Raw genomic sequence first — 72,089 nt, forward strand, 5'->3', positions numbered from 1 at the left:
TGCACACCGGATCGAGGCTGAGCAGTTTAGGCCCCGGGAGATAACGGATGGTTGGGGCGCCTCGAGAGGTCAGAGTGGCACCTACCGAGTGTCCTGCATCGGACTGGAGGCCCATTGGGTAAGCTGACCGACGGTCACTTGAACTACACAGGCACCTGCATACTCACACTTGTTTTGAGGGGGGCGCGTAAAGGCGCCATCTTTCCAACGGCCCGCAGAGACATATAATCAGGCCACGTGGCATAGCCCTCAGCTTTGAACTCATACAATATCTTAAGAAGCATGCAGGATTAATATAGACTGTGAGACAATATCTATTCAGATTACCCTAATGTTTTGTATGCCATCTCAGTCTGTTTGATTTGCCCTTTACACAGACCACATAGTGCTAAAGCTAGGCCCAAGCTGGAGAGGCCTATATCAACTGCACGTGAGCCGGTTTGTTATACCAATTGCCTCATATCTAAAATCTAACAAGTGGCCCACTGAACTTTCTACCATATATTATAAGTGATCTTTGAAGGAGGATACCATTAGAGCCAAGCAGTGTTGGTGGTTCACTTGTGCCCTACCTATGGTAAACGCTATTGCCAGCAGCCCCATTGCTAGCCTAGATACCACATACAAATGAGTGGCTAATGTGCTGGAAGCTAAGGAGGAGGGGGTGATGTGAATCACTGTGCATATTTCGCTCCTTTTTATTTAATTTTTTTTTATTATTGCCTGGTTTTTTTAGCCTCCTGCAACCTTCCCTGCAGTTTCAGCTTAGCTGTGTTGACAACGGAGTGGGGTAGTAAGACACGAGCATAACAACACTCTAATTATCTCTACTACTAATCCTTCCTTATTGCTCAACAGAACTCTATAATTATGGCACATCTGAACAAAAGAAAAGCTAAGGCATTAACAACTGGGCCTAAAAGAACAATAGCAGATCATTTCCACACTATATCCCCCGCATCTCTGGATGACCAACAGGAGGATTCAAACATGTCCCAAGCGGAAGGAGATACTGTGGCCTCTACTTTTCAAGCACTCCAAGAGGCAGCTCCTGCTACAGTGACCCCTACTTTTATCCTGGACTCTCTCAAATCTCTGCTAGCTGCCCACCATTCAGCTTTCCAATCTCAGGTAACTGCCTCTCTAGCAGACCTTCGCAGAGATCTCACTTCAACTTCAGAAAGAGTGGATACTGTAGAGAGGAAACAAGAGGACATGGCTGTCGACCAAGCCAATGTACTTGCTTATGCCCAGAGTTTAGCTGAACAGATGATTTGCCTGGAAGACAAACTAGCAGATATGGAGGACCGCTCCCGTCGAAACAACTTGCGATTGAGAGGTATTCCAGAAAGCATAGCTCCTGGGGACCATACTCCTTTTCTGGCAGAGTTCTTTGAACAACTTGCTCGTCCTGTTAACACAACCGAGGGCCTTATTGATAGAGCTCATAGGGCGCTAAGACCTAGAAGTGTATCATCAGACAAACCAAGGGATGTCATTGTGAGACTGCACTTTTTTACATACAAAGAAAGGATAGTCCGAGCATCTCTCACTAAGCCTACCCTTCCAACCAAATTCCAAGATATTGCTGTGTTTGCTGACCTCTCTTATCACACACTCCAGCAGAGGAAGACGTATAGAGACTTCACTAAGTTTCTGAGGACCCATGACATCAAGTATCGATGGGGTCACCCCACCAGACTTATAGTCCACAAAGACAATCAACAACACATCGTTACTACACTCGATCAGAGCCAACGGCTCATGAAACTATGGGACACCTCAGTCTCAAGTGATTGTCCTCTGAGAGACTCTCTGAACCCCTCGGCTCAACCTTGGGCCTCCTCTGCACCGGGGTCTTCAACTAATACAGACCCTTCTGGTTCTACACAAGAAGCAGAAGATGATTGAATATGGACGGTTTGTAGGGTAATATGTATACTAACCTTTCTTTTTGTTTCAGGCGTCTCTATGTAACTTCATACTGTTACTAAGCTGTAATATATAATATGCGATTGTGATTTAATTTTCCCTTTATGTTTTTTTTTTTTTTTTTTTTTTTTTTCCTTCTCTCCTCTTTGTGCCTTGGATACTTACCCCTTATGTGTACGATCAACCATATATTACTCAATATTGTTATATTGTTGTTTGCTTGTTCTATCAACTGTTCAGTTTAAATGGTAGAAATACATGTTTGAAGGCTGTTGAAGCCCTGATATATTTTAACTTTGTTTTGGATAAGTTAGCTTTAAATGTGCCTAGCTAATTGTTTACTTCAATGTTCACATTGAATGATTTGCTTGTACACACTATCTCTCCCTATGCCTTTAATAGAAGGGCTCACATTACACTGTTCTCCAGGCCCAATGATTACCTACATATAGTGTTTTTTACCCTCCCTTCTTTTTTTTTTTTTTTTTTCTCTCTCTTTCCTCTCCCTAGTACCTAGAACTGAGTCCCCAGTTAAGAAGCTGTAGAAGTTTTATTTCATATATGTTACATGTTTAGATGATACTATATGTTTATTATGGTTTCAGGATCTACTCCACTATGGAGGAGCACACCAGGGCCCACTACTTATTATCGTTTTACTAAAAATGTTTTACTATGCTCTGGACAAGTCACTTATAAATAAGCTTGATTTTGTGTTACACTTATATCTGAATCTCATTATAGATGTTATGTTTTTTTTTTATCTACCTTATATTTATCTGAAGTGCTCTGCCCTGCTCTCTTTCCATACCTACTAGTTGCTTGAACATACTACTCTTTTCCCCAAATTTTTTTTTTTTTTCTTTCTTTCTTTCCCCCATACATGCACATTCCAAAGTGATTCCCCCCCCCTCCTCCTTCTCTTATAATATCTCCTATAACACACCCCACATAATCCACCTTTGACTGTCTGTAAGTCACGGTGGCTTAAAACTTTCTCCCCCTCCTTTAAGGTACTCTGAATTTTGCCTTCAGAGGCTATCAAGGCGGTTATCCTTTTTATATACCGCACAACCTTACTTTGTGGCATTAGGTCATGACTCTCAGATAAGGTCTCTATTGTGATATCTGCGTTCTCTTTTCCTCTCTCCTTTCTCTTTACTTCTTTTTCTCTCCTTCTCTCTTTACTCCCCCTCCTTTTCTTTTTTTTTTTTTTCTTTCTCTCCCCTTTCCCTACCCCCTTCATTCGCTCCCCCTACCCCGCTCCTCTTTCCTACCCTTTAACTCATCCACCTATAAGGCTTTTTGACAATCGGCACCATGCCGTACACCTGCATCACACAGAATGTTAGGGGGCTAAATTCCCCGACCAAAAGAAGTATGCTGCTGAGATCTTTACACAAGAGTAGAGCCCAGTTGGTCTTCCTCCAGGAGACTCACTGGCCCAGGGATATGGTAGTCCCCCTACGATCTAAACTGTTCCCTGTGGTGGAGACTTCAAGCTTCTCACAGAAATCGAGAGGGGTTGCTGTCCTTATACACAAGGATATAGCGTATGAACCTATTCATTTAGAAACAGACCAACAAGGAAGATATTTGATTCTCCTCTGTAAATTAGACGGAGTGATCTACACATTGGCGTCCTACTATGGACCGAACAAACAACACATTGCGACTTTGCGTAAGTTCCTACATAAAGTGGAAAGCTTATGGCAGGGTTCCCTTCTTCTTGCAGGGGACTTTAACTCTGTGTGGGACCCCCTCTTGGACAAAAAAAGGGCTGACTCTCATAAATGTGACAAGGCTGTGGCGGACTTATCGTACAAATTTAAAAATCTTATGTGTCAATTTAATTTATTTGATGTGTGGCGAGCTCTCAATTCGACTTCACGAGACTATACATATTTCTCGTCGGTCCACCATTCTTATTCACGGATAGATTTTTTCTTCTGTGAACCGGGACTATTAGACTGCATTTCTAGATCATGGATTTCTCAATGCCCCTGGTCGGATCACGACCCCGTATATATCATTCTTAAATCTCCTTTAGAACTCCAGCGCATCCCAACTTGGCGTCTCTCCCCATCTGTTTTTTCGGACCCTAGTGTAGCAGCTGATATTTCTAGGGATATTTCTGAGTTCCTCCGAATTAACGATAATGGAGAAGTAGATGATTTCACCTTATGGGCATCATTAAAGGCATATGTGAGAGGGTCCTTTATGAAAATAGCAGCGGCACAAAAAAAAAACAGAGGTAAATCTCTGGCTCAATTAACACTATCCCTCCGCAATCTCACTATTGAACATAAAAAGGATCCCACACCGCGCCTGTATGAACAGTTGATAGCTGTTAAAACGAAAATAGTCCAATTAGAAACGGAACGGTCGACGACTAGGCTCCTTAGACTCAAAGAGGTTTTCTATTTTAAAGGCAATAAAGCGGATAGGCTCTTAGCTAACCGGTTACGCCAACGCACGGCGGCGGCTCGTATACATTCCCTAAAAGCAGGAGATAGAGTTGTAACCCATCCACGTGAGATAGGGGCGACTTTCGCAAATTACTATCTGTCTCTTTACAACCTATCGAAGGATAAACAGATCCCACCTCCTACCTTAGATAGTATAAATGACTTCTTATCCAAATTAGACCTCCCGGTGACGAATGACCTCCAAGCGGAGGCACTGTTGTCCCCTATCTCTGGTGTGGAAATTAAAAACGCCATTCTCTCCCTCAAAGCCCTCAAATCGCCTGGGCCGGACGGCTTCTCAGATCTTTTCTACAAGAAATTCCAAGCGCAGCTTATTCCACCTTTGTTACGTTTTTTCTCTAAGGCTAGCTCAAGTGGCACTTTCCCGACCGAGTTCTTGAAGGCCACGATTATTACATTACCTAAACAAGGGAAGGACCCTACGGAATGTTCCAGTTACCGTCCGATCTCATTGTTGAACTTGGATATCAAGTTGTACGTGAAAATTTTGGCTACACGTCTTAACTCCTTATTACCAGCTCTGGTCCATTGCGACCAGGTCGGTTTTGTCAAGGGTCGAGAGGGACCCGACAACACCAGCAGGCTATTGAATATATACTTTGCTGCTCAGGAATTGAACTTACCGTGTGTCACCCTGTCGTTGGATGCAGAAAAAGCCTTTGACAGGGTGAACTGGGATTATATGTTCGCAGTCCTGAGGAAGTTCGGCTTGCCAACTTCTTTTATAACCTCTATAGCGGCTCTGTATTCCAGCCCCTCGGCCACAGTTCAAGGTCTTGGGTTCTGCTCTGATTCCTTTGAAATCACAAATGGCACGAGACAAGGCTGTCCGCTGTCACCACTCATTTTTGCCCTCGTGATGGAACCACTAGCCGCTGCCATTCGGCTTCATCCCCATATACTAGGAGTGGACGTATATCATGCTACCCAAACTACAGCCTTATTCGCCGATGACCTGACAATACTTCTTTCAGATCCTATCGGTTCCTTACCACACCTCTTTGCACTATTGGAGAGGTTTGCTTCAATTAGCTATTACAAACTTAATGTCTCCAAAATGGAGGCTTATGCCATTCATGTCCCGATGGAGACGTTGAATAAGTTGAAGAAGATGTACAAATTTCGTTGGTCTACCTCACATATTAAGCACTTGGGTGTGTGTCTGTCCCATAGTATCCCTACTATTCTCTCACTAAATTTCTCCCCTCTACTGACTGAAATAGCTAAAGCCACGGAAACATGGAATGTTCCCTCCTTGTCGTGGTTAGGGCGCATAGCCGCATTTAAAATGAGCCTTTTGCCTAAGTTGACTTACCTTTTTCGATCTTTGCCTATCCCGATATCTAAGTCTCTAATCCGAAAATTTCAACAGGTGTGCAATAAATTTATTTGGCGACATAAAGTCCCCAGAATTGCAACTAGCACCCTACAACAGCCCATACTTTCAGGTGGGGCAGCTGCCCCCAATATTCTCTACTATCACGAAGCCGCCCGCCTATCGCATGTGACTCAGTGGGGCCCACCGACTTGTAGTCGATGGGCAGAGTTGGAACAAGCTTCCCTTCCACCGGGGGTTACCCTTGCAGACCTGATCTGGCTCCCGACACACACTAGGCCAATAATGGCTCTAGTAAACCCTATAGTAAAAGCCAATTTAAAATTTTGGGATAAGATTCATAACTTACCCACAATTGCGCCCCATCCGTCTCCATCTCACCCGATTAGAAGTCTCCTTCTTGCTTTACCGGACACCCACCCACTTCTTTGGGAGGACCTGGGTATTATTAGAATCTCAGACCTTTATGAAGGGACCCAGCTGCTTTCTTACCAGGCTTTCCTCCGAAAATACCATCCACCGCTCCCTCTCCACTTCGAGTTCTGGAGACTACGTAGTTTCCTTAAATCTTGGGGTTTTGACAAAGGCCCACTGCGTCCTAGAACCAGGTGGGAGTCGAAATGGGATCTTAAACTCTCGTTTAAGAAATTACTCTCATCATCCTACCAAGACATACTACGTCCCCCAGTTTTTCTCAAATCCTTACCGATAAAGAGCTGGGAATCCTCCCTAAATGTAACTCACGAACCACAGGTGTGGCATTTGGCGACCCAACTAACTAGAAAAACGGTACATTGTGTCACACTATATGAGTTGTTTCTTAAAGTACTTTTACAGTGGCATCTGACGCCGATCCGCTTATTTAAGATCTCGCACACGAATTCTCCGAAGTGTTGGAGAGGCTCTGATGCCCTGGGCACCCCCACCCACGTTTGGTGGTCCTGCCCGGTGATTATGCCATTGTGGCAAAAAGCAATTCACTACTGTAACACTAAAGGTATTCTCATACCATCTACACCCAGTATGGCCTTGTTTCACATCTTGCCTCCTAAGTTGCCTGCCCCACAGAAAAGTTTCTGTGTCTATTTATTCCTTGCAATTAAACTATCTATTGCTAGGATGTGGCTACAGTTGACCTCCCCAAGTTGGGACCAAATTGTGGAGACCCTAAAATATCTCAGGTCAATGGAAGCCTATGTGTCTCATGTCCACAGTACTGAAGATCAACACGCCCTGATTTGGGAGTTTTGCCCGGATTAGCGCTTTTCAGGCTTAATAGCCTCTGTAACTCTTGTCTAAGTCAATACACTTTGGGACTCTGTGTCCCTGTGATTACATCCTCCTGGTCCTTTGGATTGTGATCCACTTCCCTCTACTTATATGCCTTTAAGATAATCATTTCATATCCCCTCTACCCCCCCCCCCCATCCATCATCCAGCTTTCTCCCCTTCTCCCCCCCCCCCCTTTTTTTTTTTTTTCTCTTTCCTTCTCTTTCTATCTCTTCTCTCTTACTGCTTCTAATATATCTTTCCTCTTCCCTCTCTCTCTTCTTCTTATCTCCTTCTGGAGATATCATCTGTTGTCGAGACCTAGATATAGGCTACCTTACAGAACGTTTTGCTTCGTTGTTTTAAATATATTACATGTAAGTTAGCTTTATAATGTTTGCTAATTATTTGTTATTTACTATCTAATGTTTGTCACATTGTCATAATTATATGGTTATACTGAATATTGAAGCCATCTTCTCATTACGCTGCAGGACATTATACTTTCTTAAGAACTTTACGAGCTCAATTTTCTTGTTATATGCTGTGGCCTACACCTTATGAGTCTTACTGTCATGTATTAACTGCTGAAAATGGCTATTGTCTATGTATTCTTAATGATTGATGTTCTTAATTATGACTGTATTGTGAATGTTTCAATAAAGCATTTAAAAAAAAAAAAAAAAAAAAAAAATATCCTGCAAGTATATGCTCATTCAAAGTATTTTGTTATTTAAATTTTTCAATCTATATGGCTTCTACTAATCCTTCATTTAAAGCAACTGTTCCAGACAATGAGGCTCTCAAAAACATAACAAAGGCTACACAGGACATGACAAAGGCTACCGGGTGAAGAAGGTCCTTATCTTCTTTTTTCTGGGATAGGATAGCACCCAAGGTATACTCAGAAGCATCAGTTTCTAAATAGAATGGGCATTGGGTGTCGGGTTGTATCAATACTGGAGCTTGTTTAAAAAGACTTAAAAGGATAAGGAAAGCCTGTTGAGCGGATGACGTCCATGTAAAGGACGTTGTATTTCTTTTTAGAGCTGGTATGGGGCACAAATAGCGGAGAAGTTCTGTATAAACCATCGATAACAATTGGCAAATCCCATAAATTGCCGAACCATCTTTTTATTCTTAGGAGTAGGCCAGTCAATGATGACTTGTCAGCCTCAAAGATGCTCTTTTCCAGTTTCCTATACAGTTAATGTTGTCTCAGATGTATTAACACAATCTTGACATGTTGTTCATGTTCAGGAAGTGACTGAGAGAAAATGAGGCTGTCATCCAAATAAACAATAAGAAATGTATCCAGTAGATCACGAAAAATATCAGAAATAAAATGTTGGAAGATAGCAGGAGCATTACACAACCCAAAGGGCATAACCATATGGAGCAATGAGGGATGATTTTTCTTGCGAGTTGGTACTTGTAGTTGAGTAGCGAGTGTGGCATTGAGAAAACAATTACTAGCTCCGGAATCCAGAATGGCAGTCAAGTTGATGAAATTATTTCCCAGCTGCAGGGTGATAGGAATAGTAAGATGAGTGGATGTAGGGTACAAAGGAAGAGTAAGTCAAATACTATAAGGCAAAAACCTACCAGACTGAGTTCTCGATGGACAATCTTTTAGGTTATGATCAGGTTTAGCACAATAAAAACATAAATGAAGGGTCCTTCTTCTGGTCTTCTCTGTAGCAGACAATGGTCCGTGAACCAGACCAATTTACATGAGCTCTAGAGGAGTCAGTATATCTAGGCATTGGTGCAATAATATTTAGTCTTTCTTGCCTTCTATCGTGATAGCGTCAATCTAATTGAGTAACTGAAAGAATTAATCCTTCAAGAGTGGCAGGTATTCCTATTCATGCTAGTTCATCTTTTAAATAATCAGTAAGATCAATACGGAACTGATCAATCAAGGTCACATCATTTAGGGCAGTATCGGGAGCCAATTCATGAAATACAGCAATATAGGGCTTCCTCAAAATAAAGACCTGAAACCCAATGGCAGGAGATACAAGAGAAGATAATACATAAATGTTCCAAGATGTCAAACCAGACAGGGAGAATATAAGAGACTTGGTCAGTATATCCATGGTCAGGGCAGGCAGCAAAGAAGCAAGGTTAATTGAGTAGCCAAGCTTCAAAAGCCGGGAAGTCAGTAGCTGGAAAAGGACTCAGAAACAAGTACAAGGAAAAAGCTTGGTCTCTGGAAACAGGCAGAATAACCTAGAGGACTGTCCAGGCTTTATAGGCCCATAAGAAACAGGAACACCCCTGCTGCCATGGAAACATGGATGCTAAAACCCTAGGAGCCAATAGGAGATTCAGTTGACAGGGACATAACCTCTGAACCCTTACCCGTGCTGCCATGATGTTAGGAGAGCATGTGTGCACGTAAGATCCAGCATCAGCACCAACACCTGCACAAATACAGAGCTGTGCACATGCACAAAGCAGGCGCATCAACATCTGCCATGACGGCCACGCGTGGAACCCGCAAGGACACCTGCCGCTGGATTCAGTGACCCCGGGTAAGGGAACCTCTCCTGGTTCCATGACAAGAGAGAAGGAGCAGAACATAAGAAGTCTGGGAGGCAAGAGAGGAAATTTAAAAAAGATAGACATAGGTAAAAGGTTGATCCAAGAAGAAGGGTAAAAGAGAATTTGCAGTTGAGAGGAGAAATATGTTGGGAGGTATGCTGTTGAATACTGTATAGGTAAGGGATAATACTTTGAATTGTATTCTAGAGTGTATGGGGAGCCAGTGTAAAGACTGGCAGAGACGGGCTGCTGATCAGCGACTTAGGTGGATGAATCTAGCTGAACCATCATAGAGAGGCAGTGTTTGGGAAGGCCATTTAGTAATAGATTCTAGTAGCCAAAAAGTGACCAAATGTGGGAATTAATTTGTATTTTTGCAGTTCCTTAGTTAAGGGAAGGGCACATTCTGGAAATGCAAACCTGTGCATGGCAGGATTTGGTAAGCACTTGCATTTGTGGAGTTAATTTGAGTTCAAAGTCAAGAATGTCCCCCAAAACAGTGGACCTCAGGTGAGTTGTTGAGAATGGAGACTCCAACTGAAAGAACAATTTCAGGTGTGGTATGTTTAGGAGAGAGATGAATAAAAAGCAGCTCAGTTTTTAGACAGACTGAGTTTGAGGTAGTATGAAGATATCCAAGAGGAAATTGCAAAGAGACAACTGGTAATCTGGGTGAGTAAAAAGGAAACAATATCAGCAAAGAAAAGATAGATTTGGGTATCATCAGCATATAAGTGGAACTGAAATGTATACATAAGTATGTTGAAATTAAATAGTCCTTGAAATATTCTAACAAGCAAACGGGAGCCATGGCATGCGACTGCATTAGACCAGAACCTCAGCAGTGAAAGTTATCCAATCCAGAGGCTCAATGAATGGAGTGCCGTAACTGCGGGTGATCAGCCCGATAACAATGCAACTGCATTGGAAACACAGACACTACTAGTGTGTGATAAAGTAAAAACAGTCCTTTATTGGGCTTCCTTAAAAAAACATAAATCCATACCAGTGGCAGACACACAGACAAGAGGGACAAATGGCCTGACCCGTTTCATGCCCCCTAGTGGCACTTAATCAAAGGCTAACACAGATGAGACTAGGTATACCTCATATAGAAATTTGTTAACCTCTTCCTCACAGTACAATTAAAAATAATAATAGTAAAAGAGAAAAATATACATTTTCAATGGGTCAATTGAAAGTAGAATCACAAACCAAATGTAAACATGATCCTATAATTAGGATTATTTCAAATATAAAGGAATATCTAAGTAATACAACAGAATGGATGTCAAATAAAATTACTTAATACACAAAACCTTATACAATATAATACACTATATTCACACATAAAACTTCGGCACATGCTTTTAAATCAGTAGAGTGACAGAGTGTGTATGGATTGATTAAAGATAATGAATACAGAGTTAGCTGTCAATATAATAGCTTATATCACACTCCTTATTCATACCTATTGGGACTTGTAAGTGTAGTTTCAGTATCCAATATCGTTCCTTTTTGTCTAGAATTTTTTATTTGCTTCCTCATCTAAGAGGAATGGTAGCTATGTCTATAATTTGTATCGACATATCTGCTATGTGTGTAAAATGAAAGTTATTGAAATGATTGGCTACCGCTGAGTCTTTGTAGTAGTTTTTGACATCTCTGACATGCTCATTAAACCTAGTCCTGACTTAACGTGAGGTCTTACCAACATAATGACTTTGACATAAATTGTATGTAAGTAAGTAAACTATGAATGTGGTTTTGCAGTTAGCATAGAAATCAATGTGATATTCAGTATTATCATAGTTGGATACAAAAGTTTCCCCTATCTTAATGCTAGTGCAGGTATTACAATTCCTACTGCAACATTTAAAATTTCCCTTTTTGGTTAGCCATTTAGAGGTACTTGAACTGTTTTTGTTTTTCACCAGGCTTGGAGAAAGTGATCTAGCTAGCATTTTCGGTTTCCTAGAAACAAACCTACATTGATTTATCAGGGGTTTCAAGATTCATACGGCTAGATTTAGAGTTCGGCGGTAGATGGGCTGTTAACGCCACGCGTGTTTTATGTCTAACGCACGGCATTGTTTGACTCCGGTATTTAGAGTTAATATAAGACCATCTAACGATGCTCCTAACGCGTGTATGTCACACGCGTAATCCTGCCCGCGTTAGACAGTCTCCCATAGAGATCAATGGGAAAGGCAAAAAATTGGTTTTTTCACCTAACACTCGATCTCGCGAGAAATACGCACAGCTCGGTCATATGACGCATACCACATCATGCACAACAATAACACGCCGCAAATGTCACAACATCAATCAATCAACAAAGCACACAAGCATTACACATTCACAAGCGGGGGAAGTTTTAATACTATTTATACGTGGAATACGCATATACTTTAAGATGCGGAAAATCGCACAATAACAACAAGGATTAAAAAATATATACATACACTAAAAAAAAAATCGCATTCAATATCATTATATATTATGAAAAACATACATATACAACACTTCACGAAGAACACACCATCGCAAATTCACATTTAAAAAGAATACTATTGGACAATGTTAGAGAAAACGACCACTATGACATCATCGCATTCTACACATTCCACAAATACCAACTCAAAATGAGCATGCGCAAATTAACACACCTAATACACATTGCAATAATATTAATTGCTAATAAAGCACACCTGAACACTAATTACAATGGAAATTGGGACATCATTAAACATTTACACAGGGTATATAAGCACCACACAAGCAGGGCTTCTTTGACTGTGTTGCTGGTGGGTCTTTGGAGATTTAAGAATAGAGATTTTGCGATTTTTTGAGAGTGAGTTAGTGTTAGTGTGAGAGAGTCAGTTGGTAGTGTTAGCGTGAGAGAGTCAGTTGGTAGTGTTAGCGTGAGATAGTCAGTTGGTAGTGTTAGCGTGAGAGAGTGAGTGAGTTAGTGGGAGTTAGCGGGAGTGGGAGAGAGTCTGTTAGTGGGAGCGTGAGTGAGTTAGTGGGAGTTATTAGTGATAGTTGTTAGTGTGAGCGTCAGTTAGTGGTAGTTAGTGAGCGTTAGTGGGAGTGTTTGTTATTGAGAATTAGAAGTAGTGTTAGTTAGCGAGCGAGTGATTTATCTGTACACTTAACACATTTACACGCAAACACATTCAATACATACATACACTTATCAATAACACTACATACACTCCATACCCCCTACCCCCTCATACTACACTCCATACCCCATTCCTTGTAGTCCCATTCCCTTTCATCCCATTTACTCTTATCCCATACCCCATACCCATCCCATACCCATCCCCTAGTTACATTTAGTTTACATATCCTCCTTTTAGTCTTATTCTTTTCGTTTATTTAAATACTCCTTACCCTCTTTGTTTTTTTTTACATCCCTCACACTTTAAGCACCTTTTTTGTCTTTTTAGTTCTTTATTTTGACCCCCTTTCATTTCATCACACTCACTTTTTTTTTATTATTTGGGGTTTAGTTTAGGGAGGAGATGGAGGCCAGGCAGGGGACAGGTAGAGGGGGGAGTAGAGGGAGGGGGAGAGGAACAGGGCAGGAAGGGGGGCAGGAAGGGGGGCAGGAAGCGGGGGTGGAAGCGGTGGGTGGACCCAGCCACTTGGTTCAAGATGACCAAGTGGCTGGGCCCAGTGGCGGTCAGAGTAGGGCTTCACAGTCCGGGAAACAGAGGGCATCGTCACAGGGGAAGGCCAAGGCGACTAGGGAGGCGAGGTTTACGATGGAGGAGAAGGAGGCCCTCGTAGAGGCCTATATGGCCAGGTATAGGATGCTGCAGCACCAGAAGACTACCCCGACTGACAGGAGGAGGCTCTGGAACGAGATTCGGAATGCAGTCAATGCAGTGGGTTGCCGGAACAGGGATATGGATTCCATCAAACATCGGTACCGGGACTGTAAACTTGAACTTAAAAAAAAGTTAAGCCTGGAGGCCCGACATGCCGCAGGGACCGGTGGCGGCCCTGCCCTTGAAATGGAGTACTGCAGATGGGAGGAAATGTTGCGGCCCAGCATCTCCGAGGTGGAAGTAGTCGGTATCGGAGGAATCGATACCGGGAACCTGCCACTCTCATCTGACGGTAAGCTCATTTAACAATAATTTCACATACGAATGTATTTCAATGGACACTATACGCAAACATTTACTTTCATGATTGAGGTAGCGAATACAATTTGACAAAACATTCAAATGTACTTATATTACATAATTTGATTCATTCTTGAGATATATTTTAATGAAGAAATAGCCATGCACACGGTGAAACAATCACAGGAGGCAGCTATATTCAGCTAACAATCAGAATCTTATAAACATATTTAGATATGCTTTTCAGCAAAGAATATCCAGAGAATGAAGCTAATTAGATAACAAAAGTACATTCGAAAGTTGATACTAAATGTATGCTTATAAATCATGAAAGATAAAACATTGGGTTTCATGTGTTAAGGATCCGATTAATGCTATTACGCTGTTTACACGCATTCTATTACTTAGCGGTTACATCAGTATCTAGGCTATAGGTTAGGTGTGCATTTAAACAGACTGAAAACAAACGCAAAAACATTCACATTGACCAGATATCACAAACACTGTTTAGAAAAAGCGGAAATCGTATTGATTGTTTGTTAGATTTCAAAGTGGATTAATGATTCTGCATTTGTAATTGTATCGTAAGCTAAGTCATTTAAACCTTTATTTGCAAATATGCTAATATATACATTTCTTTTTTTATTTTTTTTTTAATATACAGAGTCTGGGGACGAGGCAGCACAGCCTCCTGCATCTCCCCGGGATGAGAGTGGTGGTGAGGAATTCCCACTTCGGAGGGAAGAGGCCCCCCGTGACGAACAGCGCACGGGAGATGATCAAGAGGCCCCGGAAGCACAGGAGGATGCCGCTGAAGCCGCGGAACCCGAGGTCCCTCAAAGACCCGCACTCCGCCGTGCACGGGCACCCCGCCGTGCACGGGTTCAACAGGCACAACAAGAAGAAATAGCGGAGGTGCGGGTTCTACTGGAGTACATAGACCAGATGCGTACCTCCCGGATAGAAAACATAGAAGGACGACGCAGAATACTTGATGGGCAGAATCAAATAATTCAAGGCCAAAACGAAATAATCAGTATACTGAATACAATACAAGAAGGACAAACAAGAATGTTCAATCTTCATCAGGAAATGTTCACATTTTTCCGGGAGGCGCATGCTGGTCTACCTCCTGTTGCTGGGCCTCTTGTTGCTGGGCCTCTTGCTGCTGGGCCATCTCCTCCTGCCGGCCCATCTCATCCTCCTCCTCAGCCATCTACTCCTCCTCCTCCTCAGCCATCTTCTCCTCCTCCTCCTCAGCCATCTTCTCCTCCTCCTCCTCAGCCATCTACTCCTCACCTTGGTCGTCCCAGTACTCTTCCTTCCACTCCTCCCACAACAGCTCCAAGGAGGACTCTTCGGAGTCGGCAGTTGCCTCTCCCAGAGCCTCAGCCCCGTGGGAAGAGGGGAAGGAAGAGGAAGTAAGTATTTTTTTCCATCTTAAATTTTTTTTTTTGTGTAATGGATAGGTATGTGATGATGTGGTTTTCATACACTTGTGGACCACACTCTGTATATAATCGACTTCTATGGGACCGGGTCCATGGAGGAAGATTCTTTGCAGAGTGTGGGTTATAAGTGTGTGAAAACCACATCATCACATACCTATCCTTGTTCATGATATTGATTGGTTTCTGTGATGTGATGTCCAAACTGTTTCCCGAATCGCTAACTAAATTACCATAACAATTATCCATGATGGCATATTACTGTTTGAATGCCAATAACACAGCTTAAAGGGACAGTCAGAAAATTATTGATTACAAAGAAAACACTGTATTACGCATTATAAAGTTTGAAACAACAAAACATGGAGAAATACATGTGTGACTTATGTGCTTACCCTTGTATCTATGACTATGAAAAATGACCACTTATTTGTTGTTCTGACATAACAACATTTTAGATATCAATGATCAATACATGGTCAATAATATGCTGTATGAGCACAAGATTTTACATATACAAATGCTATCCAAATGCCCTCTAGTGCTCAAATTGTATAATGATTACAAGCACTCTTCAAGATTTAAGAAATGAGCACACCAACCTCATAGGTTTAGATAGCAAATTTAGATAGCAAATGTTCAATTGTTGAGAAACATTTGATATCCTTGTTATTACAGAATTGACTTTTCGAATAATGTAAAAATATTTTTTTTCGAAACTGTCCCTTTAACAACATTACATATGCTAACACATTTTAAGCTTGTTGCTATATCTACATGTACTTTGTCAAAAAAAATATTTGAAAATCACATTTATATTGACGTGTTAAATAAAGTCTATTTTCTTTAAGAGACATTATTGTGTTAATATTTTATTGTAACTATTTTTATTTTAACAATGAATATGGTTTAAAGTCCTTTTAGGAGTGGGGGGGTGAAATATGCTAACAAAAATATATTTGAAGATTAAACTATGTGGATCTCATACATGATACAAAAAAACAACATTTGCATTCAAGGGACAGTATCCTATATTTTTTACATAACTGTATGTAATAGACACTACTACAAACAACAAGATTAACATATACTGATAGCAATATTAAAAAGCTTCAAACACTTGCAAATAAAATAGGGTTAGCTATATTTTAAATATAGATGAACCACCATTACAACCGTAAAACACAATACCCCATCATTAACATATGAAAAGAACCTTTACACAAACTGGACAAAGCTGGAGATGGTACTCACATGAAACTCATTGGCTTTGCGAGGAGTAAGAAAATTACTTACATTTTCTTACAACACAAGACAAAATAAACCTATTGGTTAAACAATGGACTATCTAACTAGAGACAAAATCAAATATTTTTATTTATAATGTGAGTGTCTAATGAACCTTTCATAAAATATACAACGAAATAACATTTAGAAGAAGTCGGCATCATATATTTAGCATATGATAAATGCATATTGATTACTTTATTCAAACACAATAGCGCATATTTATTAATTAGATATGTTCAACATTAAACACAACATTAATTTTTAAGAAAAAGGAACATTGTTGACAAACATATTAAACATGGACTGTAGAGATTTGCACTTGCCTAGAAATATCCTATGCATGAAAACATTTTGCTTTCGTTCGTTGATTCAACCAGACATCCAGCAAAAGAGAATGTGTTGGTCTTTATCAGCTACGGGTCAACAATGTAACATGATGCAAATAATACATATTCGCAAGCTTTTTAAAATTGCATGCAGTCACAAACGTTTTTAACGTGCACAAATATTGCGGGACTACGCAATCCAATCACACGTTTTTTTAACTTTACATGTGCCGTCTTAACATGGCGCTTCCTTGATCACGTAAGAACGCCATCCAATGAAAGGCACATTATTGATCACGTAAGAACGCCCAAAAAAAAAAGGCGCATCCTTGATCGCGTCAAAACGCAATCCAATAAAAGGCATATTCCTGATCACGTAAGAACGTCAGTCAATACAAGGAATCATTGGACAGCCTGGCAGGTGACGTCTTAAGCAACATGGCGCATCCGAGATCGCTGAAAAACCGCAGACAATACAAGGACTCAGTGACATCTTGGCATATCATTAAGAAACGTATTTATATTTTAGGAACTAGTATGTGTGTAGATTGCTATCTAGGAATGTCACCAAATTATGAATCATCTTTTCGGACTTGACTGTCCCTTGAACTATAGCTATGGTGTATATCTTTAACATTTAAAAGATACACATGAGAAATACATATGCCATTGATGTTTTAAGATATCTTTGGATTGTTGTTGAATAACAATAGTTATACATGTATTGATTAAACGTGTCATTTATTCAAGTTTAATTATGGTCAGCCTACCTATAGCCATATATGGGAGGAGATGTATTTTGTTAACATATTAGTTAACTAATATTCATCATCTACATTATTTGTATTACACACAGAGATTGATTTGGTTACACTTTGACAATAATATAGATTTGAAAATGAAATACAGGTGCTGTCAACATTACAATAAGATTGTTTATTAATAAAACTATATGTCCTTGTTCTTGTAAAAAGGACAAAAACGCTTTACAAATGGAAATACATTCATTTACAATAGTGATCAACATCACTTAAAGGGACATTATTTTGTTTTTAAAAAGAGCATACACATAGTCAATACTATTTAAATAAAATGAACACTTTACAGGGATTATATCATTGTATCAATACTCAGATCATTTGGTAAAGGTGCATCAATTCATGCAGAGTTTATAAATACACACATGGATATGAACATTTAAATATACATATATACACAAATACAAAAATATATATACATATATAAAGAAATTACTCTGCTAATCATAATCAGGCAATGATAGAGCTAAGAGAAAATAATATAAACACAAATAATAAGATTACATTGGAGATGTTAATCTTAAAGTCATTTACTATTGTCTTACATATATGATTTCATTATAACAAATAGATTTGTTAGGTCCCTTTAAGGATAAACAACATAAACTAGAGCTTGCAAAAAATAACAGGAAGAATGAGGACAAAGATTTGTGAAATAAAATTTATTTTATTAGTATGTAAGAAAACATACACAACGTTTATAAATAATCTTGTAAAAATAAGGAATATATGAGCCATATGACAAGGTAACACAGTGCATCACAGTCCATGAAGAGAGTTGCCAAGGGCCAGCATAGCCCCATTGGAGACACATGACAAGGTAACACAGTGCATCACAGTCCATGAAGAGAGTTGCCAAGGGCCAGCATAGCCCCATTGGAGACACATGGCAAGGTAACACAGTGCATCACAGTCCATGAAGAGAGTTGCCAAGGGCCAGCATAGCCTCATTGGAGACACATGACAAGGTAACACAGTGCATCACAGTCCATGAAGAGAGTTGCCAAGGGCCAGCATAGCCCCATTGGAGACACATGACAAGGTAACACAGTGCATCACAGTCCATGAAGAGAGTTGCCAAGGGCCAGCATAGCCCCATTGGAGACACATGGCAAGGTAACACAGTGCATCACAGTCCATGAAGAGAGTTGCCAAGGGCCAGCATAGCCCCATTGGAGACACATGACAAGGTAACACAGTGCATCACAGTCCATGAAGAGAGTTGCCAAGGGCCAGCATAGCCCCATTGGAGACACATGGCAAGGTAACACAGTGCATCACAGTCCATGAAGAGAGTTGCCAAGGGCCAGCATAGCCTCATTGGAGACACATGACAAGGTAACACAGTGCATCACAGTCCATGAAGAGAGTTGCCAAGGGCCAGCATAGCCCCATTGGAGACACATGACAAGGTAACACAGTGCATCACAGTCCATGAAGAGAGTTGCCAAGGGCCAGCATAGCCCCATTGGAGACACATGGCAAGGTAACACAGTGCATCACAGTCCATGAAGAGAGTTGCCAAGGGCCAGCATAGCCCCATTGGAGACACATGACAAGGTAAAAGAGTGCAACAGGCACAACAAAAAACTGATAAAAAGGCCAAATGGCAACAATATAAATACAAATTCAACATGTGGACAGAGGATTATTATCTGCCACCATGGAGCATATCCAGATCCTCCACTTACTGGTCATCCTCTTCATTGTCCTGTGCATGTCCAGCTCCAGATTCAGGCCTTGAACGTAATTGCATAATTTCACGCAGAGTCAAGTCCTGAACCCGGAGCTGGGCCTGCATGGTGTCGTTCATCCCTCTCAGGACAGCTGCGTTCCTCAACACGGCCTGCTCTACTCTTGCTATCCCTTCTAGCATGAGCCATGCTGAGTCACAGCCTAAAATAAAATAAAAATTAATATTAAGGATAATTACACAACAGAATAAAAGATTTTAATACATACATTGTCATCATAAAGACAAATAATTATTTACATCAATTATTTTTCATATATTCTTTACACATGAATTAGGTTATTCAGACAGACAGAAATCATTAAAGGCTCATGTTACTCAAACATGTTGAACCCTTTAATTGGTTTTAGATGATCCACTTATACAGCTTGAGTGTATCAAATCTTGTTAAAGGATTTACATTGTACTTACATTAGCAATTTAAAAATTCAATTTAGACTGTGGTAGGCACACATATCCTTAAACATTTTGGCATTGAGGACAAGCTGTGTAAACATAGCAACCAGAAGAAATTACATTCCCACTGGGTTAGACAAGAGATAATGTATCCACATTTGGACATAAAATTTTGTATCCAAGTAGTGGTGTTTGGTATATGTAGTGATATCCAATTAAAGGGACACTGAACCTAAATATTTAATGGACTGATTCAGATAGAGCATGACATGACAAATCTTTAGAAATTACACATATTCATTATATGTTTTAATTGTCAAGCTATATTTTGAATGCAAGAATGTTGGTTTTTATGGAAGCCAATATTTGTTGATGAACCTTGTTTGTGCATGCTGGTTGATGGATACATTCATCCAACAATAAAGAAATGATGGCCACATTTATTTTATTGTTTAAACTAATTATAGGAATAAGTTGTTTTCAATAAATATATCAAGAGAATGACGAATAATTCATAAGAGTATTCTATTATACATTGGCTTAACATTGCATGCTGGATTTGAATCACAATTTAACCAATTTAACTTCACTGTACCTTTAAGTATCTTATAAAGTGTATTTAGAATGATACTTACAGCTGTGCCTGGGAAGGACAATCTGACACCCAGGACAATGAAGGTTTAAACAGGGGGGAGGGATGGGATTGGCTCGGGGAGGGATGGGAATGGCTTGGGGAGTGGTGAGCTGCTGCTCCAGGGTAGGCCGTACAGCTGGGGAGTGGGGAGTTTGGGTCTGGGCAGCTGTACGGGCCAGAATACGGGGAGAGCGGCGAAGGGGGGTGTATGGGCGTTTTTTGGGAGGGACAGGATATGAAATATGGGAAGGGCTGGCAGTGGTCGGGGCATGGTCATGGGTTTGGTGATGGGAAGGGCTCTGGGTGTGTGCAGAGGTGTGGCCATGGTCAGGGGTGTGTGCACGGGGAGGGGTCTGTGACTGGGCAGGGGCGGAATCCAGATGACCAGAAGTGGTGGATCCATCTGAAAATGTAAAATAAATATATTAACATCTCATACATCCTGACATCAAATCAACACATTTAAAATTGATTATGTTTTCAATATACCTCGAAGTGTGTTTGAATCTGTAAACTATTCTGAAATGAGGATATGGTATCTATATAGGCACTCAGATGAATCTCAATGACTGTCTGTACAATGTGAAACTTATTATTGTGTTTTGGCATGGAATATGCATGTGACATAATGATGGCATGAATTATATATTCTTAAAAAAATATATACAAGCAGATTTTCATGCTGCCTGATATAGAAAGGGGGCAGTAGTGTATTTGAACAGACAAATAATATTCCTTTTTAAAGGGAAAAAGCTGTAGACTTTGAATGTCTTCAATAAAATGATTTCAAAAAAAGAAACATGTTGGAAACATGATAGATATATTTCACATACCATCAGACTCCAAGGCAGCCTCTTCCTCCTCCATCCCACATGTGACATCAATCTCTGTAAAACATAACATGTTGTGTACACCTTAAGATCAGATATTATAACATATGTTACTGTTGCTCAAATACGCACATCAATGTTGCATTAAAGATATACACACACAAAGTTATGATTTACATCATTTTGATGGAGCATACAAATGACAATAGATTTGTTATTGTCAATAAATCAGAATATTAATGTATTGTTTGTCTTAATGTTAAATTCATAAAAGCATAGTACATAGAACATTTAAGATTTCTCATGTGTGTATCACTTGATGACTGTTGTTAAAAAAAAAAAAATTTAAAAAAACATATGTTAGACATCTTATGAATAACAAATGTGTAGAATAATAAAGTAGAAATTATTAATCGCTCAATATAAAAAATAAATATATAATCAGAAGATAAATTCTATTATTTTTTATAATGTTATGCTTCATCGGAATCATGATCATAATATTGATTAGCAATACACCTTCAATTACATATAAATGAGTCAATGGACTTACCAGGAGACCGCAAAGGCGGCTCTATGTCACTGCTGGATTCCTGTGGGCTCCCCACACCAACTCTCTCTATGAATGATATAGATATATATTATTAAACACATTTTGGATATCACTAAATCACATCTGTCTAGAATTTTAACATTAATCAACTTTAAAATGTGAAGAATAGAGCAGTCATTACACCAGAAAATGCTTGATTGAATCAAGGGGATTCTGTAAACATATCTGTATTCAACATATGTTTAATGTCAGACTACATTAGACATCAAATTCATCTCAGATGCTGCTATTGCATATCTAAATATACCCAATGATCAATGTTCTTAACCCTTTAAGGACACAGCTTTCACTTAGCTCAATTGTTTTATGACGGAATAATTCCGTCATATGTCCTTAAGAAGTTACAAGAATACACACAAACCACATATTGAGGAGCATCTGTTGACAAATCTAAACAAACATGTGTCACATCGAGCCATTTTTTCAATGTACAGTAATCTTGTTTAGGACACAACACATATTTATCACAATACATAACAAACTTTATTATTACAAATATGTAATCATGGTGCTGTTAGAGTATGCAGATATATATAAAGTAACTCCAACAGATAATTAGATTTATATATCAATAGTTTTTAATAAAAATAATGTAATGATGAATGAATCTATTTTGTCTTAAAGGGACACTGACATGATTAATTTAAATAATTGATTTCTATGTTCAAACTGTAAAAAATGATTTAACATTGACTCCTATTATAATTCGAATGTTGTTCGATATTAATCTTAAAGGCAGATAAGGAATATTGGATTCAATAAATATTGTTTGTTGAAGGTATCCAACAATCATCAATATAAACCCAGGTTGGTCAACAAATATTTAGATGCACATAAACGTACTTTATTTATTTTAAAATACATTTAGCAATAGAATATGTCACATATGATGATAGTATTATATTTTATGTTTATTAATATTGCATACTGTATGTGAAAGACAATATTAATAATTGTAGTTCAGTATCCCTTTAATCTAAAATTAAATAGATTCCACAATGTTGTTGTTTGTTAATGAATTATCTACTCCATATGTTGATGTAATGAATGGTATTGAGCATGCAATTAAAATCAAATATGTTATTTAAGTATATCCGAATAATTATATAATTTTCATCTATTAAATAGACATTACATATAAATATAGAACAATGTGTATTTAGTATGTAATGTTCATTCCATGTTTCTAAGACAAATGTCAATTAAAATGAGACATACCATACTGTGACAAGCCCTGGCTTGAGGATCCAGCAGCCACATCCATATCTGTAATATATTAAATGAGGATTGCATATCATTAATACTAATCATGCCATGTTTAAAATATTTACATTAATAACAAATCAATAGAAAAATATTAATCCTTTGGTAGTCCCATGAGTTAATAGTTTCCGCAATTAAATGAATGATAAATATATCCTGGACTCTTATTTTCAATCAGTTGTGTTGTTTACTGTATCTTTAAGAATATATGCTTGTTATTACATAATCATCAATTGATGGCCATATGTTATAATTTATTAGTATTATTCGTTTTTTATTAGATATAATATTTAAAATAAGAATACTGTATTCTTCACTAATCTAAGATTTTCCATTTAATTTTTAACAACATGTATAAAGCAATGCCACTTTCCGCAAACCCATGTTAACGTGGATGAGAAATGCCATTTTCGCGATCATTGCGCAATGATTCCAAGCGGAATTACGCATCCGTCATTTGACCAACATGTATAAAGCAATGCCACTTTCCGCAAACCCATGTTAACGTGGATGAGAAATGCCATTTTCGCGATCATTGCGCAATGATTCCAAGCGGAATTACGCATCCGTCATTTGACCAACATGTATAAAGCAATGCCACTTTCCGCAAACCCATGTTAACGTGGATGAGAAATGCCATTTTCGCGATCATTGCGCAATGATTCCAAGCGGAATTACGCATCCGTCATTTGACCAACATGTATAAAGCAATGCCACTTTCCGCAAACCCATGTTAACGTGGATGCGAAATTAGATTTCCGCTCTGTGACGCATATTCTGTAGAGCGCAATAAACATCATTCCAATTTCATGTATCACTAATGTAAAATCAGATATCTAAACATCATATGTAGTGTATGTTGTGAGATCTGTATAGGTTTAGTATCTGACTAAATACACATTTTGGATTTTTAACATTATAAATATTATATGAAGTTGGATAATTACCTGGTTCAGATTCTCTATCGGGTCCTCCCAGGCCACCGGACGGAGAAGCATCTGCCCTGTCCCCCGCGTCAGGACTTTCAGATCCCGCAGCTGGGAGGGAAGAAGAGGAGGCCGAGGATGGCGAGGATCTAAATCTTTTGGGGACCCGGAGATTGAGGAGCTCGCATAAAGTCACCTCATAAGGGAGTAGGTACAGTTTCCGCGGGGCCTTTCTTTGGCCCCCTCTTTTACGGGCTTGTACCCAGTCCCTTATGAGGTTGACTTTTTTCGATAAACGCAACCTCATATCTCCGAATCTCCTCATGATCTGATCCTGGGTCCTCTGGACGTCACACACCAATCTAACCGCATTGGTGATAGACTCCCAGAGGGCCTTCTTAACAGGCGCATCTGTCGAGCTCCTCTTGTTCCCAAACAGCTGGGGATAAAAGTCCTTGACGGCGTGGACCAGTGCAGCGCTCTCCTCCTTGGTGAACCTGGGAACTGACATGCCTGCTGGGTTGTACAATAAATATATTATAATAATATAAACTGCCTGCAGGCATTAGAGAACTGACAAAGATGGCAACGTGTAATGGACTTTTATATGGTGAAGTAAACATGAGATGCACCATGGGACAATTTATCTGTACATCTGATTGGATAAAAGTTTGAAATATTGTTATAATGTCTGTGAGACCATCCTGACTCAAGTTGTGTTTGTGTGATGAACTCTGATTGGCCGTTCCTTAATGTTTCATATCTTAGTAACTTCCTTACACATACCGCTTGGTGGTGCTGTAACTTCATTTTTCATGTAGACTTATTTGTAACTCATGGGCCTGTCATGCGGATATGTGTGACGCAGATTTAATATCCGTGATCCGTGAAATATTAATGATTAAATACTCTTTAAAATCTCATCCTGTCACATTATTAATGTTGTAGACATTTCTCGGTTTAATAACGGTCTGTTTCTTTAATACAAATACACATTTAATATTGTATGTCTTTATTGTTCTTTAAATAAATTGATTGTGAAGTATTGACATTGCTCTATTAAATGTATTTATAATGCACATTGATTGTGTGCTATTGCGTGACATTACACTAATGTTTAAATATGCTAATCTGGTGTTTGAAGATGCGTTTCCCACGCAATATTTATTAATGTTAAAATTCCGGGAAGAATGTCAGTAACTTTGATAATCTGTTTATAAATGTTAAACTACAGCTTTGTTATTCGCAAATAAACCTCGAGCTTGTATTTCTCTGAAGTGCTCATATATGTTATTGTGCAATGGCGTCTTTAGTTTTAAAGAGACATTACAAACAATTGTATCAAATGATCTGTAGAGATAGAAGATTGTTTAGACTTTAAAATGTAAATCATTTTCTCTTAGTATTTATATATCCTCAACATAAGAAATTTAAATGCACATGGTTGAGCCAATCACATAAGGCATCTCTGTGCATCCACCAATCTTCATCTACTGAGCCTATCTCGATATGCTTTTCAAGCAAAGTATGTCAAGATAGGAAGAGAAGTAAATACACTATTTCAAGCTCTTAAAGGGACACTGTCCAAACAAATTTACCATTGGTGATTGAGCATGAAATGTTAATCAACTTTATTATTTAATACGATTATCAAATGTTAAGTTATCTTGTTATGTTTCTTTGAAAATCAATAATGATATTTTATATTACGGACAATTGTTTAATAAAAACCTGGGTTGTCCTTGACGATTGTTGCATCAATTATTCCAAACAATCAAGTTCTGTCCAGAGTACTGAAGCAAATAAATTAGCTATTTACTGCCTTATTTCTAAAGTAATGATAGCAACATCACAATGAGCATTCATAATATGAGACAAGTTTTAAAGTTGATTAAAATAGAATACTCATTCAGAATGTATAAATCATTGTTTTTTTAAATGGCTACCTTTAAGTATATTTTGAGTTCATGTCCCTTTAAATAAACATTTCACAATAATGCTTAATATATCATAAACCTAGGCACCTTCCTTTTGCTAAATGAGTCTAACATATGAGTAAAGCAAATTTAGATTAACTTCTAGATTGTTTTACACACTGACTGAAATATATTTATTAAATGAGGTATTTTTTAGCCTTCAGCGTAGAGGGACATTAAGCTATATGTTATGTATGCATTTTGTATCATAATCTTATATTTGACCAACTTAATATGTTTTGTTATTCAATCATTATATTGTAATTATATATATTCGTGGATTAAATACATCTCTACATAGGCTATTTTGATGCTGATTGTTGTTTGCATATAGATGCCTTATATCATTCACTAAGATATGTGCATTTATTTTTATTTTAACAAGTATATTTAAAGACTGAATGTAATTCTATAGTACATTCTAAATATGTTTAAATTCTTGTATGATATTTGTAACAATGTATACAAAATATACATTTTGAATGACCCCTTTAAGGACCCAAACATATTGTATTTTTATTTAACATTGACAAAATAAACTAAAGGGGAAATTACATTCTATATAGATATTTGATGTCTAACCCAAGAGGTAAGATTGTAATAAATACATAATATTACTAAGTATAGTTAAATGACTCCACTAGAAAATTACATAGATTAACCTGGCATCCAATAACTAATTATTAAAAATTATAAAGTTAAATGACCTACCATTTATAAATGTAATAATTGTAAAATATTTTCTAATAATGTTTTGAGATACCTAAGGAAGATACATGATCTTATACAATTCTTTTTACATTCAACAACACTGTCACTTTCATGTAATTGAACCACTTCACCTTATTAAATGTTAAAACAATCATAATATTAATACATATCCTAAATATTTTTAATATATACTTTTTCAATATAAAAGCATTGAAGAATATGACTCCCCAATTAATGTTAAAATATATCTTTTAATATTCTCTGAAGAATTTTATTTTCTACTATTAATGCATTATTTTCTCTTATGCATGTGCTTGTCAAATAGCCAACTACCAGTCATGGGAGTCCAAGTTTTATTTATTTACAGATTATATTGATATATATTAGAATCTGCTAAAAAAAAAATATATATTTAATAGAAAATAAATAAATATTCCATGAAGTCATCAGATGCCAATCTGAAATGACAAATAATAAAAATGGAACAAAGTTAATACACACGTTGTAAAATATTCATAAAATACATTTAAAATCATATGGTGTCTATGCTCTAACTTTGATCAACATTTTTTAAAGATAATCATTACATTCATTTTAAATTAATGAAATACATACACCATTATATTGTTGATTAAAAATAATATTTAAATTTCAAAAATTAAATTTATACATAATAATGTATATCACATGTAAACAATATATGTATGCTGAACATAAATGTAATATTTCATGTCCATTCAAATACCTCTATATCAACTATAATATGTATTCCTTTTTCTGATTGTGATCCCTAAATATCTAATTAAGAACTAAATATGACTAATGTATGTAAGCTACTAATATTCTACAGTCTTCACTAGCATGCATTGGTACACCAACCTGGACAATGCATGGTCTTTGAAAGTCAATTCAGGGGTAAACAGTTGATCTTCAATAGGTGTCTTATTCATCAGTTCATTAAATAGAGGACTGGGAAATACCATCTAAAAAAGTAAAATCATCTAAGTGTCTGATTGTGATCCCTAAATATCTAATTAAGAACTAAATATGACTAATGTATGTAAGCTACTAATATTCTACAGTCTTCACTAGCATGCATTGGTACACCAACCTGGACAATGCATGGTCTTTGAATGTCAATTCAGGGGTAAACAGTTGATCTTCAATAGGTGTCTTATTCATCAGTTCATTAAATAGAGGACTGGGAAATACCATCTAAAAAAGTAAAATCATCTAAGTGTCTGATTGTGATCCCTAAATATCTAATTAAGAACTAAATATGACTAATGTATGTAAGCTAATAATATTCTACAGTCTTCACTAGCATGCATTGGTACACCAACCTGGACAATGCATGGTCTTTGAATGTCAATTCAGGGGTAAACAGTTGATCTTCAATAGGTGTCTTATTCATCAGTTCATTAAATAGAGGACTGGGAAATACCATCTACAAAATAGAAAATCATCTAAGTGTCTCCAATAGGATGTCTCCACAGCCTTATTCTATCAAATAGTTTGCACTTACCATGTGAACATGTCTTTGTATGGTTTTCAAGGTCAGCAGAATTTAAATATGCCAGACATGATCCCATTGGTATACTTCAATTTCAATCTTGGCTTTTTCCCCACTGTCAGTCTTGGAAATCTTCACTGTCAGGCTTCAAATTGTTCCCTTTCAGTCTTTATATTAAGTCATCTCCCTAATGTAAGAAATTATATATAAAGATTTCATACAAGTGTGTGAATCAGTTCTGTACCCCTCTCCCACCCCCCATTTCATAATAAATATCTATCACTAGCTTACTAAGCCTGTGTATGAACCTGTGTTATTTTCTATCAAGTGTGAAGATGAGTCATATTGAGCAGAACAAACCTCTGTGTGACATTGAACCATAGTCATTCTAGAGTATCCCTTTCTGATTATGTACATAAGTAATGTGTAAACAAAGTTATATTTTTAAAAATGTATGCCATATTATGTATTTGTGTACAAATCATGCCAGCAACAGTCCATACATTTCTACTTACCATCTGATGTCCTCTATAAAAACCAGGTGGCAAAGACTCGCTATAGGACCCAATGCCCAGAGCATCACCTATATTATGAGAAATAAATATTATTATAACATTTTATCAATACTAACATGTTTGCACAATTCTCTACTTGTCATTTCCCTAGAGTTCACATCTATTGAAAATACTCCAGTGTAACTTCTATTATTTACCGTCTAAAGTGGCGGTTGATGACGTCTGCTCTGACATCAAGTCCCTCGTCCTGGAATTCCCCCTCTAGAACAGGATCATCCTCCTCATCTCTGAGGAGGTCTCTGTCCACCGGGACGGCCTGCAGCATCCCAGCCCGCTGTGCAATATTATGCAGGACGCTACAGGCTACAACGATCTTAGCCACCTTCTTTGGGTTGTACTGGAGTGCTCCTCCAGAACGGTCCAGGCACCTGAATCTCATCTTCAGGAGCCCGAACATCCTTTCAACCACCGCCCTGGTTCTCTTATGAGCCCTATTGTAGCGCTCCTCAGACACATCAGTTGGGCTACGCAAGGGGGTAATGAGCCAAGGCCGGCTCATGTACCCAGAATCACCTATAAATTTAGAACAGAACATAATTCAAACAGAATACTTAAACTAGTATATTGTTGTATAAATATATTTTTTAAAAACCATAATCCATATTAAAAGTTGTCAGAAACATAAAAAAAAAAAAAAAAATTATATATAAATCTGTATCTAGCCATTTCATCGAAGACATGCTACATATGCGTATTTCTCCTAAACCAAACCTTGTGTAAAATGCTAACTACATGTTTACATTGCATTCTCTATATGAACACTTAAGGTAAGACATGCTACATATCTGCATTTCAATAAAACTAGACATTAGCAGAAATAGACAATGACAGGGTTAAATTGAATGAGATAATATCTTGCCATTTCATCTAAGACATGCTACATATGCGTATTTCTCCTAAACCAAACCTTGTGTAAAATGCTAACTACATGTTTACATTGCATTCTCTATATGAACACTTAAGGTAAGACATGCTACATATCTGCATTTCAATAAAAATAGACATTAGCAGAAAAATAAAATGACAGGGTTAAATTGCATGAGATAATATATTGCCATTTCATCTAAGACATGCTACATATGCGTATTTCTCCTAAACCAAACCTTGTGTAAAATGCTAACTACATGTTTACATTGCATTCTCTATATGAACACTTAAGGTAAGACATGCTACATATCTGCTTTTCAATAAAAATAGACATTAGCAGAAAAAGACAATGACAGGGTTAAATTGCATGAGATAATATCTTGCCATTTCATCTAAGACATGCTACATATGCGTATTTCTCCTAAACCAAACCTTGTGTAAAATGCTAACTACATGTTTACATTGCATTCTCTATATGAACACTTAAGGTAAGACATGCTACATATCTGCATTTCAATAAAAATAGACATTAGCAGAAAAAGACAATGACAGGGTTAAATTGCATGAGATAATATCTTGCCATTTCATCTAAGACATGCTACATATGCGTATTTCTCCTAAAACAAACCTTGTGTAAAATGCTAACTACATGTTTACATTGCATTCTCTATCTGAACACTTAAGGTAAGACATGCTACATATCTGCATTTCAATAAAAATAGACATTAGCGTCGGTAAATAACAAATGGTTAAATTTAATCCTATAGCTGAACATGACGCTAACAGTTAAAAAATACAGGGGCAATTGTCAAAATAATTAACCATGTTGTGCACAAATACTCACCAACGAGATAACCAGGGGGCATTTGTCTTTCCTCAAACTGTCTCCACAGGGACGACAGAGAGAGGATGCGGGCATCATGACAAGCACCTCCAAAATTCGCATACACATGCATAATCCTCATCCGTGCGTCACAAACATACTGCACGTTGAGGCTATGAAAATGTTTGCGATTTCTGAAGGGCAAGTCATCAATTGGAGCACGCAGCGCAATGTGGGTACAATCAATGGCTCCCAAGACATTGGGCAATTGAGCAATATCAAAGAATTCCCGCTTCAGGCGCCTCCAATCACCATCATTCTGTGGGAATCCTATGTATTGCTTACTGATACGTACCATGGCGTTCAGAAAGTTATCAAACACCCCAGAGAATGTACCTTGAGCCAGGCCATGCATGTACAGTTCTCCGGATTGAAAACTCCCGGAGGCCAGGACGTATAGACAGCTTAGCATCTTACTCATGGGGGGAACAGCAGTCCTTATTTGTATACGTGGCTCCAAATGAGGTTTAAGAAGCTCGTAAAGGCCAATGAGCTGTTCGCGATCGAGCCGATACTTATCAAAAACCTCAAAGTCACTCATGTTTTCCAAGGTGGGTCTCACCCTGTAGACACGAGGACCTCGAACCAGACGACCCCTTCGTCTCGGTCTGAGCCGCCGAGGCTGCCTGATTCGACCAACAGCTAGTTCGCCAATAGCACCACCAGCAGCGTCTACCATGTCATCGTCATCCATCTTTCAAAACAGCGTAACAAGGTAAGCACTTGATCTGATGTGGATCACAAGTGATGCATTGGCCATGTTGTTTGGGGGATTTATAGTACAATTAGTCCAATGGTAGTGAGTTTGTAATGATTGCTGATTGTATTCACCTGTTTGTATGTGAGCGGCGCGAATGCTTTCACAGTGGGCGTTTATTTGTTGTTTGCTGAAATGTTAGTTTCAAACAATGATTCTCAATGTGAAAGTGTCAAATATCACACATACAGTGCATGTTTGTAATGTTTGTTCATATGCGTAATCAATATTTCTTAAACGCGATCTTATAGTAACAAGCACACGTCCAGGCTAACATGAATGAAAGTGCATAGTTGTGTATAATGTGCATCGAATGTGATCGATCAATGTTGCTGCAATATTGTTTGTAAATGATAAAGGAACATCTGCCATCTGTAGGATTGTATATATAAGTTATTGCCGAGCTGTCAATATTGTATGCGTCCCTTTAAAATCGCAATAATAATTCAGAACTTCCCGTCTGCCATCTGTAGTATTATATATATAAGTGATTGCCGAGCTGTCAATATTGTACGCGTCCCTTTAAAATCGCAATAATAATTCCGAACTTCCCGTCTGCCATCTGTAGTATTGTATATATAAGTGATTGCCGAGCTGTAAAATATTGTACGCGTCCCTTTCAAATCGCAATAATAATTCCGAAATTCCCGTCTGCCATCTGTAGTATTGTATATATAAGTGATTGCCGAGCTGTCAATATTGTATGCGTCCCTTTCAAATGGCACTAATACTGAATAACTTCCGGCTGTCATCTGTAGTATTGTATATATAAGTGATTGCCGAGATGTGAATATTGTACGCGTCCCTTTCAAATCGCACTAATACTGAATAACTTCCGGCTGTCATCTGTAGTATTGTATATATAAGTGATTGCCGAGATGTGAATATTGTACGCGTCCCTTTCAAATCGCACTAATACTGAATAACTTCCGGCTGTCATCTGTAGTATTGTATATATAAGTGATTGCCGAGATGTGAATATTGTACGCGTCCCTTTAAAATCGCAATAATAATTCCGAACTTCCCGTCTGTCATCTGTAGTATTATATATATAAGTGATTGCCGAGCTGTCAATATTGTATGCGTCCCTTTCAAATCGCACTAATGCTGAAGAACTTCCGGCTGTCATCTGTAGTATTGTATATATAAGTGATTTTCGATCTGACGATATTGTATGCGTCCCATAAAAATTGCACGAATACTGAATAACTTCCGGCTGTCATCTGTAGTATTATATATATAATTGATGTGCGATCTGACAATATTTCTGAATTGTCCCATTGAAATCTCCATAATAATGCTGTTCAAAAGTGTGTTTTACGTATATGTTGTATTGTAGTATTGAGTGTTAAAGTTCCTAAAGGGGCGGTACAGTGGTGAATCTGTGATGTGTATGGTTGAATCTTCTAATGACGTCATGATATTATTAACCTGCCTATGTAGTTGTGAAATCCTCATTGTGTTGTTGTATTGTGCTACATTGTTATTGTGTGCTGAATAAAATCTAAATGTGTGCTTTGTGGTTGCGTGATGGGTGATGCGTGTTATGTACATGTACGTATATATTGTGATTGTGTCCCACATATGCTGACTTCTATATAGCGGTCTGGCATTGTTGTTCCTTCCCATAAAGTGACATCTGTAATCTGGTGTAATGATGTTCTTGTTGTAGGTAATTCCTAATGGTTTCTGGTGATGGAATCATGATGTTAAAAGTACAGTAAAATCCATATGTTGTGTTTTGTGATTCCTCGAGAGAATGTAATGTGTTTTTCCCCCATCATTTGAATGCACATGTATGAGTGAATGTTAAAAGTAATGTATGTGCATCCATGAGTGATCATGTGTTAAGCCTATGTAGATATGCAGTTGCTGCAAGCATATGAGTTGAATAACAGAAATGCAATAATAAAGGTAAATGAGAGATGTTTCCCATTGTGTAGTGTTTGTGAATCCAGAAATGTGTATTGAATTTTATTTTAATTGTAAATGTAATTTTATTGAAATAATAATGTGTTACTAGTGATGGGGATTTGTAGTTGATGTAATCTAAAAGTGTTAAAAATATTTATGGTGTGGTGAATATTTAATATTAAAAAACATAAATCCACCATAGGGAAATAGTCATTTCTTGATCTATTTATCATAGCTGGGTCTAACGCATAAAAGCATGTATTTTCTAGCGCTGGTATTTGGAGTTTTTCCGTCTACGCTATTTGCGTGCGTTAGGGAAATGAGGGTTTCGCGTGCACGAGCACGTCTTCCCAATAGAAGTCAATGGAGGCTCCAAAGATTTCTATATTTTTTTTTCTAAGACTGGTTTTCCTCGTAAAGTGAGTGACGTCATGAGCTTGTGTGAAAAAGTAACTAAATCGTGTTCTTTTTGTAATAAATAAATATTTTGTGTATGTAATGTGGTGTATATTGTTTGTATGCATCGATGAGTGTATGTTTGTGATAATGTTATTCGTTAGATGTAGGTATATGAGGGTCTTTTCCCGTATGTCCATGTAAGTCAATGGGAAAATGGATTTGTGTGGATTTTTTTCAAACACCCGAGATCTCGCAACTTTAATCCTTTGTATTTTAAAGAAAAAATAAAAATTCCGAAAAATAAAGATAGTGTTGTGTTTGTATGAGTGTAAGTGTACTTTGTGTAATATTTGTTTTGTGATTCGTGGATGTTTTTTTGTGCGGTATATGTTTACTACTGGGTCTGAGGTGGCGGTAGAAAGTTGAGCGTTAGGTGTATTTTGAGTCGCGGTAAATAAACTCTAAATACCGGAGTGCGTAAAAAACCCGCGTTAGGAGCCTCTAACGCTGGTTTTGACGGCTACCGCCGAACTCTAAATCTAGGCCATAGTTTTTACTGACTTTCTACATGTTTCCAACTGTGTAGAGTTATAGAGGCCTATTTATCAAGTCGTCAACCGCAAATACGCTGGAATTCCGCAGCGTAATTGTGGAGAGCCTAATTCCCCTTAGTTATCAAAGCCTACAGACCGACAAAATCAGCCAATAGAATGCGAGCTCAATCTTATTGGCTGATTGGATCAGTCAATAGGATGAAAGCTCAATCCTATTGGCTGATTGCAACAGCGAATAGGATTTTTTCAACCTTAATTCCGATTGGTTGATAGAATTCTATCAGCCAATCGGAATCTAAGGGACACCATCTTGGATGACGTCATTTAAAGGAACCTTCATTGTAGAAGAAGACGTCGAACGAATAGGATGCTCTGCATCGGATGTCTTGAAGATGGAGCCACTCCGCGCCGGATGGATGAAAATAGAAGATGCCGTCTGGGTGAAGACTTCTGCGGGCTTGGATGACGACTTTGGCCGCTTGGATGAAGACTGCCGGCTTCTTGGAGGATGGATGTTGGATCTTCAAAACTGTAAGTGGATCTTCAGGGGTTAGTGTTAGTTTTTTTTAAGTGTTTATTGGGTGGGTTTTATTTTTAGATTAGGGGTTTGGGCTGCAATAGAGCTAAATGCCCTTTTAAGGGCAATGCCCATCCAAATGCCCTTTTCAGGGCAATGGGGAGCTTAGGTTTTTATTTGGGGGGTTGGTTGTGTGGGTGGTGGGTTTTACTGTTGGGGGGGTATTTGTATTTTTTATTTACAGGTAAAAGATCTGATTTATTTGGGGCAAAGCCCCGCAAAAAGGCCCATTTAAGGGCTATTTGTAATTTATGGTAGGCTAGGGTTTTTTTTATTTTGGGGGGGCTTTTTTATTTTCATAGGGCTCTTAGATTAGGTGTAATTAGTTTAAATCTTTGATTATTTAATTTTTATTTTGTGTAAATTAGTGTTTTTTTTTTTTTTGTAACTTAGTGTTTGTTATTTTTTTGTAACTTCGTTGTTAGTTTTTTGTAATTTAATAATTTTTTGTGTAGATTTAAATTATTTGAGTAGGGTTAGGTGTTTCAACAGCTTTAATACCTAAATGTCGCGATATGCTAGTGTACAGAGATGTTATGTCTGCTGTGTTCCAACAAAAATCATTTTGCCATTTCCAAGTATCCAATGTGTGAAGTAAGTGTGATGTGTCTTGTAAATAACTAAGTTGCCTCTTAGTTATGGGTTGGAGGACAGAATCCATCCATTCACCTAGTGGTTCTAAAAGTGAGCCAATACCGACCATGATCTGTCTACCTGATGGACAGGATTTGTCCTTGTGAATCTTAGGGACATGGTGGGAAATTGGTGTGATCGGATTGTCAGGGATTATTGTCTCACGATCCATTGCATTAAATACCCCTATCATGATACCATTATCAATGAGTTTTGCCATATCTTTTTTAATTTTAAAGACAGGATTAAATGGAAGTTAGTGGTAAACAGTAGTGTCAGAGAGCTGTCTATGAGCTTCCTGAAAGTAAAAAGATTTATCCATCACAACGATACCGCCACCATTGTCCGAATTCCTTATAACTATCTCTTCATTATCTTGTAGAGATTTGAGTGCTGCACATTCTGTGCATTCAGATTTAGGATGACAGTGTCCTTGCCTGTTCTGCTTTGTTGTTCTAGCTTAAGGACATTATCTTGTACAGTCTTCTGATAGGCATTGATCATGGGGCCCCTAAAGTTAACATGGTACAATGTAGAACTATCCCTCTTGGGTTTCTGAAGTGTGTCAAATGGGACATCTGAGTCTACTTCAGGATTGTACAATTCATTAAGAGTGACAATTAGACATGCATCATCGAATGGTAAATGAGGTGTATTTGTACTCTGCTCAGTATCAATCCTAATGTTAGTATCCCTATCATCACTGGAAGTGATATCTCTATTTGATAATGCAAAAAATCCTTTAAAAGCTAGTTTGCATATAAATTAGTTTATGTCTAATAGGGTATTGAAACTAGAAAATCTATTTGAGGGGGCAAAGCCCAACCCTTTAGACAAGACAGATTTTTCAACATGACTTAAATTGTAGTGGGATATGTTATAGATACTTAGTCCATCTGGGATATCAATAGCAGAGTCCATTAATTCTGTCCCTTCTTCTTTTTGGACTTTCCTCCTGTTTTTCCTCCACCTTCTTCTGTGTTTCTTTCTTTGTCCTTTGTCCTTCGTGTCTTCGGATGTACTACTAGTAAGGTCACTTCCACTTCCTCCCCTGAAGACTCCTGTAAAAAACCACAAGAAGAAGGAGAGGAAGAAGGAGAGGTGGAAGGTGAGGAAGAAAAGGTAAAAGATCAAAGGAAGGAAAAGGAGCTTGCAGTAGTGTTAGCTTCTGAATCTGATGTTTCCCCCACTGAGGTGCTGAATGCAAATTTTTTAGTATCCTTCTTTTTAGAATGGATTTAGGCACATTCTTAGTGGGCTCATTCTGCTGCCTGGAATATTCTACACAGACAGTACTTGGTAAGATTAGAACCTATTGCCATGTTAATCTGTCCCAAAGTGGCCATCTTTCACAAACTCTTCTTTTGCAAAACGTTGTACATTCAACTTACGAAATAATGTTTTAAAACTATTTTGTATACAGAGCTTTTGAAGTATAATGTTTAATTAGCAAATATTTGCTAAAGCAAGAGTCAGACAGACAGCAGGTGATAAGCAAGCAAGACAAATCTCAGGATTCTGTATGTTACATTGAATTGCTTTAGTGCAATAATTTTACACTTTAAGAGACTTAAAAGACTTTGAGATTGTAATATAAATTGTTAATTTATATGTAGTAAAACAGCTCTGCAATACACTTTTATTGGACCATTTATAACTGTCCATAATTGACTCAGCACAGAAGGAAACCTAGGTTACAATATGGTGATATTGTCATTTAAGTCATTATTTTTTTTTTCTATTTTAAAAAGCTTTCTTTATATATCTTATAGATAATACAACAGATAATGCAATTAAGTCTCGTAGGAGGGAAAGGACCTTGCTCACTGGGGACCACAGGTCCCCACTTGTTAGGGTGGGTTTCCGGGAAACCAGTAAGTAATCCCGCTATTGAGGTGATAGCGGATGGATGGGGTGCTATTAGGTGACCATGTCTGATCTTGTCCCAAGATGAGAGGCATTCTAAAATTATAAGATTATCAATTTCAAGGTCTTACGACAGTGTGGAGGGGTCCTAATCAGGTCACGAATATGGATATGGTGAGGTAGGGAGGCTTGTTCAATATCTCTCCATTTGCTAGGTGTGTTCACAACCCCCCACTGAGAGATGTGTGTGAGCATCCGTCATTCGTAGTATTTGATGTTGGAAGGAGAGGCCAGTCCACCCAGGTGTTTAGGTCATTGTAAAGCTTTATGTGCAATTCTAGGTGTTTTGCCCTGCCAGATGTATTTGGTGAATTTGCTTTGGAATTGTAGTAGGAGATGTTTGGGGCTTTAAGAGGAAGGCAATTGAAAAGATAGTCGATTCTAGGCAGAAAGGACATTTTCAGGGTTGTAATGCGGCCCATCCAAGATATAGATTGATAGTCCCATTTATGTTTTAGGATCAAAGTTCCGCCAGTAAAGGGAACTAGTTATCACACAGCATCTGTGAGGAGTTATTAGATAATTTGACCCCCAGATGTGTGATATAGTTGTCTGTCCAGGTGAATTTATACTGGTCTTTAAGTTATTGTATGTAGTCCTGGGGAAAGCCCCAGGAATAGATCTCCATTTTAGAGATGTTTAATATATAAAAATAAATGTTCCCAAATGATTCCAAGATCTCCATAAGTCTAGGTATAGTTTTTGCTGGTTGTGCTGAAAACACAGTGATATCATCAGTGAATAACATGATCTTATGCATTGTGCAATGTAGGGTGATTCCCTCTAGTTTTTTTTCTAGCTGAATCTGTTCCACCAGTGGCTCGATGGCTAGGGCAAAAGGGAGATAAGGGGTATCCTTGTCTAGTGCCATTAGACACCAGAAAGGGTGGAGAGTGGAAGCCTGGATCCTTAAAGGGACACTGAACCCAATTTTTTTCTTTAGTGATTCAGATAGAGCATGCAATTTTAAACAGCTTTCTAATTTACTCCTATTATCACATTTTCTTCATTCTCTTGGTACCTTTATTTGAAAAGCAAGAATGTAATTTTAGAAGCTGGCCCATTTTTGGTGAACAACCTAGGTTGTTCTTGCTGATTGGTGGATAAATTCTCCTTAGCTTAGATGCCTTATTTTTCAAATAAAGATATCAAGAGAATGAAGAAAACTTGATAATAGGAGTAAATTAGAAAGTTGATTAAAATTGCATGCTCTACCTGAAACATGAAAGAAACAATTTGGGTTCAGTATCCCTTTAACCGTTGCTGTGGGTGTGGTATAGAGAGCCCGAATGGCCAAGAGGGTCTTGGTGGGAATTTAAAGGCTTCTAGGACTTTCCATAGGTACTCCCATCTAACAAAATATTAGGATACAATAAGGATTTGAGGGCTTTAAGCCCAGTGTAGAATTGTACATTAAGTATGCAAATAGTAGGTTAAAATAAACACTTTATTAAAGAAATGCATTTACACAAATATAACAATAATCTAAAGTTGGGTTTAAGGAAAGGGTATATCACAACAAGTTAAAAAACAGAATTAAGAAAATGCTTGGTAGCTAAGGGAAGTGTGGAGGTGAATTCTAGCACTTTACAGATTGTATAGGGTTGACAAAAATTACAAACACTCAATACAGGCACTCCTATGTGCTCAAAAGTGACCTCCTGCCTGCAAGGCTTTGTGGGGGTCACCCAGCCAGCCGATTTTTGACTACAATCCCTAATACTATTGTCAAGTAGCACTCCACACAGGGCTTAAAATAATTGCACTACGTATCGCACTTGGAACTTAGTCATGTATCCATTAATCTATTGCAGTTACAGTTCCGCAAAGTAACAAATGAATAGCTGTGGTGTACACACGGCGGCTATTAATTTGTTACTTTGCGGAACTGCAACTGCAATAGATTAATGGATGTGCAATTATTTTAAGCCCTGTGTGGAGTGCTACTTGATAATAGTATTAGGGCTTGTAGTCAGAAATTGTCTGACACATAGGAGTGCCTGTATTGAGTGTTTGGAATTTTTTTTCAACCCTATACAATCTTCAAAGTGCTAGAATTCACCTACACACACCCCTTAGCTACCAAGCCTTTTCTTAATTCTGTTTTTAACTTAGTGTTGGGCTTTACATGTTGAACCACTAGAGGATCGGTTGTGATATACCCTTTCCTTAAACCCAACTTTAGATTATTGTTATGTTTGTGTAAATACATTTCTTTAATAAAGTGTTAATTTTAACCTACTATTTGTAGTCCCCTCTAACCCTATCAAAGGCCTTCTCAGCATCTAAAGAGATAACTTAAAAGAGCCTGTTTAATCTTGCAAATTCACAGAGGACATTGAGGAGGCGTCTAGTGTTATCTGGACCCTCCTGGTTTAGAACAACGCCCACTTCGCCCGGATTGATAATATGGGGTAAGAGCTGAGAAATGCGATTCGGCAATCATTTGGAATAGATCTTTATTTCTATGTTAATGCGGAAAATAGGGCTATAGTTGAAACATATTGATGGGTCTTTGTTTAAAGTAAATTAATTTCATATTGGGGTTCAAATCTTTCTTCCTTTCTCTTCTAACATAAGAATTTGTTGGTACTTTTAAACAAAATATAATGTTTTATACAGTCTTTTAGAATGGTTTGTAATATTCTAAATGCTATTTATTTTTACTCTAAAGCAAGTGTCCCACAATGCTTTAATCACATTAGTTAATTTAAGCTTACAAATAATTTTAATGTAAACTGAGAATGTTAACTGCCAACAGATTCAAATGCATTTCTCTAGCTTCAGATTTATGGTGAAAATGAATTTGATACAATGGTTGCACAAGGAGGTAATGTAATGTTTACATTGTTCCACAGAGACATTTGAGCTGTCCAATCTAAAAAAAAAAAATCATTCTGTGAAGCAAAAGGGATTTTGTACAGTTTAGTAAAACAGAACTAAAGTGTTCAGTTTCTTATATATGTGGCTATAATAGACAGCTGTTTGACAAGTTAAAATAATATGAGAGCAGCTTACAGCAACAAGATGATTTGCTTCATAATATTCCCTAAACATATGTTTTGCTAGAAGTTAATTTAGGTTGAGTTATTTTGTTATAATTATAACTAATATGAATATCAAATTACCCAGGTTTAAATATAAATAACAATTATGCTATGAATCACACAATGAACTGTAAAAATATATGATACAATGAAAATACCTATACTTTAATTATTTCACTGTAAAAGTTCAGCTAATGTCCAGCTATAGTTAATTAAAATGTTTTCCTCACCTGCATTTACAATTAGTGAATAAAATGATCTGTATTTATAACCTTACAGCAGCAGCAGTTTGGTAATCTTTTTTCATAAGGCTGCTTCATTTGGATTGTTAAGTGGAGACTTTGAGCAATCTGTCAGTATCTCAGTTTTCAGTGTATAACTGTGCCATTATCACATGGCTTCCAACCAAGCACCCATTAAACTTCTATGATTTATGTTCTGATTTGCAGACAATGTCATGAGGTAGCCCTGCATCTGACTTTCCAGTAATGTTTGCATATACTTTTTTGACTTTATCAATCCTTAGAAAAATGCACAGAACAATTAGGCATTTTGCATTTTCAGAGAGATACAGTAGTTTATTTTACTCACAAATCCAGTAAAACAGATCAAACTGCTCATTCATGTTTTTGTCATGGAAGTAAAATACATTTTAGATAAGTGTGTTCTAGAGCCCCCCATTTTTTTCAGCAAAAGCATTTATGAATATCATTTACAGTTTGCATATGGATTATGCACACAATACGTCATTGTGCTTTATTCTGCTTCGTTAGTAGGAATTTTGCAGCCACATTACTTATATTGTACACACTCCACAAGTGAAACTCAAACTATTTTATGGACTAGTAGAAAATGTGCACAAGAATACACTGTGCTTCTCATTAGGGAGTGCTGGATCATTAAAATATATCTCCCCTATTTCAGATTTGCAAAAAAAGTAAATATGTAATTTTCATGTTTGATAATATTACCAGTGACATTATAAGGCATTATCACAAACATTAAAGTTGATTTTATAAAATTAAAACATTAGGTATAAGGGAAGAAGGGATTGGGGAACAAGTAAGGGAAGAGAGGAAAGTAGAAATGAGTAAGATAAAAAAAGAGTTAGGAGTTGGGAAACAGTAGGAATAGGGGTAAAAGTTGTTGGGGGAAAGAGATGGAAGACAGAAGGAGGGGTGAGAGGAGGGAAAGGTTGAGAAAGGGTGAAGAAGAGGGATAAAGTGGTAATCAGGGGCAGAGAGAAGGAGGAAACTTGCAGAACGGTGTGGGGGAGGAAAGAAGAAAGAGATGTAAAGGAGGGGAGTTAGGAGCAGAAAAGGTGAAGAGAGTAAGGAGGAAAGAAAGACAGATGGTAAGAAGGATGGGAGTGATTGAGAATAGGGGGAAAAGGAGCTGAAATGGAGAAAAAAGACTGGAGGAGAGAATTAAGTAAGAAAATAAAAAATAAGGGGGGAAAGGAAAGAGGCAGATGGGGGACGGAGGAAAGGCAGGAGGTGCAGTGGCATCTACAAGACTTAATTATAGGGGACACTTCTCAGAGACCCACCTATGTTTTGTCAGCAGGGCAATACCACGAGGGGTGGGACCAGACAATCAGTGGAGGGGTCTGTGGACAATCAGTAGACTGGGTTGAGTGTTCCATGGGTGGGGCGAGTTTGTTCGTGGACAGAGCTAGAAATCCTATACCAAGAGGTGGTGGGAAAACTGAGTGACGACCACAGTTGAGGGTCACATGGGGGTTAGCCTATATATTGAAGGGGCAGTGTTCCCACTGAGGAGGTGTATAGAGGAAGCAGAGAGGTAGAGAAAGGAGGGAGAGAGAAAATAGGAAGGGAGAAGAAAAAGAAAAGAGGGTAAATAAAAAATGAAAAATAAAGGAGCCAGTAAGAAGAAGAAAGGACGAGGAGGGAGAATAAAAGGGATGAAAATAGGAACCACTTTCATGATGAGTCTGGGTGTTATTATGGGGCATAGAAGGGGCACTGAGAGACTAGGCTATAGACATAGTAAGGAACCAGAGGGAAATAAGAGAGAGGGGGTTTACAGTGATTCTCACTGCTCGAAAAGAGTTGCGTGTGATTATGTGCCTGTTGATCAAAAACTTTCCAGTATGGAGAGAAATCCCACAATATCTTTATTATTTTTTAGACCTTACATTGTAAAGTAGGAGTGTCTCCTTCAGATAAAGAACCCTAAATAGCAACATAAACTTGTCTCAAGATAACATTTATGGTTCTAATTTTTTTTTTGAAGGGCCTCTTCATTCTGACAAGACATCTTACATCATCTTGGCGGAGATCTTTAGATCATCAGCCCAAATGTGTCTGAGACTAAATCCCATTTGCTTCCCATTCAGGATAGCACAGTCTACAAATGACAGTTACCTGCAGCTTCCCAAAGAAATTGGGTTGCACTTCTTTCATAGGGAGGAAAATAGCCCTATAGTGTGTCACAGTCCCACTGTGTAACCTAACAGGTCTGCTTTAAGGTAATTTTGCAAGGAAAAAAAAAATGTAAGTAAAAATCTCAAAATCATGTAATTTTTAGAAAAAAATGTCTGTTTAGTTCTGAATTTAGTGGCTCAGTTTGCATTTGTTTAAAAATATAGTGCAAGATTACAAAAGGTGTTGATTTTTTTCGGTCGCAAGCTAAACATGATGCACACAAGCTTCAGAACTTCAGATAGCATGACTGCGTTAACATCTTCTCTGGATAGACTTCAATGGAGTACTTTTAAAATATATAATATATATATATATATATACAGTATATAGCTATTAAGAAATACAAATAACTTTTTTCTTCTAAGTGAATATTTACAGTAAAAGCAGTTTTGAGTGGAAAGGGCTCAAAATGATATATGAGTGTAGATGTATTTGTACACATGTATATACACATAAATTCACCAGTATATACACCCATACACCTATTTAGACAGACAGATAGATAGATACATAGATAGATAAATAGATAGATAGATGGATGGATATACATTATAGCCATTTCCATTCAAATAAATTGTCATATACCATACACATTTTTACCCTTATAAAAAAAAATATATTTATATAAAAATTTTTTTTGCAGAAACGGTATATATGAGTGTAATTGTTAAATTTATTGTATTTAGGTTGTTTTGGGGAAGGAGTCAAATCTATAGGAATGCGTGTGTTGATTATCTTTGGTGTCTGATTTGTGTTATTATGGATAACTGATTTGTAGTGTACCATGTAAAATAACAAACATAGGCCTAGATTTGGAGTTTGGCGGTAGCCGTGAAAACCAGCGTTAGAGGCTCCTAACGCTGGTTTAGGCTACCGCCGGTATTTGGAGTCAGTCAAAAAAGGGTCTAACGCTCACTTTTCAGCCGCAACTTTTCCATACCGCACATCCCCTTACGTCAATTTCGTATCCTATCAGCCAATCAGAATCAAGTTCAATCCGATTGGCTGATCCAATCAGCCAATCAGATTGAGCTTGCATTCTATTGGCGTTCCGATTATATTTGTATTTATTTGTAGATATTGTATTTAATTCATTTATTGATAGTGTAGTGTTAGGTTTAATTGTAGGTAATTGTAGGTATTTTATTTAATTTATTTATTGATAGTGTAGTGTTAGGTTTAATTGTAACTTAGGTTAGGATTTATTTTACAGGTAATTTTGTAATTATGTTAACTATTTTAGCTATTAAATAGTTCTTAACTATTTAATAGCTATTGTACCTGGTTAAAATAAATACAAAGTTACCTGTAAAATAAATATAAATCCTAAAATAGCTATAATATAATTATAATTTATATTGTAGCTATATTAGGATTTATTTTACAGGTAAGTATTTAGCTTTAAATAGGAATAATTTATTTAATAAGAGTTAATTAATTTCGTTAGATTAAAATTATATTTAACTTAGGGGGGTGTTAGTGTTAGGCTTAGACTTAGCTTTAGGGGTTAATACATTTATTAGAATAGCGGTGAGCTCCAGTCGGCAGATTAGGGGTTAACGTTTGAAGTTAGGTGTCGGCGATGTTAGGGAGGACAAATCTAGCCGTTAGTGAAAGAGTACAGAAGTAACAATAAAAACCACGTAATTGTCTAATTTCTATAACGGTCACGAGTACAACCTCAACCACCAATAAAGCATGCTGCAACTACATGTGTCCTGCCAAGCTGCGATTGCAATTAATGGGTAATAGCAGTCACATGGTCATAATTTGCAGAGAGCATAAATTAGACCAGGTAAAACACAAGGCCTAAGCAAACAATGGACATGACATGTCTTATCACAAGTGGAAAATGGACGCAGGAAAGTTTTTAAGCTGATAAAGAAGGAAGGCACAGGGGAGGAATGTCCTATGATTGGGGACAAAGTTAGTGTACATTATACAGGCTGGCTATTGGATGGATGGGACTCAGTTGGATTCCAGAAGAGATAGGAAGGACAAATTCACATTTGACCTGGGGAAAGGACAAGTTATCAAGGCATGGGACATTGCTGTGGCAACTATGAACATTGGACAGATTTGTCAAATTATTTGCAAACCAGAGTATGCCTATGGGGCTTCAGACAGTCCTCCTAAAATCCCACCCAATGCTGTGTTGGTTTTTGAGGTGTAGCTTTTTGACTTTCAAGGTGAAGACCTCTCTGGGGAAGATGATCATACGAAGGATTCAAGTGAAAGGCGAAGGCTACTCCAGGCCCAATGGTGGGGCTATGGTGGAGTTGTATTTGAGGGGTACACATGCTGGACGAGTATTTGATGAAAGGGACTTGCAGTTTGAAGTAGGAGAAGGAGAAAGCCTTGGGGTCCCACTTGGTGTAGAGACTGCTGTACAGCAGATGGAGAAGGGTGAAGAAGCAGTGCTTTATCTGAAGCCAAAATATGGGTTTGGAAGTGCTGGCAACGAAAAATTCCAGATCCCTCCTGGTGCTGATGTGCAATATGAAGTCAAACTTAAAAGCTTTGAAAAGGCAAAGGAGTCTTGGGAAATGAACACAGAGGAAAAGCTGGAACAAGGACTTCTGGTTAAGGAGCGGGGAACACAGTTTTTTAAGGAAGGTCGTTACCGTCAGGCTGTTAACCAGTATAAGAAAATAATGTCATGGTTGGAACATGAGTCGGGTCTCTCACCAGAAGAGGACAGCAAAGCAAAATCACTGATCCTTGCAGCTTCCCTTAATTTAGCTGCTTGCTTCCTAAAACTAGTGGAACAGTGTGAAACCCTGGAGGATTGTCAGAAGGCTTTAGAGTTGGACCCTGTTAATGAGAAAGGCTGAAGCCTACATGGCGGTGAATGAGCTGGAGCTAGCACGGGAGGATTTCTTGAAAGTGCTCCAACAGTATCCAAATAACAAGGCTGCAAGAGTTCAGCTAGGGCAGTGCCAGCAACGCATCCGCCAGCAGCAAGAAAAAGAGAGGAAGATCTATGCTAATATAGTCCAAAGACTGGCAGAAAAGGAGAGCAAGGAGGAAACCATGCAAGTTTCACAGCAACAACCTTCCAACAGTGATGTCGAGACGAGTGATGGAAAAGCAGTGAATGAAGAAACTGAGCCAGACACAGCCATGGACAGTTCATCTGCATAGAACCTTTAGAAATCTGTATAATCAGGACTCAAATTACTTTATGTTAAAGGAAGTGAGGGATGTTGCAGGGATGGTGTGAACGGTTTGCGGTACAGACATAACACACTCTCTACACTCCTCTTGAGCTGTGGTGGCATTTTTTGGGGGGAGTTCTTGTCATTCCAGCCTCTTCACACATTGTGTCTCAGGATTTTCTGCTCAATGCTTGGCTTGATAAAGGGCAGAATGTGTATAGACTGTTCCTACCATATTTGGGCCCATTCCCGGACCTGGAAGTCGTTCTATTTAATCCCCTCCAGTATGTATTCTCTGAAGGGGGTTATGATATCCTGAATTATTTCCCTTTCTTGTCACAGTTCAGCAGCTATAGAACATTTTAGTTTCTCATGAATCTTGGGTCTTACTGTCTTCTTACCTACTTGGAATCTTGTATCTACCTTCATCATTCTCTGTTTCTCAATTGTCCTCTACCCACCTTGTTTTGTCCCAATGTTTCTTATACCTTTGTAATATTGTTTCATTGTGTTAATATCCTGTACATTTTAAATAAATGAAATGGTTTTTCATGTGAAAAAAAAAAAAAAATATTGTATTTATGTTGTAACTTTTTTTAACCCTTACACTATACGCTAGGTCTTCTTTCACACTAACCCGATGAGTGCAACTTTTGTTTGCCCTCAAGCACGCCCCTTTACGTTCAACTTCTAATATGTGTGCTATTTAGCATGGTCACAATATTGCTTATTGTGTCCCGTGCTAGCAACAGTTTGCCACTTGTAATCTAGCCCTAAATAAGCAATTATTCAACATTTATTCTAATGTATTCCCTAAATGTTTTACAGTTTGTTTGTTTTTCTATTAAGAAGTGGCTAAATTTTCCCATTTTAAACTTACTTTTTATAATATAAAAAAAATCTTTACGGCTTCTATTGAAAGCTACAGTTTATGTTTTTTATATATAGCTTATAGGTGAACTGTACTAAAATATTTTCTAACATTTTTTCACCCTTTGTAAGGAGCTTTGATATAAATCACAATTTAATTTTGCCTTATATTTACTTAACTTTTTGTGAGAACCCTGAATACCGGGAAAAGTAAAGTGGGTGGGGATCATGCCCGGACTGGCCATAGGGCATACCGGGCAAATGCCTGGTGGGCCACTGGTTACTTTAGCCCTGCCCACCAAGTGCTTTCACTGTGGCTCTTAGTTTGCTTTAAAACTGTATTCATTCTGAAATGATGTTGCAGCTGTTGGGCCACAGGTTAGCTTTGCCCCATCCCTGCTCACCATTGATGGGCTTCCGGTGGGAGGTGTCATGGCGTTGGGAGTCTGTGATGCTGAGCGTGCGAAAAATGAGCATGTTCAAGCTCACCACCTGAGTGTATCCCCAGGACTCCTGCCATAGCACAGACACCACAGTGAGCCAGGTCTTCAAGCATACACTTACAGACACTGAGGGAAGGAGGGATCTACATGCGCAAATTAAGAACTGAAACTCAGGTAGCATGTTTATACAGGAGGTGGCAGCTGCACACTAGCTGTTACCAAAGTGCACTAAGCCAGACTGTTCTAAATCTCCTCTCTATGAAGCCTCTAATCTCTGCAACAATGTGTCCTGGCTCCGAACTCAGAAGCAAGGACGCAGTGTTGCAGAGATAAGAGGCTTCATAGGGAAGAGATTTATAACGGTCTGACTTAGTGTTTGGTAACAGCCGGTGTGCAGCTGTGGCTTTTATGGGAGCCGTATTCAAGTCCTAAAGAAAAGTGGTGGAGGATTTCCCCAGAGTTCCCCCAGCACAGCTACTTGTACATGAGAACGGAAGCCAGAAAGACTTCTCTGATCTCAGTAATCAATTACCCTGAGCGGTCTGTCGCCAAAGCGAGTGAGGGGCACAAGCGGTGACCGGAACACGGTAACACCACAAGACAGCTTTGGATAACAGAAGCGGTAAGGAAGGTAAGGAAGAAGGCAGAGGTAAGCCGGCTGATTTATCATTTACTATAGTATTGCCAGATATCAGAATAGCACATGGTTTGTGCGGGCTTAATGTGAGGATTGATTGTAGGGGTCACGTTTAACTGATACCCCATATTGCCATACTCCTACCTAAATATTTTTTAATGTTTCTCACCGCAATTGAAAAGCTTGAGTGGTTTTTGGCAGTGTACAGGGAAGTGAACTGTTTGGAGTACTGTTTCTTTCCCCACTAATTATCTATACATCATGGTTCTAAGCATTTCATATAACCCCTCTTATGTTGCTCCTAAAGCTCAGGCTACAATGTCACACATTTTTGCCAAGTCTCCTGGCACAGCTTGCCATCATGCCTGTCACCTCTCACTACACAGACAAACATATACTGCCAGAGGAACTGGTAACACAGAGCTGTTAACCCCTCTACTGCCAGAGAAACTGGGAACATAGTGCGGTCAACCCTTCTGCCACCACAGCAACTGGGAACATACAGTGCTATTAACCCCACCTATGCCAGTTCTCTGACATTACTGTAGCATACTACTGTTAACCCCTCTGCCATTAGAGCAACTAGGAACACAGCTCTGTAAGTTAGCAAATGGAGCACACTGGTGGTGTTTATAGCTGGGGAGGGGAGATATGAAGACACAGGCATGCAGTGTAAACTAGAATTTTTTAGCAAATTTTAGATTGGTTTTAAAGGGACATGCAACAGAATGTTTTGTGTTTGTATGTGGGAGAGAGTTTTTGTGTGCATGTTGTATTTATTGCACTACAAATGTCCCTTTAATAATAAGTGTTGACCATAATTAGCACATTGTTCCTTCATCATGGTTCCTGATGGGCAGAGACACCTGATGGGTGGGATTTCATTAAAGGGGTGGAGTTTAGCACCCCACCATCTTTAAAACTCACCAGCCGCCACTGATAAGAGTGTGTGTGTGTGTGTATGGGAGGGCCACTTTGACTTAAAATGCCCGGGCCTATTTTTGGTCCCAGTCCGGCCCTGGTGGGGATAACTACTTCATTACAGTCATGCCTTAATTACAATTAGTATTAAACATAAGAGTTCATCTTAATTTGCTCACTATATTATAACTGTATAATTTTGTATTGAAAAGTGTCTATTATAACATCTTTGAAAATATAAATTGATTGTTTATTACAAATCCTACCTTCACCATCCAGTCATAATATATAGTCATAATATCAGATACTTTTTTTAAAATATGTTTTGCTCCCTAAAAGAAAAGCGTTTTTAAATTTTGTTTTAGTAGGGCAAACACTTTCTCCTGTCCTGCAAACTAGACTTTAAAAATACTTTTTAACATGTAATTTATGGACAGGAACATGCATAAAAAAAATTATTTTAAAAGCAGCACCTTTATACATACAATAAAAATGTGTATACACGTGCTTATGTTCCACAAGAAACAAACAGAAAAAATAAACACAAAAACAAGGCTCCCTATATTCAACTTTTTTTTTTAGATTACACACACACATATACTGTGTGTATGTATGTATATATATATATATATATATATATAAATAAGGAAAGTTCATAGGTATATGCACTCTCACCAACAGTTCAACTGCCAGGGTGCTCTCAAAGAATCAATAGTAATGCATAGGATAAAGCACTCTCTGGACTTCAGACTTCAAGCGTCAGAGGAAGGGATGTGTGTAGTCCCGAAACGTGACACTTAATAAATTTTATCACGCTTGAAGTCTGAAGTCCAGAGAGTGCTTTATCCTATGCATTAATATATATATATATATATATATATTTATTTATATATCTATATATATATATATATATATATATATATATATATATATATATATATATATACTGTGTGTATATATATATATATATATATATATATATATATATATATACTGTATATATATATCCTCCTCGTTTATATGCACTCACAATTTCCATATGTCTTTAACCAGGGTGCAAAGTATCAATAAAAGTTCAAAGCAGGGACTGCACTCACTGGATTTAGATAAATAAAGTTTTATGTATTGCATGTTTCGGGGTTCGCAGACCCCTTCCTCAGACCAGACAGTGAAAGAGTGATATCAGTGCAACTTCAATATGCTAAGTCCCACGCCCAATTAATTAAAAAATTGCACCAAAACTGTGTCACCATGGCAACCCAACAGCAGTTCCCTGGTTATGCAAAATACAAAAACAAGTATTCTTAAACATACAATGCTCTGTGCATACATAAAAACATTAAATTAAATACAACACATCACTATCAGCAATAGTCATCAGCATTATGTCATTTAAATAGACCACATATGACCACCTTCATGTATCCCTATTTCTAGTGTTTATATCAAAAAAGCAGGTTACAATCACCAGTGGATTTGAACATTCTGGACACTTTATAAAGTTAAACAGAGTCTTTACTGTGAAAATACAACTAGTACCATATAAGAATAGCTAGTGTGTACATATCAGGTAAAAAACGGCATCAAAGCAATCATATTAAGCTTATTTAACTTAATCTAAACATACTCGTTTAGAGCATGTTTCTTAGGCATATCGCACTTACCCCATGTAATTTATCAGGGATTGTGGCAGTTCCCATGTCAAAAGTGTTAGTCTGTGAGTTGAGCATGAGTATTTGATACTAGGCAACATATCATTCGGTATTGGGATTCAATATCAGTCCTGTGAGCCAGTCATGCCGTTTGCTAGAGTTGCGTAGCAGTGTAGCATGTGTGCCGTTCTGGCACGCCCCTCTCAGTGTTGGACACATGGTTTATTAGCACATGTGTAGCGTGCGAGTCTATGGCTGGTATCGTTAATCGTGTGTTTCAAAAACATAACCTGCTAGTATCTGCATCTATGTTCTGTCAAAATTTGCTTGTATAGTTGAAATAGCTTGAAAAATCTGTCATATTAGCTATGAACAGCAGGATAGTTAGTAATACAGAGAAATTGAAAGGGGAGTCTACTTAGCATCAATTTCTAGTAATTGACTACAATATATATTAAAGGGACACAACCCATTTTTTTTCCTTTTGTGATTCAGATAGAGCATGCGATTTTAAGCAACTTTCTAATTTACTCCTATTATCAATTTTTCTTCGTTCTCTTGCTATCTTTATTTGAAATAAAAGCCATCTAAGCTTTTTTTGGGTTAAGAACTTTGGACAGCACTTTTTGATTGGTGGATGGATTTTTTCCACCAATCAGCAAGGACAACCCAGGTTGTTCACCAAAATGGGCCGGCATCTAAACTTAGATTCTTGCATTTCAAATAAAGATACCAAGATAATAAAGAAAATTTGATAATAGGAGTAAATTAGAAAGTTGCTTAAAAATTCATGCTCTATCTGAATCACAAAAGAAAAAATTTGGGTTCAGTGACCCTTTAAGAAAAGCTATATGCGTCACCTATATGAGCCGCTTTGAGGGTATTGCAGTGATGCCTCGATATTGAGGCATTCTGCAATACCCTTTTTTTTAGGCACTGATGCAAAGAGAGCCACTCTGTGGCCCTCTCTGCATCGGCCAGCGATGGTGCTGATCGTTGGTGGGTGGGAGCCATAGCAGAGAGGCGAGTGGGCGGCCCATTGCTGGTGGCAGTTCCAGAACCTGTTGGTGAAGTGTGCGTGAGGGGACGGAACGAGTGGGGGGGGGGGTTAGATTCCGCGCGTCTGCGCAATTAGTGCTGAGCCTTTTAATGTATATGGGAAGGAAGAGGAGGGAGAGGGAGGGGGAAATAAAAAAAAAATGTTGAGAAAGGGATCTTGGAGGGGGAGGGTATTGAGGGGGGCAGCTACACTACAGAAAATTGGGTATTTTATAATTATCTAAAAAAAGCCAATAACCAAGATGGCAGCAAATAGGTAGGGGAGGGTTAGACAGCTGTTTGGGGGGGATCAGAGAGGTTGGGGGCAAAGGGGGATTTAACACTGCATAATAAATATATATTAAAAAAAGGCCCTTTTATTTTAGTACTGGCAGACTTTCTGCCAGTACTTAAAGGGACAGTAAAGTCAAAACTAAACTTTCATGATTCAGATAGGGCATGCAATTTTAAACAACTTTCCAATTTACTTTTATCATCAAATTTGCTTTGTTCCCTTGGTGGTATTTTTGAAAAGCTAAACCTAGCTAGGCTCAAACTGATTTCTAAACAGTTGAAAACCGCCTCCTAGCTCAGAGCATTTTGAAAGTTTTTCACAGTTAGACTGTGCTAGTTCACATGTGTCATATAGATAACATTGTGCTCACTCCCGTGAAGTTATTTAGGAGTCTTCACTGATTGACTACACTGCATGTCTGTCAAAGGCACTTAGATAAGGAGGCTGTCTGCAGAGGCTTAGATACAAGGTAATCACAGAGATAACAAGTATATTAATATAACTGTGTTGGTTATGCAAAACTGGGGAATGGGTAATAAAGGGATTATCTATCTTTTTAAATAAGAAAAATGTTGGTGTAGACTGTCCCTTTAAGATGGCGGTGACAATTGTGAGGTGGGGGAGGGAAGAGAGCTGTTTGAGGGGGGTCAGGGAGTGATTAGGGGGTGGGATGTGTCAGGTGGGAGGCTGATCTCTATACTACAGCTAAAATTAACCCTACAAGCTACCTACAAGCTACCTAATTAACCCCTTCACTGCTGGGCATAATACAAGTGTGGTGCGCAGCGGCATTGAGCGGCCTTCTAATTACCAAAAAGCAATGCCAAAGCCATATATGTCTGCTATTTCTGAACAAAGTGGATCCCAGAGAAGCATTTACAACCATGTGTGCCATAATTGCACAAGCTGTTTGTAAATAATTTCAGTAAGAAACCTAACATTTGTGAAAAAGTCAATGATTTTTTTTTAATTTTACCACATTTGGTGATGAAATGGGGGCATAAAATATACCAAAATGGACCAAGATCAATATTTTGGGTTGTCTACTGCACTACACTAAAGCTAAAATTAACCCTACAAGCTCCCTACAAGCTACCTAATTAACCCCTTCACTGCTGGGCATAATACAAGTGTGGTGCGCAGTGGGATTTAGTGGCCTTCTAATGACCAAAAAGTAATGCCGAAGCCATAAATGTGAGAAACCTAAAATTTGTGAAAAAGTTTGTGAAAAAGTTAACAATTTTTTTTATTTAATCGCATTTGGTGTCATAAAATATACCAAAATGGGCCTAGATCAATACGTTGGGTTGTCTACTAAAAAAAAAAAAATATATACATGTCAAGGGATATTCAGGGATTCCTGACAGATATCTGTGTTACTATCGCTAATTTTGAAATAAAATGCGGCTAGATTACGAGTTTTGCGTTAGAGGCTATGCAGTGCTAACGAGCAGTTTATGCTCACCGCTTACTTACAGACAGCGCTGGTATTACGGGTTTTTACAAACCCGGCGTTAACCGCAAAACAGTTAGCGTAGAGCAAAATTTTGCTCCACATCTCACCTCAATACCAGCGCTGCTTGCGTTAGCGGTGAGCTGGCTAAATGTGCTTGTGCACGATTTCCCCATAGGAATCAATGGGGGAGAGCCGGCTGAAAAAAACCTAACACCTGCAAAAAAGCAGCGTTTAGATCCTAACGCAGCCCCATTGATTCCTATGGGGAAAATACATTTATCTAGAAAATACATTTATCTAAATACCCCTAATTTTACACTTATTAACTCCTAATCTGCCGCCCCCGACATCGCCGACACCTGCATTATATTATTAACCCCTAATCTGCTGCCCCCAACATCGCTGACACCTACATTATAGTTATTAACCCCTAATCTGCCGCCTCCAATGTCGCCGCCACTATACTAAAGTTATTAACCCCTAAACCTAAGTCTAACCCTAACACCCCCTAACTTAAATAAAATTTAAATAAATCTAAATAAATATTCCTATCATTTAATAAATTATTCCTATTTAAAACTAAATACTTATCTATAAAATAAACCCTAAGCTAGCTACAATATAACAAATAATTACATTGTAGCTAGCTTAGGGTTTATTTTAATTTTACAGGCAAGTTTGTATTTATTTTAACTAGGTACAATAGTTATTAAATAGTTATTAACTTTTTAATAACTACCTAGTTAAAAAAAAATATAAAAGTACCTGTAAAATAAAACCTAACCTAAGTTACACTAACACCTAACACTACTCTATAATTAAATAAATTAACTAAATTAAATACAATTAAATACAATTAAATTAAATTATCTAAAGTACAAAAAACCCCCCACTAAATTACAGAAAAAAATAAACAAATTACAAGAATTTTAAACTAATTACACCTAATCTAATCCCCCTAAAAAAATAAAAAAAAAACCCAAAATAAAAAAAAACCTACCCTACCCTAAATTACAAATAGCCATTAAAAGGGCCTTTTGCGGGGCATTGCCCCAAAGTAATCAGCTCTTTTACCTGTAAAAAAAAGTACAAATCACCCCCCCAACATTAAAACCCACCACCCACACAACCAACCCTACTCTAAAACCCACCCAATCCCCCCTTAAAAAAACCTAACACTAACCCCTTGAAGATCACCTTACCGGGAGATGTCTTCACCCAACCGGGGCGAAGTCCTCAACGAAGCCGGGAGAAGTCTTCATCCAAGCCGGGCGAAGTGGTCCTCCAGACGGGCAGAAGTCTTCATCCAGACGGCATCTTCTATCTTCATCCAGACGGCATCTTCTAAGGTATATTGGAACAGCCAATAGAATGTGAGCTCAATCCTATTGGCTGATTGGATCAATAGGATTGAACTTCAATTCCGATTGGCTGATAGAATTCTATCAGCCAATTGGAATTAAGGTAGATTGGAACAGCCAATAGAATGTGAGCTCAATCCTATTGGCTGATTGCATCAGCCAATAGGATTGAGCTTCAATCCTATTGGCTGATTGCATCAGCCAATAGGATTTTTTCTACGTTAATTCCGATTGGCTGATAGAATTCTATCAGCCAATCAGAATTGAAAGGACGCCATCTTGGATGACTTCATTTAAAGGAACCTTCATTCCAGAAGAGCTGTCGGATGAAGAGGATGCTCCGTGTCGGATGTCTTGAAGATGGACCCGTTCTGCGCCAAATGGATGAAGATAGAAGATGCCGTATTGATAAAGACTTCTGCCCATCTGGAGGACCACTTCGCCCGGCTTGGATGAAGACTTCTCCCGGCTTCGTTGAGGACTTCGGCTCGGTTGGGTGAAGACGTCTCCCGGTAAGGTGATCTTCAAGGGGTTAGTGTTAGGTTTTTTAAAGGGGGGATTGGGTGGGTTTTAGAGTAGGGTTGGTTGTGTGGGTGGTGGGTTTTAATGTTGGGGGGGTGATTTGTACTTTTTTTTTACAGGTAAAAGAGCTGATTACTTTGGCGCAATGCCCCGCAAAAGGCCCTTTTAAGGTCTATTTGTAATTTAGTGTAGGGTAGGGCTTTTTTTTATTTTGGGGGTGCTTTTTTATTTTTTTAGTGGGATTAGATTAGGTGTAATTAGTTTAAAATTCTTGTAATTTGTTTATTATTTTCTGTAATTTAGTGTGGGGGGGTTTTTGTACTTTAGATAATTTTATTTAATTTATGGTATTAATTTAATTATAGTGTAGTGTTAGGTGTAACTGTAACTTAGGTTCGGTTTTATTTTACAGGTACTTTTGAATTTATTTTAGCTAGGTAGTTATTAAATAGTTATAAATGTAGGTAGGTGTCGGCGATGTTAGGGACGGCAGATTAGAGGTTAATAAAATCTAACTAGTGTTTGCAAGGCGGGAGTGCGGCGGTTTAGGGGTTAATATATTTATTATAGTGACGGCAATGTCCGGTTCGGCAGATTAGGGGTTAAAACATTTTTTAAAGTGTTTGCGATGTGGGGGGGGGGGCCTCGGTTTAGGGGTTAATAGATAGTTTATGGGTGTTAGTGTACTTTTTAGCACTTTAGTTAAGAGTTTTATGCTACGGCGTTGTAGTGTAAAACCCTTAACTACTGACTTTAAATGTGGTACCAGGCCTGACAGGAGAGGGTGTACCGCTCACTTTTTGGCAGACTCATAAAACTGGCGCTATACAAGTCCCATTGAAAAAAGAGGATACGCAAATGATGTAAGTGGATTTGCGGTATTTCCGAGTCTGGCCCAAAAAGTGAGCGGTACACCTGTACCTGCAAGACTCATAATACCAGCGGGCATTAAAAAGCAGCGTTGGGACCGGCCAACGCTGCTTTTTAAGCCTAACGCAAGACTCGTAATCTAGTCGATGGTTTGGAAATTGCAAAGTACTACTTGTATTAATTGCCCTATGGCTTGCAAAAAAATCAAAGAACATGTAAACATTGGGTATTTCTAAACTCAGGACAAAATGTAGAAACTATTTAGAATGGGTGTTTTTTGGTGGTTGTAAATGCTCCACAAAAGGCCCTTTTAAGGTCTATTTGTAATTCAGTGTAGGGTAGGGCTTTTTTTATTTTGGGGGGGCTTTTTTATTTTTTTAGGGGGATTAGAATAGGTGTAATTAGTTTAAAATTCTTGTAACTTGTTTATTATTTTCTGTAATTTAGTGGGGGGGGGTTTGTACTTTAGATAATTTTATTTAATTTATGGAATTAATTTAATTATAGTGTAGTGTTAGGTTTAACTGTAATTTAGGTTCGGTTTTATTTTACAGGTACTTTTGAAATTATTGTAGCTAGGTAGTTATTAAATAGTTAATAACTATTTAATAACTATTCTACCTAGTTAAAATAAATACAAACTTGCCTGTAAAATAAAAATAAACCCTAAGCTAGCTACAATGTAATTATTAGTTATATTGTAGCTATCTTAGGGTTTATTTTATAGGTAAGTATTTAGTTTTAAATAGGAATAATGTAGTTAATGATAGTTATTTTATTCAGATTTATTTAAATTATATTTAAGTTAGGGGGTGTTAGGGTTAGACTTAGATTTAGGGGTTAATAACTTTGATATAGTGGCGGTGATGTTGGGGGCGGCAGATTAGGGGTTAATAAATGTAGGTAGGTGTCGGCGATGTTAGGGATGGCAGATTCGAGGTTAATAAAATTTAACTAGTGTTTGCGAGGCGGGAGTGCGGCGGTTTAGGGGTTAATATATTTATTATAGTGGCGGCAATGTCCGGTTCAGCAGATTAGGGGTTAAAACATTTTTTTTAAGTGTTTGCGATGTTGGGGGGCCTCGGTTTAGGGGCTAATAGATAGTTTATGGGTGTTAGTGTACTTTTTAGCACTTTAGTTAAGAGTTTTATGGTACGACGTTGTAGTGTAAAACCCTTAACTACTGACTTTTAAATGCAGTACCAGGCTTGATAGGAGAGGGTCTACCGCTCACTTTTTGGCAGACTCGTAATACTGGCACTATGCAAGTCCCATTGAAAAAAGAGGATACGCAATTGACATAAGTGGATTTGCGGTATTTCCGACTCAAAAGCAGTTTACTCAGCTTAATACATCGAGCCCTTTGTGTTCTATTGATTTTAGATATATATCTCACCAAACAGGAAAACAGAAGCAGGGACAAAAACCATAGGAAGTCTGATTTTATGTGGCTCTAACTTTTAGGTAAGGTAGTGCTGTATGAGAAAAGGCAGGACACAGATCCCAGACTAGAACTTTTACATAAAATAGGGGGAGACTGCAAGGATTGCTTACATTTGATCCTCCAGGAGAGGGTAGTAATTAGACAGTTGAGAACCATGTGAGCTAGTGACCTCTATAAGAATAATTGGGTGCTTGATGGTTTGTGTCTTATGAAAGGGGCCTTAGAAAAGAGTAGTTATATAATTTAGTGGTTACTTTATTGTGAATTTTGTCTTCTCAACAATTTAACAAAAATGTAAGTTTTTATCAAAATGTAGGACTACAGCATATATCCAGATGTTCTTATAAAATACAGCATTTATCTGTATGCTGAACGTCAAAGCAGATGCAATTATTTCTAATATTTAGCATAAATGCAGTGCTGAATTTTTGTTGTTGTATATTATAGAACTGGATAAGAAACAGTTACAGCCAAGCATTAGGTTTAGAGCCCCCTGAATATATTAAGTGGGGTATTTATTACTGTGAAGCAAATAATACAATCATTAGTGTGTGACCTCATGACCTAATGTATAGTAAATAAATCTGCAAGGCACAATTACTGCAAGAAAAGAATCTAAACATACATTTTACCAGAATGTAAAAAATACATATTACTGCATAATGCTTATAGCTTGCATTGTAAAGCGTGTGCCCATCAGGCTCAAGGTTAGACAATACATAATTTTCCATATTGCATTTTTAACAGTTATATATTTTAACACAACTTATGTGCATGGGATTGTATTGTTTTTTTCATTATACTGATTGCTTCCAATTATTAATTGAACTTCAAAAAAGCATTATATGGCAAAAGTTTATTTTTAAATTTTATATATAGTTTTGGAATGTTGCAGGAAGATAGGGTTAATATTTTAGGATTTACAGAGTTACCTTAACATTTTGAGACTACTGACTAAAGTGCATTGTTGATGTTTAGAGATAAGAATAATCATGTGTTCAGTGTTATGGTTTAGTTAAAAACCTGCATGTTCTGGGTATGTGGTACACTTAGCCCCAATAATAAAGGCCAGTTGTCTGGGATACCATGGCATAGTAATTGTACAGTGGAAATAATTTACAACGTGCATAAGCGGGGGCTGTCAATTATCCTGATTGGATCTGATTGGATTATTGAAATCCACTGCACTTTAGGTTCTCTTGCAGCTTGATATATGAAGCCCTATATGAAAAACATAACTGAAGAAGTGTTACATCCCAATCTGAGACCGAGAATAAGGTGACCAACCCAGGAAACCCATAAGTGCCGGGCAGCTACACAGGGTTAAAGGGAATTGGATAGAGAGGTAGGGCGTAAGTATTCAAAACCATTTATCGCATTTCCCTTAAAGGGACACTGAACCCAAATTATTTCTTTCATGATTCAGATAGAGCATTCAGTTTTAAGCAACTTTCTAATTTACTCCTATTATCAAATTTTCTTTATTCTCTTGGTATCTTTATTTGAAATGCAAGAATGTAAGTTTAGATGCCGGCCCATTTTTGGTGAACAACCTGGGTTGTCCTTGCTGATTGGTGGATAAATTCATCCACCAATAAAAAAGTGCTGTCAAGAGTGCTGAACCAAGAAAAAAGCTTAGATGCCTTCTTTTTCAAATAAAGATAGCAAGAGAACAAAGAAAAAATGATAATTGGAGTAAATTAGAAAGTTGCTTAAAATTGCATGCTCTATCTGAATCGCAAAAGAAAAAATTTCGGTTCAGTGTCCCTTTAAGCCCCAGAAACCCACAAGTATAAGCACAAATTAAAGTGTAAAACAAAAATTTATTTTTCTTATGAGTGGTCTCCAGGCACTTATTATAGATCATCAAAATACCTAGAGACTTCTAATATTCTTGTTTTAAAGCCTAGCAGTCCCTGTTTAAAAGAAACCCCCAATATAACTTCAATAGCCAGGAGGATATGAGGATAATCGCTTCTTTTTACTACTGAGTTTAGGGGGAAATAAACACACACACTATTATTTATAACTAAAAGTTTAATTTAAAATGTATTTTACACACTTTTTTTCTTAAGTCCTGATATAAACATAAAATGATGGTATTTGCATCTCCAGATGTATATTATATGCATGCTTTTATAACTGAAAAATGGCCTAAAGTAAACTGCAAAAGAGTTCAGTGCAGGGGTGGGAATTGTTCAGAAGATAAAGGGTTAATCAATATTTGTTACATTTTTGTTTATATTGAAAATTATTTACATTTATGAATGCTTGTACTTTTCTGTACCTTTAAATAAATGCAAAAACTCAGGATGTCAATGCACTTGTTTTTACAGAAAACTTCACACTGGCATTAATCTGAGCTGATTTTAACCTTGCATATTTTGTCATTCAGTTGCCAGCTGTCTGGCTGTTTGTGTGGCTTTTCATAGGCCAGACTTCTAAATGCATCCCTTTTAACTCCATAATGACCATTTTAATGAGGCTTGTGTTTTTGATAACGCAGCTCTCGCTGCCAGTGGCAAGAACGCATTATAGCAGGAAAGTAAAATGTTAGCGCAAGAGTGAAAGACTCAGGCATGCTAACTTCAGGACTTCAGATATTGTGACTGTGCTAACTCCATCTCCCCATACAACTACATTAGGGTGTGCTACAAAAAGAGAATTGCCTGATATTTTAGGGCTGGACTGACCTTGTTAGGCGGGATCAGACTGATATAGTACAGAAAAGTTTTCCTCTGCGAAAAGCACAATGGGGCTAAAAGAAGCTTCTCCCGGGTGGTAACCAGTCCATCTTCCTCTAGCTTCTAGCAAATTTTATTTGCATAATCACTCTAGGCCATTTCATTATATCCATTAAATAAGGTACCTCTACAAGTGTCTTTACTCATTTTCGCTCAGAGCTAAATGAATATGTTACATTAGTGATCAGCACAAGGGAGCCAGCTAGACATTGTCATATAATCATGCATGAGTCTATTGATCTAAGGAATCTTATATTAAAGTAAAACTGATCAAGAACTTTATTGATCTAAGGAATCTTATATTAAAGTAAAACTGGTCAAGAACTTTATTGATCTAAGGAATCTTATATTAAAGTATAATTTTGGTCAAGAACTAAGGAAGTTAAAGACCACAGATGCAACTCATAGAAAGAAGTATTTGGTGCTGGTGACATGGATTAGTTTTGAGGTTTATTTGATGAAATGGGGTTGCACTAGGTGCTTTATAAATGGCTGTCATGTTGTTGAGGGGCTAGATGGAGGTCAAGGAGGGTGTCACCGGTGCTTGATGGCATGCTTTTATATGAATGCCATCTGCCAGCAAAATGGGGAAATATTTATAGTAGATCTATCCAAATAGTTTACATACATTTTTGTCTATTATATTATTTGATTATGATTCAAAGAGAGTATGTGATCTGATGAACATATTGGAACAGAAAATGGCCTAATGATTCCAGTGACAAGAAACTGGACCAATCAATTTTCCTGCAGTATTGGGTCCTTTTTGTTTACTCATTTATTGCTGCCAAACTTTTAGCTGTTTTTTAACTTCTAACTAGATGCAGAGTTCAGTAGAATCTAAGGGTTCCTCCTACATAAGTGGCCTAATTAAAGAACTTTTGCTTTTCCTCAATTTTTTAAACATATGTCAAATGATTTTGACTACTTGTTGACTTCTCTTTTTTTCTGCCTTATTCAAGCATTATATTTTCCTTACCCTCTTGCTAATATGTTCTCACCTAGTAATAAATATATCTCCAAAGGAATGTTCATTATGGGGGACTAAGCCTCCCAGATATTGAGACCTATAATTTAGTATGCATTTCTAAAATTGCAATTGAATGGTTGACAAATGCAGAATACATTGTGGACCAGAAGCTGGAAACAACTTTGACCAGACCCTACTCCTTAAAAGCTTTATTGCATTGTAATATGAATAAATGTCCAACTAAAATTAAATTGCTATCAAATATCTATTGCGTAATCAGGGCCTGGCAGAAACTTCTAAAAAAATTCATATTAATTATACATTTTCCAAATATCTAACCATAACGGGTAACCCTAATTTCCCTGCAGCATTGAACTCCCGTATCTTCAATGCCTGGGCTCAACAGGGCCTTATATATATGGACCAGCTAAGAGAAAGGGGCTCAGGGCCATGTAGATCATTACAGGAACTTGCTACTGAATACGCTATTTCAAAAAAGGATTTTTTCCCCTATTTTCAAGTTTGTCATTTCTTAAAGGAATTCCTATCTGATTTTTCAGATGATTGTACATGGAATATCCTTCAGACGCCTATTAACCTCTTTAAATTAGGGAAATATAATGTAACCTCGTTATATAAATTAATTATGACAGAATTAGGGAAGGAAAACTTGGAGCACATTGCTAAAAAGTGGCAGGTAGCATCAGAAATTATTATCCACCTCATGGCGGGAGTCTCATACTAAATTAATAAATAGAACATATATTACTCCTAGTAAGAAAGCAAAATGGGATCACTCTGAGGCTTTATGTTACAAATGTAAAGCCTTTAATGCTGACCTGAGCCACTGTTTTTGGAACTGTCCTAAAATCAAGAAGTTTTGGTATAAGATTAACGACTGGCTAAATAGAATCAACTATATACACTTTCAATTCAAGTTGGAACATATAATGTTCTTTATAGATGGACATAAAATTGGTACACATAAGCATATATGTCAATTAAACTCAGCAATAATGGTCGGTAGACTACTCATTGCCAGCTTTCCGAAGGAAATACAACTACAACTGATTTCTCCCCTTCGAGGGTCAGTGTCTATGGAGCTAACTATTGCTAATAAACAACTTTTAGATGATAGTGCCTAGATCGGATTAATATGGCAGGTAAAGTACAGATGATGTAGAGGTGGGTCGGGTGGGGAGATGTGGGCGGGGGGGAGAGAGAGTGTATTTCTGTTCCTTTTTTTTTTTTTCTCTCTTTCTCTTTCTTCCTTTCTTTCTTTCCCTTTTTTATTATTTCATATGTTTCGTTTCGTTTTAAGATAATAAGGTCTTATTGAATAAAAGATAGTGGTGAAAGATTATGATTAAGTAACCAAATATGTTTCTTGGTTGAATTTCACATTACCCGTAATTTAGGACTTTCTTATAAAATAATAGATTCAGTGATAGAATGTTTTCATATGATGAATAATATGACATGTTTAGTAAAATATAAGCAAGTTACACTTTATGTTATATCACTATTAAAATGTAAATATCTTTGCTGGTAATTCTCATTATGGAGGGGATTGTCCTCTAGTCTGAGTTCTTCTGATTAATGTTATGGATAACAACCATCCATACGGACTTTGTTTTTGAAAGGTGGGTCTAATAACCTTGACCCGAGTGGATTTGATTTGATGTTATCCCAGATATTTTTAGTTACTGTGTTTTATGTTATGTATCCATTCTTTTGTACTGATGTACAGTATGATATGTTTTTCTTTCTATGTTTGTTCAATAATTTCCAATAAAGCGACAAAAAAATTTAAAAAAAAAAAAAAAGGAATGTTCATTACCTCATAATGGACTAGATTATAAATGGGGCTCTAACTGTAGTACACAAGTAATTATTATTTTATGGCTCTTTGCATGCAACGGAAATAGTGCACGTCTTATGAAGTAAACATGTTCACTTAAGCACAAATTTAATGTGCATTGGGTTAGTGCAACTTTAGAACTCTGGTTAACTGTTACACAAAACAAAAAAGGGTCACAAAACACATAATCAAAAATACATTTAACAGTACAGTTACACTCATAATAACACTGCCTGATAAAAATTATTAAAAAATTTGCATTAAAAAGTTATAAGGGGTCAAAGATATGAGGAGCTGTTAGAGATAAAAAAAAGGATTGTCTTTAATACAGAGGTACAAACATACACGACAAAATATGTATATGTATGTATATACAGTTGATGCAAAAAGAAAGTATACCCTCTTTGAATTCTATGGTTTTACATATTAGGACATAATAAAAATCATCTGGTCCTTAACAGGTCTTAAAATTAGGTAAATACAGACCTCAGATTAACAACAACACATGACATATTACAACGTGTCATGATTTATTTAACAAAAATAAATTCAAAATGGAGAAGCCATGTGTGAAAAACTAAGTACCCCCTTACTACTTCCATAGGAATTAAGAGGCTAAGTAGCAGCCATGTGCTGCTAATCAAATGCCCTGAAATAATTGATCATCAGCAAGTGTGACCACCTCTATAAAAGCCGAAGTTTTAGCAGTTTGCTGGTCTGGAGCATTCAGGTGTGTGTTAACACAATGCCAAGGAGGAAATACATCAGCAATGATCTTAGAGAAGCAATTGTTGCTGCCCATCAATCTGGGAAGGGTTATAAGGCCATTTCCAAATAATTTTAAATCCTTCATTCTAGAAAGAAATATTATTCACAAGTGGAAAACGTTCAAGACAGTTGCCAATCTTCCCAGGAGTGGACGTCCTAGCAAATGCACCCCAAGGTCAGACTCTGCAATGCTCAGAGGAATTGCAAAAAACAGAGTTGCGTCACAGACTCTACAGTTACAGTTAGCATGTTATATGTTAAAGTTTATGACAGTACAATTAAAGACTGAACAAGTATGGTTTGTATGGAAGGGTTGCCAGGAGAAAGCCTTTTCTTTCTAAAAAGAACATGGCAACATGGCTTAGGTTTGCAAAGTTGCATCTGAACAAACCACAAGACTTCTGGAACAATGTCCTTTGGACAGATGAGACCAAAGTGGAGATGTTTGTCCATAATGCACAGCGCCTCGTTTGGCGAAAACCAAACACAGCATTTCAGCACAAAAACCTCATACCAACTGTCAAACACGGTGGTAGAGAGGTGATTATTTGGGCTTGTTTTGCAGCCACAGGACCTGGGCATATTGCAGTCATTGAGTCGACAATGAACTCCTAGGTATATCAAAGTATTCTAGATTCAAATGTGAGGCCATCTGTCCGACAGCTAAAGCTTGGCGATATTGGGTCATGCAACAGGACAAAAGCTTGGCCAAAAGTCATGCAACAGGACAATGATCCCAAGAACACCAGCAAATCTAAAACATAATAGCTGAAAAAGAAAAGAATCAAGGTGTTGAAATTGCCCATTTAAAGTACAGACCTTAACCCGATTAAAATGCTGTGGCGTAACCTTAAGAGAGCTGTGCATAAACAAATGCCAGCAAACCTCAATGAACTGAAGCAACACGGTAAAGAAGAGTGGGCCAAAATTCCTCCACAACGATGTGAGAGACTGATAAGGTCATACAGAAAATTATTACTCCAAGATATTGCTGCTAAGGGTGGTTCTACAAGCTATTGAATCATAAGGTGTATCACACATGGCTTTTTCATTTTGGCTTTATTTTGTAAAGTAATATGTCATATGTTGTTGTTTATCTGAGGTTGTATTTTCCTAATTTTTAGACCTGCTAAGAACCAGATATTTTTTTATTATGTCCTGATACATAAAATCATAGAATTTAAAGAGGGTGTACTTTCTTTTTTGTATGACTTGTATATGTGTATATATATATATGTGTGTATATATATATATATATATATATATATATATATATATATATATATATATATGAATGAGAAAAACAACAGGAAAACTCAGTCCATCCTATATTTAAATCCCAGAAGTGTAAAATATATAAAGTGCAAATGGTACTGCACAAGACGTGGTGCAGGTAGTACAAATTATGCAAGTATACTAACACCCCTTTTGCAGCTCAGTCATAAAAGTTAGTATTTAACTGAAAAACTTCTCCACTTAGTGCCTAATATTATACGTGTGCAACAAGAAAAGTACCTTGGCTACTTGAAAATGGAGAATCAGTGCAATACTGGTTACTGTGTCCTCCACTGATTGTAGCGTTGTGCTGGCCGGGATGCCAAGTCCAAATTCCTCCTTGCAGTAACGTCAATAAGGCACAAAAAGTGGATGAATAGCGAGATTGTCTCGCAGCTGGGGGTGTGTGAAGAAAACACACTGCGGGAAGTAGAGCTGGGTGCTCATCGATAGGTTCCGTACCTCAGGGCAGCTCAGCCATAGACAAATTAGAAGAAAGAACGAGGATACTGTGGAACTTTACCAATGTGGTTTATTCAAACTGATGAGTGGAGCACTGAACAGTGTACAAGGCTGACGGGATCTGACGCACACATGCGCTTCATCAGAGATCTACAGGTGTTCACCAGGTGAGCACTAATATACAAACTTCATCCAACAGAAATGCTAATACACAAAACAGGTGCAAGTGTTGGCAATGCAAAACAGTTATTTACGGTGCTAAAAAGTGACAGTGATAAATAAAGAAATATGGAATATGTTAAGCTCTAAAATTACAACAATCATATATATTCCATAGAACCTCATATACGAGGTAACATGTGTGGTGATTATCAAAGGAAAAAACAATGCCATGTTGGGGAAAGACTACATTATTCTCTGCAACAAGGACCGTTAGGCTGCCAAAAAGGTGAACAGCATTATCTACTATGCTTAGAATATTAGCTAAAAGCAACAAAGTGATATATTTGGCAACATATATTATATTAGCAAAGTAGTAACATTATTCAATGAATAAGAGAAGGCAAGTAATCTAATATGAAATAAGGTGAAGTAAAATAAGTGAATAGCCTTTGGACCTGAGTGTAGAAAAAAAATGTACATAGTAAATAATTAGTCAGGATCCGTGGGTATCAAAATGGTTTAAACACAATAAAATAAAATTAGGGACATCAAAAATTATTGATTATGAAAATCATAATAAAAGAATATATATGTAAGAGCAAAAGCTATTACATGAAAATAGATATGAAACAAGAAAAAGAAAAAAAGTTAATGATGACAACATAAAAATGATAATGATAATATTAATAATAATAAATATGCAATAGCCTGGATGAAGAAAAAGAATACAATAATCAAAATTGGGGAACATTAAAAAATGGGAATAATCAAATGGACAGAAGAGAGACAAGGGGAGAGGGGAGGAGGGAATCTAAGAGACTCAATCTATAAACAGATCCAGATCATGTATCATATTAATACCCTTGGGAAATTTGGTTTGTAGGGTTAAAATCCAATAGGCTTCTTTCCTCAATAATTTGCCTATTCTATCCCCTCCTCTAATATCTCTCCATACGTGATCTATGCCCTCAAAATCAAAAAGATGTTTGATGCGTCTGCCATGGGAGTGGAAATGCTTGGCCACTGGAGTTCTAGGGTTTTCCTCATCTAATGACAGCAAGTGCTCCCTAATAAGATCTTTGAGGGGGCGTGTAGTGAGGCCCACGTATTGGTGGGAGCACTGCTGGCATGTGATGAGCTACACTACATATTCACTGGTACAGTCTATTCTCTGTGTAATAGGAAATACTCTTCCAGTTGTAGAGGATTTAAAATAATTGGTTTTCTTTGTGTAAGTACAACTTTTACATATGTGGCCGCACTTGAAAAAGCCTTTAGTTATTGATAGCCAATTCGTCACCTGGGATTGTTTATTGAAGAAATTTTTCTTAACCTTTTCTCCCACTGTGGGGGCTTTTTTGGCTATACATTTGATTTGTTTTCTAGATATGGTATTCAGTTTATTGTCACTCTGCAAGATAGGAAGATATTTTAATAATATCTTACAAATATCATCGAATTGTCTGCTGTATTGGGTTGAGAATACTATATCTCTAGCAGACATGCCTTTGTTGGCGTGACTATATTTCTTATTCTTACAAGAAAGCAGGGTTTGTCTATTGATTTTACTGACTTTGTTAGCAGTTTTGATTGGAATTCTTTTATTATATCCCCTTTCTTGTAAGCGTGAAGTAATAAGATCAGCCTGTGCATGATACTGGTTAAAATCTGAGCAATTCCTTCGAGTTCTGATATGCTGACCTTTAGGAATGCCACTTCTGATATGTTTGGCATGACATGAGTCTGCTCTAAGGATAGTATTACGTGCTAAAGACTTCCTGTAAATCGTGGAACCAATATTGTTGTCACAATCTACTGAAAGTTGCAGGTAAGGTAAGAAATCGATCTCAATTCAACATTATAAGTAAATATCAAGTTGAGATTATTATCAATCAACAAGTCTATGAAAGAATTTTCCTCTTGTTGGCCGCCTGGATGCCAGATGGCAAACAAATAATCTATAAAGCGGCCATACACAACTACATTGTCTCTGAAGGGGAATCCATCCGCAAAGATGCTATTGAGTTCTAACCAGTCCATATATAAATTGGCATATGCCTGGGCAAATTTAGCCCCCATGGCTGTACTGCATCTTTACAGATAGAAATCCCCCCCAAAGACAAAGTAGTTGTGCGTAAGTAAAAATTAAGCTGTAGAAACTAAGAAGTCTATATACTCATCAGAGAAATAAGTATATCTCCTGATCATGTGACCCATAGCTTCAAGTCCTTTTTGGTGAGGAATACTGGAAAAGAGAGCAGTGACATCTATGGTGAGCCATTGGAAACCAGGTTGCCAACTGATGTTATCTAGTTGTTGCAGAAGGTGAGCACTGTCTCTAATATAGCCAGGGAGAGATACTACTATTGGTTGGAGGACAGAGTCCAACCAAGCTCCTAATCTCTCACAGGGTGACCAAATACTCGCCACTATGGGTTTCCCAGGAGGTCTATGGAGGGTTTTGTGAATCTTGGGCGTGATTCTGAAGGTGGGTATAAGAGGGTCATCTATAAGTAGGTGATTCATAACATGTTTAATGATGAAACCCTCCTCCAGCTCCGTGTCCAAAAATGACAATTATTCCTGCCTATATGTTGACGTGGAAGCAAAACCAAGTTTTGAATAAGTATTTGCGTCACTGAGCTGGGAGATAGCTTCATCAGTGTAATCTGAGGTATTAAGTATCACTACTGCCCCTCCCTTGTCGGCTTGGGTAACCACAATGTCGGGATTGTCCTCTAATTCTCTTAGGGCGGAGCCTTATAAAAAGTGACATTATTTTGTCTAGTGGAGTTTGAATCTTTTAGAGTGTCATTTAGTGATACTATGTCTCAATACCGTTTCCTGGTATAGTTCAATGCTGGGGCTTCTTGCCTGGATAGGGTAAAAGTAAGATCGATCTTTGTTTGTGAACTTGTGAGTAGGGATTATGGAGCTTGTTGTTGTGTGTTGTAAAGAGATAAGTGAATTAAAGTCACATTGGTCCTTAAAAAGTAAACCTACGTTAATGTTGTCAAATTGTGTGTTCAATTGTCGACTTGGAAGTGGGTCATCAATGATAGTGTCAGAAAAATGTTTTCTTAAGGTAAACTTTCACACTAATCTATTCACATCTATCATGGTGGAGAAAACATCAAAGTTAGTGCTAGGTGCAAATGTGAGGCCTTTATTTAAAATAGAAATCTGTGCAGGGGTTAATTGAATATCAGAAAGATTTATTACATTATCTATTTCTTTTTGTTTTTGAGGATGCCCTGCTGGGGTATCTGTGAGCTTGGTTAGTTGCTTTCGGAGTGCTAGTTTGGTTAGGGGGTTTAACCAAAGTGGCCAAAGTGGGTCTTAATGGTACACTAGTTCCTGTTTCTAGTATGGTAGTGGACGCATGAGGCTCAGATGCCGGGGACCCCAGGGACTGTGGCAAGGAAGATTCAGAGTCACCGGCATCCATGTCTATGCTGGAAAATGTGACCTTTTTATTTGGGTAATTGCGACGTTTATGATTTTTAGGTTTAGTGGAGTTGGAATTCCTATTGCCCATACTGGGTCTATGTTGTTGCCAAGAATATACAATATTAAGATCAAAGTCCTTTGTGTCTCGGTTGTACTTCGACACTTTTCTACTGGATAAGTCCATGTCTAGTTTATTAATAGTTTCTTCCAATTGTGAGGTATAGTCTTTATATTGATCGGTGGTTTCAAATGGTTTAATCATATTCATATCTATTTTCATGTAATAGCTTTTGCTCTTACATATATATATATATATTCTTTTATTATGTTTTTCATAATCAATCATTTTTGATGTCCCTATTTTTATTTTATTGTGTTTAAACCATTTTGTTTTATGTATGAGGTTCAATAATATATTAGCATTTTCCTCTATAGAAGGCAAAATAGTGACACCCACGGATCCTGACTAAGTATTTACTATGTTCACTTTTTTTCTACACTCAGGTCCAAAGGCTATTCACTTATTTTACTTCACCTTATTTCATATTAGATTACTTGCCTTCTCTTATTCATTGAATAATGTTACTACTTTGCTAATATAATATATGTTGCCAAACATATCACTTTGTTGCTTTTAGCTAATATTCTAAGCATAGCAGATAATGCTGTTCACCTTTTTGGCAGCCTAACGGTCCTTGTTGCAGAGAATAATGTAGTCTTTGCCCAACATGGCATTGTTTTTTCCTTTGATAATCACCACATAAATAAATCACCATAAATAACTGTTTACATTGCCAACACTTGCACCTGTTTTGTGTATTAGCATTTCTATTGGATGAAGTTTGTATATTAGTGCTCACCTGGTGAACACCTGTAGATCTCTGATGAAGCGCATGTGAGCATGCGCGAAATGCATCACATCCCGTCAGCCTTGTACACTGTTCAGTGCTCCACTCGTGAGTTTGAATAAACCACATTGGTAAAGTTCCAGAGTATCCTCGTTCTTTTTTCTAATTTATATATAGAAATATATAATAATATATATATAAGAAATTTCCCACTTTTTCTGTAGAGGACCAGGAATTCATCAAAAAATGGAATGATTCTCTCTCTGACTGCTCTTTTAAATTGATGGGACTTATCATTGAATATAAAGATGCCCAGATTTGTGCAGTCAGAGATCAAATCACTCTTTTACAACAAGAATTGGACTTAAATACGCTAGAAAAAAACTACAAAGAATTAGACAACATTTTGAATGACAGTATAGCACAACTAAAAAAAGAGTTAATTCAATCCAAACATGAGAAGTATATGAGAGATCAAATGGATTATAGTCAAAATAAAGTTTATATTTGGCAAAGACAAAACAGAAATCGATCTAGAGATTGTAAACACAGATGGAGGTTTAACAGAGTAAATCAACATAAAAAAGAAACTTGGAGTGGTTCAGATTCAGGTGAGGCTAGCAATTCAGATCATAGTAATCCAGATAATGAAGCCTACCAGGCCCAAGGGGCCCAACCAAAATCTATACTTAAAAACTCCAAAGATCAGACATCAAAAACTGTATCCTTTAATTCAAAGGAGGTTGACCATCCCCCAATGTCAAATAAATATCAAATTGCATTAGAACAGACAGGCTCTCAGAAAGAACAAACCGATAGTAATATACTTGATCAGGTTTTTCAGATCACCCCAATGAACCATGCAAATTGAGGGTGAGGGGCAAATACAAGGGGAAATCCAAATTTAAGACAACAACCCAGGTATACACTAAGGAGAAGGAGGGGCCAAAACAAATATCAAATTTGATGGATGATACATGTATTCCAAATGAAAAAATATTGAATTTAATGGATGAGTCTATTGACTCTACCTATGATGTTATTAATCTCACTGATTATAAATTAAATAAAGATGAAATTAAAGTACTCGGCTATGGACTAGGTTTTGTCCCTACTACTAGGTTTAATTTGTTTCAGACTTTGATAGATATAAACAAATTTATTCGAGCACTTACTTTGAAAAAACATTTTTATTTGACACAAGAGAGTGGTGAACAGATTGACAATAGAATTGACCACTATGGTAGATTGTCTGAAAATACTTCAAACATTTTGAGCTTTGATTTCTCTGAAGTCAGGGACATCCAAACTCTTGTTTCATTGAACGAAGAGAATGTCGATCTAAATTTGGGTACATGCAATGCCCATATTGCGTTTAAACCAAAATCTATTTTTTACCCTTTACACACAAGGGGGGACACCTTGGTTTCTTTTCAAAAAAGAATTGAGAAAGACCTGGTTGATCTTGCTAAAAAACCCTTGAAAGGTAAACCCAATCTCACTAAACAAGAGAGAATTGCCTTGACTTCATTAAAGTCAAATTCAAACCTGGTGATAAAGAATGCCGATAAAGGTGGAAGTGTTGTCATCTGGGACTTAAAATCCTATAAAGGAGAGATTATGAGGCAACTCAATAATCTTACTGATTACAAGGTTTTACCTTGTGACCCTGTACACAAATTTAAAAAAGACCTCATTTCCCTTTTAGACGATGGCCTCATGTTTGGTCACATTGATGACAAAACATTCGACTTTTTGTCTGTAGACAATCCCATCACCCCTATTATACATGTCTTGCCTAAGGTGCTTAAGAGCATTGTGAATGTAAAAGGCAGACCAATTGTGTCTGGTATCGGTTCGCTTTGTGAACCCCTATCGGAATGGCTGGACAGTATACTGCAGCCACTTGTTATTACCTTACAGAGTTTTCTGAAAGACACTAAACATGTACTTCAAATCTTTGATGGCTTTATATGGCAAGAAGACTTTTCCTGGCTAACAGTAGATGTTGCAGCCCTATACTCATCTATCCCCCACACCATGGGGATCCTTGCTGTTAAATTTTATTTGGAGAACAAAACGAATTACACC

At 37.5% G+C, this 72,089-nt stretch overlaps 1 pseudogene; it reads left to right on the forward strand.

Moving 5' to 3' along the window:
• Positions 1–10,060: 10,060 nt before the first annotated feature.
• Positions 10,061–46,520, forward strand: LOC128664536 (peptidyl-prolyl cis-trans isomerase FKBP4-like; annotated as a pseudogene).
• Positions 46,521–72,089: the final 25,569 nt, after the last annotated feature.

Source organism: Bombina bombina, chromosome 6, assembly GCF_027579735.1.
Source record: "Bombina bombina isolate aBomBom1 chromosome 6, aBomBom1.pri, whole genome shotgun sequence".
NCBI classification, from domain to species: Eukaryota; Metazoa; Chordata; class Amphibia; order Anura; family Bombinatoridae; genus Bombina; species Bombina bombina.